Source organism: Taudactylus pleione, unplaced genomic scaffold (genome assembly GCF_031769625.1).
Source record: "Taudactylus pleione unplaced genomic scaffold, aTauple2 ptg000332l, whole genome shotgun sequence".
Classification (NCBI taxonomy): domain Eukaryota; kingdom Metazoa; phylum Chordata; class Amphibia; order Anura; family Myobatrachidae; genus Taudactylus; species Taudactylus pleione.
This window is the reverse complement of record NW_028284733.1, coordinates 5,011,112-5,083,200: the sequence shown is the minus strand read 5'-3', so window position 1 is coordinate 5,083,200 and position 72,089 is coordinate 5,011,112. Positions and strand designations below refer to the sequence as shown.

Genomic DNA, 72,089 nt, shown 5'->3' with positions numbered 1-72,089 from the left:
GTACAAACTGGCTCTATTTTACCTGAGTTGCCCCCCCTCCAGTGTGCACTCCGAAAGAGTGTTTAGTGCAGCCGGGAACCTTGTCAGCGAAAGGCATAGGAGGTTGCTTCCACAAAATGTGGAGAAGATGATGTTCATAAAAATGAATTATCAACTCTTCCAGGGAGACCAGCCTCCAGAACGTACAGAGGGACCTGTGGTGGTGGATTCCAGTGGGGACGAGTTAATACTCTGTGAGGATGAGGATGTACACAACACTGAAGAGGGTGAGGAATCAGTGGATGAGGAGGATGAGGATGACCTCTTGCCTCCGTAGAGCCAGTTTGTGCAGGGACAGATTAATTGCCAGCTTGTTTTGTGGGGGCCCAAATGAAACAATCATGTCAGTCACAGTCGTGTGACAGACCCTGGCGCTGAAATGATTGGTTTGTTAAAGTGTGCATGTCCTGTTTATACAACATAAGGGTGGGTGGGAGGGCCCAAGGACAATTCCATCTTGCACCTCTTTTTTTTCTTTGCATTATGTTCTGTTTGGGGCCTAGTTATTCAAACTGCCATCCTGTCTGCCACTGCAGTGTCACTCCTAGATGGGCCACGTGTTTGTGCCGCCCACTCGTATCTCTTAGCATAGTCATCCAGCTACCTCGGTGCAACCTTTTGGACATAAAAACACTATTGTGAGGTGTGATCTGTTCAGAATAGACTGGAAATGAGTGGAAATTAAGGTTGTTGAGGTTAATAATAGCATAGGAGCAGAAAAACCCACAAATTCTGTGATTTTAGCTGTTTTTATGCTTTTTTAAAAAAAAATACAGATTTAAAACACAAAACCCAGAACCCAAAACACGGATGGGTGGTTTTGGCAAAACCAATCCGGATCCAAAACACGAAGAAAGATCCAGATCCAAAACCAAAACACAAAACACCAAAAGTGGACACCCCTAGACTTACTACTTTACTTTATACACCAATGCATTGCAGATGCAGTGCTCTACCGCAAAATGTGTATATTAATACTGTTTACTATGAACCATGTGCAGTGTGCTTTTACACTGTCCTTTTAAAAATGGTGCAATGGCATGAGGGTTAATCCCTTCAATGCCTTGGCAGCCATTTTAATCACATGTGGTCAGCCTCCGGCCACACTTCTCCCCCCCCCTCAAGCGGGCTACCAGAGGGCCATGTCCCAACGATTTGGCAACTGGTCCCGCAGTTTCTTGGGGGGTCCATGGAAGCTACCTGGGGGCTTCAGCTCCGGCCTCGACAGTTCATACATATTGCAGTGGGCCTTTCCTTGTCGGTGCACAATGTCCAAATAGTCACACTGAAGTCAAAGGCTCCACTACAACAGTCTGTCAGTTTCCCTTTTGGGGGACCAGTCGCACATATAGTGCTGAAGGATGTCCAATGCCCAAACAATTGCCAACCACTGTGTTTCAATTGTGGCATACCCCACCTCCCACCATAGCAGTATACGGCTCAAACAAGCCAAAGGGTGCTCCTGCCCATATGGCTCCTCCTGGCTCCGTACTGCTCCCAGTCCGTGCAATGACGCATTGGTTCGTACCACAATTTCCTGGTCCTGAATTTGCGCCACCTGCACTGGAGCTAGTACCGGAGACTCCTTCAATGACTGGAATGCCAACTCGCAAGCGGGTATCCAGTCCACTGACTTGGGAAGTCCCTCCCTGGTCAACCATGTAAGGGGTGTCACTACAGCACTAAAGTCAGGGACAACTCGTTCGTAGGGCCTTACCGTTTCTAAGGTCAGTACCTGTCTTGGGGTTGTGGGCCGGGGACAGTTTCTGGTTGCCTCTACCTCCACTGGTCTGGGTCTACCCCTGTCTCCCCCCACTCTATACCCTGGGAACTGCACCTCTGTCATCTCCACCTGGCATCGGTCTGCACTACCTGTCAGACCTGCCCTACCATCCTCCTCCAACAACCTATGACTAGGGAAACCTACCCTGTCACCTAGGCCTTTTCTCACCACATCATCCGCTACCTGTTCCATAGTGATGGCGGACCGATCACCAGCCTCTGAGCTCCGTGTGGCATCCACCATGGGTAGGCTGCATGTCTTCCCCGATCTACTTGGCACAAGCAGGGGACCTTGCTCCCTAACTGGCCTATCTCCTTCTACCGTCCTGGCTACCCTGTACCTTAACCCTTCCCGCCAGGTCACACTCACTGCCGCTATCCCTGAAAGGCCGCTGCCAGCTTGGCACGATATGCCTTCCAGATGTGGGTCAGCAAGCTGAGCTTCCCAGAACTCCTGTCTGGGGCCCTCACTTCCTTCTAAGTAGGGTCAGTCTACAGGGGGATATGGGTTGGGATCGCTAGGGTCAGTTTGGTTGAGGTCAGTCAAAGGGAAGTCAGTGTGGTCATTCATACTCACCGCCAGAGTTGGCAAACCACTAGGGACAGGAGCATCACTGGGCACCCTCACAGGATCCAACGAGCCGGAACCAACATCCTCTGCATTGCTAGAGGACGTAGGCATACCAGAGGCAAAAGGCATGCTGGGTAGATGTGCTGATCAAGCCGCTGTAATCTTTTGCTCCTGGCTGGTTGATGCTGTGGTAAGCTGCGCTGGCAGTTGTCTAGCCACTGTGGTCTTTTCCTCTGGGCGGGGCTGTTCTGGTGCAGTTGATGTAGGCTGTGATCCGGAAACTTGACTCCGGGCGATGGCGTCAGCAAATGTGGTAACGATTCCACCACCAAGATCATTGCCCAGGACCACATCGGTTGGAAGGCCATCCATGACAGCAACATCCCTCAACTCTAGGCCAGTCCAGGTAGACTCTCGCCACAGGTACCTCTTGCTACATTACGCCTGCCATGGTCACTTTGGCAGTGCGACCTGGCAGTACTGTAGTTGGAACAGTAAGGTACGGGCTTACAACAGTGATTGAGGCCCCAGTGTCTCTTAATCCTTGTCCCTGCAGGGGCCCCACTTGGACTGTCTGCAGGTGACGCCACATATTTTGGGGTGGCCCCTTGGCCATGCAGGTGACTCTCCGTAGAGTTCACCTGATTCTCCCCACACTCCATTGGACTGCCTGGAGTAGAAACAGTCTCTTTGGACTCACCTACCTGGGTCAGGCAAGCAAGCAGGGCTCCAGCACTCGGATCTGGGGCACGAGTCTGGGGTGCTTGGGGTGTTCATCCTCAGATGTCCGATTTTCCCACAGTCATAACACTTCTTGTCCAGTCGGGGCCCCGGTGGTCTCTGATGATTTGCAGGGACAGGGCGGGGTGATTGCTGGCCAAGAGAACCCTGGTTGGAGGATGCCCGCTTTGGGGGGTGATGAGCAGAAGAGGGGTGTTTTCCTGGTAGTACAGTCCATTGGGGTCTGCTGCTAGTCGGGCGCTTCTGCCCTTGTGACCGAATTGCCACATACTTGTCTGCTAACTGGGCAGCCATCTTCAAGCTGTGTGGCTCCCCGTCTAGCACCCACTCCTTCACCTCTGGTGCGCACCTGTGGTAGAACTGCTCTTGAAACAGCAGATCAATTAGTGCATCCCAGATAGTGGCACCAGATCCCTTCACCCACTTCACCAGGTACTGCCTCAGCTGGGTGGCGAACTGCTCATGGCTGCTGGTAGGGTTCTTGGGCAAGTCCTGGAACTTTTTCCTGTAGAAAGCAGGAGTGACAAAGTATAGCTGTAGGAGGGTCCTTACAACTTCGTCATAGTCACCGCAGTCCTCGGTGGCCACTCCTCGATAGGCCTCCAGGGCCTCTCCGTGCAGTATGGGCACCAGGGGTCTGACCCACTCCTGCTTGGGTAAATCATGTAGTTTACAAGTCCTTTCAAATACTTGCAAATGTCCATCAATGTCCCCATCACTGTCTGCAAACTTGGCAAACTGTATACGATCTGATCTGGGTACAGCAGTCTGCAACGGTGCTTGGGGTACCACAGCCAGTGGTACCCGCTCGTCATGCCACATCCGAATGATTATCAGACGCTCCTGCTCCGTTGCCTTTTCTCCCAATTCTGCTAGCCGCTCCTGGGATGTTGGGATCCCTGCCATGCTTGGGAATGCTGAGAAACATAACTGCTGTAAGAGGGGGAGGGACTTGTTGCTCTCACCACGTTATGAGGGGCGTCCATTGTTACGCCAGGCGCACTTTCCACCTCTGTCTGATGCAACTCCATCTGGTTCGACTCCTCCCAGCGCCTGAGTACCTCCTTCATGTTGCTTATGGTTGCGTTGTAAGGGAGTGGAAGGCTCTTTTCCTGGCACACCATTTCAAGATCATTCTTGGACGTTCCGCTGTAATCAGCCATCCTGCACGTTCTCCTGAACTGCAGTTACTCCTCTGCCAAGTACCTCGGCTTCTCTCATCGGGTGACCGAAAAGCCGCCTGGGATATCCCACCGCTATGCCACCAGATGTGACCGGATGCCTTTCGTCTTGGCTGGCCCTGGTCACGGGTTAGCGCTTTTGGACTCCCACATACTGTCAGTGACCGCCTGTCACTGACTCCGCCCACTGCGCCATGGGCGTGTAACGATGCTGCCACCACCAAACCCTACCATCGGCATTTGGAAACACTTATTAGGTACACTCAGGCTCCTACCTCAGCACCTGGAACCGCTTCTGCTGCGTATGCGTTTGATTAACTGCGGACACACCTCCTGTTTGGTGTCGGCTATTCCCACCTGATCCCTCGCAATGGACCAGGTGTGCACGGTAGCTTGGCAGTGTATGTTACTCTGTTCACAGTTACCTGAGTTCTTGACAAACTACCTAGTTCTACTATTATTGTATCCTGATCCTGTCAGCATTCAGCCCTGCTCTATTATTACCACAGTCCTGGCATGTTTCATTAGTCTTCTTTCAGCTAATGTTACCTGCAGTGTTCTCCACCTCGCTGCCTCCAGTTTGTATTCCTACTGCATCTAAGTTCACCTGTTTTCCAAATTGTTCCAGACGCACCTTGGATTGCTAGCCGGCTTCACAACCTGAACTACTCTCAGCTGTCTCAGCCGCACTGCAACAATTAGGCTGCATACTATCCAAGTCCATACCAGCTATCACAGCCGCACAGCGGCAATTAGGCTGCATCCTTGCCCAGACTATCTCGGCTGTTACAGCCGCACCTCGGCCACCAGGCCATAACCTTGCCAAGTTCATCTCAGCTCTCAAAGTTGCAGCTCGGCCACCAAGATACATCTTTGCCAAGTTCACCCCAGCTTCAGAGCTGTAACTAGGCCATCAGACCGTATCCTTGCCAAATTCACCAAAGCTGCACCTTGGCCACTAGGCTGCATTCCAGCCTATAGCATCCCAGCTCTTACAGCTGCACCTTGGCCCTCTAGGCCACATCCTGTATCCTGTCTTCCTTTGTTGTGTCTGTCTGGTCTATGTTTCTTATCTTATACGTCTAGTCTTTGTCCGTAATCTTGCCAGTCTTGTCCTTGTCTGCTTCTTGCCAGTCCTGTCTTATCTTGTTGTGAAATCCTGCAATACCACAGTCCAGGTAACTCCTTCTCCACACCTTGGGTTCGTTGTCTAGCCATTCCCTACCTGATGACCCAGCTGCATCACAATCCCTAGACATTCTATATCTGAGAACATAACCATCTGTCTCTGCTTGTATATGGTGTCTTGTACATCAGTTCTAGTACCATTTACCTGCAGCACACTCCAGCCAGCACCAGTATTGGAAGGACTGCTACTTCTCTACCTAGTATTGTCCTTGTTCAGCAGTCCTACGATCCCATCATCGTGTCAGAATCATAACAATATGTTTTAAAGTAAAATCACAGAACACTGTGGGCCTCATTCAGAGGCGGTCGTAGGATGTAAGTGGTCGCTCAGAAACAGGGAGGCCGCTTGCATCCTGAATGGCCGCCTCCATGTCGGTCATTAGGCTGTGGGTTAACACCCACAGCTCTAAAGACCGCTAAGGGAGATGGTCGCGATGGTCAAGACCATCGCGACCATCAGGGTTTACGACGAGACCCTAGGGTAGGGTCTCATCAACCTTAAGCCCCAGGGAGCTTCCTGCTATGGTAGGGTCTGGGCACTCATAAGCCCCACGGAGCTTTCTGCTCTGATGGAGCAGAAAGCTCCCCACTGACATCACTGATGATGTCAGTGCGGCCGCCCACAAAACGGCAGGCATTCGTAAAGGAATGCCTTCGTTTTGGAAACCACCCCCCCGGCCCACCTACCAAATGGGGACAGCTCTCTATCAACATCGACAGCCGCCCCTTTGGTAACGAGCTCCGGAGCGACAGAATTTCTCTGTCCTTCCGGGCTTGCGCACGTGCAGTGCGGCCGCTGCGTGTGCCCAGGCCAAACCATCGAGTCGGTTACGAGCGCATCGGCGCTCGTGGCCGACTCTGAATGAGGTCCTGTATACCATGCAGTGAGAAACCCTGATATATCGCAATATTGTGAAATATTGCAGCGTAAATACAGGAAATGAAAAGAATAGTTGCACTTCTCTGCAGAAACAATTACTGAGCCTGTCAAATCCTACGGCAAAGCAAATACCGTTGAAGGCTTATTAATAAACTCCTCTGGAAAATGAATCAGCTATAGCACAAATTTTGTCAGTACAAAGTTATAATGCCAGTCCCAAATGCCTACAACAATGATATGCATAAAACATACAGACAAAAACGTGAGCTAAAATACATGTTCACCACTGACTGCTTAAAGAATCTTTTCTCTGTTCAGTTATTTTTCTCCAGTAGATACAAGAAAATAGTCAGAAACCTTATCTAAATTTAATATATAAACGAGTATAGTTTTTAAGTCCCATTTGACTAGCTTTAAAGCACCCATTTATCAGGCTTCATCTCCTGCTCATCTGATGAGCCCAGTTTTGCAGTGGGCAGGCACTGAATAACCTGTAACCACTCACATGACTGGGATGAGCACAGCTCCATAGAGTTTATCGGTAAATATATATTACCCATGGAAGTTATTTCCTAAAATGTCAGCAGCAACTCTGCAATATGCTTACTGTGCTATCTAGGTTTCGGTTAATTTTAATTACCTCAATGTGGTTTTCTATTTTTTGCAACACCAAATCCTTGTACAATGTACCATGTTTTCTGATGTCTTTAAAGCGACCTTGAATCCTAAGTGAGAAAAGCGCTATATAAATAAAATTATTATTATTATATGCGCCTTCCTCCCCGTCTACCCCATCTGTGTCTCACCAGGTTGTCTGCCCTTCCCCTTTAGAATGTAAGCTCTTAAGAGCAGGGCCCTCTACCCTCTTGTGCTTCTCCTTACTTTACTTTAATCTACTTCTTACTCCCCACTAGGGCACCTAACACTTGGTTGCTTAAGCTCTGTTGCTTATGTGGCTGTTGTGGTCGCTAATGTAGCAATATATATTATCCATGTCCTTGTCCTGCATTCTATTGTATTGTACTGTAAGTCTATGGTCACGTATTTGTTTATATATTTTGTAAGGCGCTACAGAACACTTGTGGGGCCATAAAAATAAATGTCAATAATAATATATGTTCAGACAAAGTTCAGGTATAGTAGTACTTATCAACAGATGTCCTCTGGATTTTCTATGTTCAGTACGCAGCTCCAAACATGTAATAAAACATAAAAACACACAATAGTGTAATACTATAGAGCAGTGGTTCTTAAACTCAGTCCTCAGGACCCCACACTGTGCACGTTTTGCTGGTCACCCAGCAGGTGCACAGGTGTATTCATTACTCACCGACATTTTAAAAGATCCACAGGTGGAGCTAATTATTTCACTTGTGATGCTATGAGGGGACCTGGAAAACATGCACTGTTTGGGGTCCTGAGGACCAAGTTTGAGTTCTCAATAGTAAAGGGTCTCAACGCGTTTCGCTGAGTAATAGCCGCTCAGCTTCATCAGGAGACTCTGCGAAACACATTGAGACCCTTTTCTATTGAGAACTCATTTGCCACTTGGATATTGTATCCTGTTTATCTCAAACGGATTTAAAACTCCCAGTGGATGACAACATTTCATCAATATTCCTGTGCTCCATTTCCTGTATTGCGCTTCAGCCTGGATTTACCCTGCTGGATGCCAGAGGATTGTGTTCAACCAATTCTACCAGGGGCCACTCTGTAGCTGTGTCAATTCCTCACCATTGTGCTTCAGCCTTAATCCATCTTCACTTGTGCTGGATGCCAGAGGATATTCACACGACTCATAACCAAGGACTGGTAATATTTGTCATCTACATTCACCGTGGCGTTACTTGTTACAAATTGTGGCTGACTCTCAACTCATTCACTCATAATCCCTCTGAGTGACATTTGGAGTCCAATAAGTGACTTTTTGCAGGACTTATAAGTGAATTTCACCTGCATTCACTCTTATGTTATCCTCAGGTGGTTAGCATCACTTTTAATATATACCTTGCTTAGTTCATGGTTAATTTTCTTATTTATGTATTGTATCTATGTATGTATGTATGTATTTATGTATGTATGTCTATGTATGTTGGGTGCTATTAGCATAATAAATGACCAAATGGTATTTTTTATAACTCATCCATCCATCTAGTTTTTTATATCTATGGTGTTTGACCTATAGTAGCGCTGGTTTTCTTCTCTTTTTGCTAAACACCATCCAGTGTCTGCAGATGGAATAACGTGTTGCTAAAATAGAGACACCAATCACCAGCCGTGTTCCCCGCTAGATCAATGAAATTGCACTACGTGTAACTGTAGTATCCAAGTCAATGCTTACATGTAAGCCTGCTGTGTAAATGCCCATAAAGGTTTCTTTCTCCCATCACACCTTCTCAATAAGTGTATATATATTGTGTGAAAATGTATGAAAGATCCACACATCGGGTAAAAGGCAATTAATTTATTCATACCTAAGACCAAAGTAAAAAAACAGGGATAATACACTGTTCAGATTGGCACAATCGGTTAGATTGTATATCTTATATTCACCAGTCTTAGGAAATTGAAACCCCAGGTAGTCTCATGCTCCAAGGTGGGGCCAAAAATATGCTAGACGGAACATAACAGATAAAAGTCTATGCCCTGGTCACTTTTTTCCGACACGTTTCAACACTCCTGATGCCTTTATCAAGGATAAGTGACCACTCATCATGAACTATATTTATGCGTTGAAACCAAAAGTTCAGACCCACGCTGCCACCATCTAACTGTATACTTCAGATAAATATAAATCATTAACAATAGACAAGGTATTATCCCCTCTAGTACTCTCCATAAGATTTATTTCCTAACTCATTCCAAAGGCTGCAAAAAGAGCATATTTACCCAAATTGGATATGATGTCATCCCTTATCTTTATTCAATAAATATGAAGTGTATCAGACTTCACGATGTTTCAATTTTCCGACCTTAGGTCAAAACGGACACAACAATGTTGAAAAAGTATTATGTGATGATTCATCTAAAGACCTAAATGATGTCAGGTTAGGATACTCACCTATGGATAATTATGTAAAAGTTGAACGCCTCTGTGTAAGAGAGATGCGAGTATGGTGGGACATGGTATGATTAGAAAATTATTTAACATGATGGACAGTTCCTAGAGGTCTCAGGATTGTAAATAATCCCACATTTGGTCTATTGAATGGTAAATTTGCAAAATAATGGATTTGGATTTTAGATGCCTGCTCCATGGTTTTAATGCGGCAGATTGTGTTTGAAAAGACAAAGATATTAAATTAATTAGAAAAAGAGATTGAGGTTGCTGAAACTCAGCTTAAATCAATAAGTAATGAACAAGAGCAAAATGAGTTTATTAAATCTATTGAAGAGAAAGTTGCTAAAATTGAGGGAGAGATAATAGAAAATAAAAGTAAAAAGTCAAGAGAGATAAGGAGGATTATGAGAGAGGAAATTTTAGAAACTGGCCTAAAATACAGAGAGAAGTACGTACTAATTTTTTAAGTGCTAGAAATATTGAGAGAATTCAGATAACTCCCCATAATAGATCCAAAGTTCCTTATAGGAAAGATCCTCCACAGTATACAAATAGAATGAGGAACGATGAAAATTTGTATGACTGGCAAAAAGTTACACAAAAAAGAGCATGGAAAGGTGAAAATAGATATCAGAATCAAAATCCAGTAAGGCTTTCCAACCGTTTCAAAGGTCTAAAAGGAATAAATAATAAGAACTCTACACCTAATTTTTTTAGCAGAGGGGAAAAGATTTTTCACTTCAAGGACAGATCGAATGATAGGTTTGCCATCCCCTTTAAGGATTAGAAAAAGGTTCAGATACGGAGAAACAAGAGAGGCAGAAAGGGCGCCGTACAGCAAAAAAAGAGCCCTGAATTAGTTACAGAAGCTCCGACTAGTAAGGGGATTTTTAATTTATCAAAAGTTTAAAGCTAATAATAGATCGAAGCCCCTATAAAAAACTGGGAGACTAGTAAGACTATGGACCTCATTCAGAGTCGGTCGAAAGCGCTGAGCGCTTGCAACCGGCTCAATGTTTTGGTCCAGCGGCCGCACTGTGCGTGTGCAAGCCCCGGAGCGAGAGAGAAACTCGCTCCGGAGCTCAATACAAAAGGGGCGGCTGTCGATGTTGATCGACAGCTCGCCCCGTTTTGTAGGCGGGGCGGGGGGGTGGTTACACAAATGGAGGCATTCCTGATGAAACGCTTGCCGTTTTGTGGTTCGGCCGCACTGACATAAGCAGTGATGTCAGTGGGGATCTTCCTGCTCGATCAGAGCAGGAAGCTCCCTTGGGCTTGCGGCTGCTGAGACCCAACCTTAGGGCCTCGTCGCAAGCCCCGATGGTCGCGATGGTCTTGACCATCGCGACCATCACCCTGGTCGGTCACTAAGCTGTGGGTGGTAACCCACAGCTTAGCTAGCGACTAGGAGGCCGCACAGAAAAAAAAGCAGCGCCCGCCCTCATTCAGAGAAAGTGATCGCTTCTTGTGACCGCGTCTGAATGAGGGCCTCTGTCTCCAGTGTTAAAGAACAAATCTACATTTTATCCAGTAGAATCCAGAGTGTTGCAGTTGGATTTATTTAGTCCGCTTGCCAAAAAAGATTTTGATAATTTGTCTAATAATTATAGAATAAGAAAAGAAAATTTAACAGTAGCAGAGAATAGATCTCTCAAGAACCTGATGGATAATAAAGAAAAAGTATTGAAACAGGCAGATAAAAGGGGGGATGGCTAGTTATTCCAGATAGGTCCAGTTATGAAATGGAAATGTATTGATTATTGGCTGATAGTAACTCATACATGAAGTTAAAGGGAGACCCCACTCAGAATTTTTTATCTGATCTACAAGATCTGTTACAAAAAGGGAAAAATGGGACTTTGACACAAGATGAATATGGATATTTGTTAGATGTATACTCTAAAATTGTGTCTATATATTATCCCCCCAAAATACATAAGCACCGGGATATGCCACCGGGGCTCCCTATCGTATTGGGTATTGATTCTATTACTGCCAGAGTGTCCGAATATGTTGACATTCATTTAAAAAAATATGTGCCAAAACTTGTTTCATATATAAAAGATTCAACACAAGTGTTACAAATATTGGAGTCATTTGAATGGAAAGATTCCTATAGTTGGGGGACTATAGATGTACAATCCCTTTATACTTCAATACCCCATGATAAAGGGTCAGAATCTGTACGTGAGAAATGACCTGTTGATGGAATCGAACAAGGTTGATTTTCTAATAGATTGTTGAATTATGTGTTGAAACACAATTTCTTTATTTTTTGGGGGGAGTATTACTTACAGATTCGTTAAAATGGCAATGGGAATGATTTGCGCCCCCCAGTTTCATGAATCTGTATATGAGGGTATGGGAAGACAAGTACATGTACATGAATAACCCATTTGCAACTAACCTTGTTCTATTTAAACGGTATATAGATGATGTGCTGGTAACATGGCTAGGGACTAAAGAGGACTTTTTAAAATTCCTGGAGTTCTTAAATGTGAATGAGTTCAATCTTAGCTTTACGGCAAATTTCAAAGAGGAGGAGATTGAATTCTAGGATCTTGTGATAAATACCAAATTATGTCATGTTGTTAATTCAAGGATAAATACTTCAACTTTTTTTAAGCCGGTGGACAGCAATAGCTATCTAGATTATAGGAGCTGCCACCTTATTAAATGGAAACAATAACTTCCCTTTTCACAGCTGGTTAGGCTGAGATGTAATTGTAATAGGATAGATACAGTTGATGAACAAGCCCTCATATACAAACAGATGTTTAGACAAGGGTTATCCCTTAGCTTTGATTAATGCGGTTATACACAAAGCTAGAAATCTTAATAGGCATGAATTCAGCATAAAACTAAAGATATAAGAAAAGAGGATAAAGATACATTAAAATGTTCATTTTTCACTCAATATAATGATGCAAATGAGGACATTCAAAGGATTTTAACTAAGCATCGGCATATTATTAAAATGGATCCGGTACTTGCCCCACACATACATGATCGGCCAAAATTAGTTTTTAGAAGAGCTAGAACCCTAAAAAAAAAAAAAATTTCCCCCAGCGTGTTACCGACACTAACAGAAAATCAAAAGAAAGGGAATAGTAGTAATAATTTTTTAACCAAAACCCAAGGTTTTTATACCTGTGGTGGGTGCAAGGTCTGCCAATATGGCTTGAAAGGCAAAAAAACTTTTAAATGCGATCAAACACAGGGCAAAGAATATAAAGTAAGGGGAATAATTAACTGCAACACTACATATGTAGTATATATGCTGATCTGTGGCTGTTGCTGTGGTAAAAGGTATTTAAGTCAAATGAAACAAGCACATAAAATTCGGATCTTGGAACACATTCGAAATATTAAAAATGTGGTTGATGACCACAGTGTTCCAAGACATTCTAAATATTGGCAATCCAGTAAACCCGAGACATTAAAATGTATGGGACTAGAACATATAGTATTAGGACAAAAAGGTGGTGACAGACAGAATCTTTTATTGAAAAGGGAAACCTTTTGGATAATTACACTTGATACGTTGCAACCAAAAGGGTTAAATGAAGGATTCGAGATAACTCCCTTCTTATAAAATCTATTTATATGTATCTATAAATTATTTTTTATATCTGTATATCACTCTTTTGGAATGAGCCTAATTTTAATTGTCCTTTATTCTGCCTTGTTTAAAATCATTTTAGTATTACTCTCTCATTGTCTATCTCAGCTGTAGTTTGGAAATCCGTGAACGTGCATATATAAGATATGTTTAACATTTTTAATTTCTTTTGTAGAGTATGTTTTTTATTGGTTTAACTTAAATATATATATGATTATTAGAGATATGAAATTGTTATCTATGTATAATGATGTTGTTCATATGTAAAGATATATTTATTTGTATTATACGATGAATCGTTTTAAATGAATGTGTATTTGAATTGATGCTGTGTTCAAAATAGGTTACTAAGTGACAAAATTGAGATTGACACATTTGTTTCTGATTAAGTTAATCAGCATGGTTGAAGGAGATTTGCTATTTAAAAGGCGTGGCTGTTATGCCACGGGTGTGACTTTGAGGGTAACGTCCAGCAACAGCCTTGAGTGCTGGTATTTTTTGGCTAGATGCGGCCAAGAAGCAGCTTTGAAAGCTGTAATGCCTTGGCTGGGTGGGCCTGTGGGCCGTAAGATGAGAAGCGGTCTTTAGCTGTGCAGTAGCCTTGAGGGCTGGAAAGCCTTTTCTAGCAGAGGCCAGTAGGACGTGAGATGAGATGCAGCCTTTGGGCCGTGTAGCAGCCTTGAGGGCCTGGAAGGCCTTGGCTAGCAGAGGCCAGTAGGACGTGAGATGAGATGCAGCCTTTGGGCCGTGTAGCAGCCTTGAGGGCCTGGAAGGCCTTGGCTAGCTGAGGCCAGTGGGCTGAGAGATGAGATGCGGCCTTTGGGCTGTGTAGCAGCCTTGAGGGCTGGAATAACTTGGCCAGATGTGGCAGACAAGATTAGTACTACTGGGAGGACACTGGCGTTGGTACGCACGTGCATACTATGGATGCAGTAGTGCGGCCTGTGCCGCCGGGTTGACACAAGCAGCTGATGCAGTAGTGCAGCCTGTGCCGCCGGGTTGACACAAGCAGCTGACGCTGCAGAACGGACTGCGCCGCCTAGATGACACAAGCGCCAGGTAGATTATTTGCGGACTATGCTGCCTGGATGGTACAAATAGCAGAATAACAATGTGCAAAAAGACAGGAGAACTGGAGCCTGACTGGATAACAGGAAACAATGCCAGAACCGTAAACACGAAAAATCTATCACAGGCATCGGAGCAGCGTTAGCGACAGCAGGATATAGATGCAGGAGCCACTGCGGACTGATGCCAGAATGATGGACAGGAGGTAGGCGGAGATTCAGAGAACACTTGCCCAGCATTCACCTCGCACAGCATTCGTAGTGCGGCGGCTTGTGACAGTGGCCTGCCGTACAATTGACTGACTGTGGTCGGGTCCAAGTAATCATGAATGCTTGATATGTTTGGCTCTTCTGACTTGCGGTGGTTGTGACCGCCACCATTGGTACGCATATTTTTATGTACTTTTAAACTGTCTATTAAAATTTAATCGTGTAATGCACTATGTGGCGCCCACTATATTTAATTTCATCCTCAGAGTAAAAAAAAATAAAAATAAAAATGTTATCTCCATAGATCTGGGAGCAGGTGCATAGGTGCATATATTGTGAGATTCACCGGAGACTTTGGCATAATTGAGATATATAAAATTTATATATGTGATTGAGTTTTATGAACAAATGATTTTTAGACATTGTATTATACCTCTGTAATATTTTCCTTTATGAGAGTTTTTTTATGCATACTGTGTGTATTAAATATATTTATTGACTATTATACACACCTTGTAATATAGTGTTACCAGTGCTGCAGGAGTTAAGGGTGTATGACTTAGGTGAACACCTTTTGCTTATGAATTTTTGTCTTGATTTTAGTGGGGCTGCAATTTCTCCTAACCTGCGTGCGTCAGGTACACTGGTTCATCTAGTTATTTACAGATACAGCGCAGAACTATATGTTGTTGTTTCTTGTAAATAACTCTTTACCAAATATTTTGAGGTCAAAGCGAACCCACCCCTGCTGGTATCACACACACCTTACAAATTCAACTGAAGAAGAAGTTGCAGCACTATCGGCACTGGAAGAACCAGATCAGGAGAACCTGAACCATAATATAACTACTACTCAGTTGAGACCTAGTTGTAAGTAAAAAAAGAACAGATATGTCCAGAAGTAAAGGTTTTCCAGGAATTGGTCTCACGTGATCTGGATAAAGGGGCCTATCCATTAGCAGATAAATTTGAACGATGAACGATATATATCGTTCAGTCATTCAATTTATCTGCTATGGATAGGCCCTGAACGATGACAGATGCGTACTCCCACGGCCGTCAATTGTGTCTTTCGTCTCTCCAACATGATGGTCAATTATCGCTTATCGCTGACAGATATTTGAAATATCTGTCAGTTTATAAGCGGTAAACGACGAATGACGAACGATATTTTAAATGAAAATTAATAGAAACATTAAAAAAAATCTACTCCCTGAATGATGTCATGTAATATCGTTCGTCGTTTGTCGTTCTTAAAAATCTGTCATGTACATGACAGATATCTGTCACCACAGCCCCAGGAATTTTCAAGGGATAAATCTTTTGTCTTTCATCGTAGAGAAAGATCTGCTAATGGATAGGCCCCTTAAGATCTACAAGAAATACAAAATGAAAAGACCATCCAGTGACAACCTATTCAAACGTGAAAGATCAATCCTAAAGGAATTTAATAGTTAGTCAGACATCATGATGAATCCCTCAGATAAAGGAGGAAACATCCTACTCTGGCCAGTCGAGATGTACACAAGAAAAAAGAGAAGAAAGAATTGTCTCTTTGTTGGCGCACATATAGGGAAAAAACTAAATCAAAATTAAAAAATAACTTTTATTATATATATCAAAAAATCTCACTTTGCCTGTTTAGTGAGATATTTCATAAATATTAAAAAGGGGACATGTATCGTAATATTGTTATTGAAATAAAATTATTAATAATACACTCGTCTCTGTGTCCTTTTGTGGTCGTGACCGTTCAATAGTATTCAAAAATTTGCCTATATTGATAACCCATGGGTGTATAGTATCACCAATATTTATAATACACTCTTGATAATGTGACGCTATTAACTGTACAGTATAAGGAGACTAGCCGTGATTTGATATTACACTTACCTTCCACATATTAGTCTGATTATGTAGTTTCAGACAATATTCAGTTTTTAATAACACACTGCCATCTATTGGATAAATTCTGCAATTGTATTACATAGAGATGCATATTCTAAACGTGACTATGAATAAATGGGATTACATCAATCACAGCACCCTCTATAGAGATGCAGCATCTACAGTTATAGATTTGTGTCACATGGGAACATGTATCCAATTTATTTAGCAAAATGCGCTATGCCCCCTATTGGAATAGATGGTAATCAACCCTAAGCTTGATTACTATATAGATTTGATAATTCACCCAGTACCTCTTATAGGAATGCAAGGGTAATAATATTCAAAATTCCTATGATTGTACTCCCCATATTTCAACCATTGAGTGCAGGCTTAGTATAGGCAATCTAACTATTAGGTCACGACATGGACCAGATAAGTGGATATACTGCACACACCAACGTACGTTTCACTACTAAAATGGTTTTATCAAGGCAACCCGATTATGCTATCCAGCATGGCTTTATTCCGGTCGGGAGCCAATCAGATTGTGGTGACATCATCCCCTGAACTAGTGAGCCAATCGCCAGTCACCTTTCATATCCTCCAATCAGGATGCATCAGCATCATCCTGTGGATCAATGAGCCAATCGTCAGGCAGCTTACATGTCCTCAAGCATCAGCGTTATCCTGTGGATTGGGTCAGTTACTAGAGCAGCCCTGTACTGAGACTTCCATTGCTCCTCCTTCCTGCATCATTGTCAAGATTAACCAATAGTCTACAGTCAATCGGAACACACCCTCTCATGTTTAACATATGTAAACACAGGCTGTGATCTAGATGTTTATGTTCAAGGTAACACCTGTGTTTATATAGCCCCTGTGGGTATGGCATTAATTATACCAATAAATTATAATGAGAAGCGTGGTTTATAAATAAAATAATAGGATCTAATAGTGATGCAAAGTAATGTATAACTACCATGTGTTCCATCGGTATTATACAACCCATATTAATAAGGCACTATTTACAGTACTCAGTGAAAAAAGGATGAGAGAATATTAGGCCTTATTAACAGCACACATTGATATATAGTTAAAAAAATGCACCATTTTAGACTATATATTCCAAAAATGGAGTTAATTAATTCATTTATAGTGTAATCAAAATGTATGCTGATGCACCTGCATCGATTAGAGTCAAAATCTACATTAGTCCATTGATTTACTTAAGTTTATACAAGTGAAGCTCTCAGACAACTTAATTATGGGAAATGTTATCAATTATTTTTAATCCTACAGATATCTATAATATTGCACTCGGACGAATCATTGATCAGTCTTAAACTGCAGAGACTTTTAGAACACATGAATACGAATATCTAATTACTGAAAACCCCCGAACACCAACACTTTATCTCTTACCTAATGCACACACCACTAATTTACCTGGCAGATCTATAGTCTGAGGTCAGGGAGCGCTACTTGAAAAACCAAGAACATTTCTGGTCCTTTATCTTAGCTAACATGTTTTGAGCCTACCATCTTAAAAATAGGATATACTTCAAAAGTCCCTCTACACTCAAGTGACATAAAGTGGGGATCAATGAAGTAAAAAATGTCTTAAAAATGAAAGGACATAATGGCTTACATAGTCTCCTGCTTCATCTCCTGTAATTTATCTGTCAAAGACATATTTCACCTTCAATTACCAATTTTACCTCCAGACCTGTGGCACAGCCATGGGGGCGGCTTGTGCATCTACTGTACGTATGCCAACTTATATCTGGGCTGGTGAGAGCGTGAGATGGTGTTTGACACCAAATATGAGGAATACACATGACATATAACAGCCTGGTGGCAGTGTATAGATGACTCCCTGCTGATCTGGGAGGGTGGCATTGAACTCCTCATGGCCTTTTTTGGAGACTTGAACAACAAATACATCAATTTGTGGTTGACACACCATATCAGCAAGAATAAAATCCCATTTTTGGACCTGACCATCTATAAAAATCCAGAATGCCAAATGCACACAGCCCTATAACGTAAATAGACCACTACTAACAGTCTCTTGCACCAAACGAGTGCCCATTTTCCACCGAGAGTAGAAAATATTCCCATGGGGGAGTTTTGGAGTCTCGGAAGAAACTGTTTAGATGAAAAAAAAATGTTGTGGAAAAAAAGAAAGCTAGATCTGACCACAAGACTGCAGGACAGCGGTTGCTGTAAGCTCTCTGTAAAAAGAGACAAATGTATTTATTTATTACCAGTTACTTTTACAGTGCACACATATTCCGCAGCGCTTTACAGAGAATATTTGGCCATTCACATCAGGCCCTGCTGCAGTGGAGCTTACAATCTATGAGCCTCATTCAGACCCACTCACGAGCGGCAGTCCGCTCGCAAGTGGGTCGATGGTCTGCACTGCGCATGCGCACGACGGAGGGAGCTCCGTCGTGTGCATGCGCGAGACGCGACGAGCGAAGGCTTTCCTTCGCTCATAGTGTCTGATCAACGGGGGCGTGCTGTCGATGTTGATTGACAGCACGCCCCCTTTGGTGGGCGTGCCTGCCAGACGGAGGCGTTCCCAAGGGAACGCCTACCGTCAGAAGCCGGCCCCACTGACATCACTAGTGATGTCAGTGGGAGTGATTTCGGCTCTGATAGAGCCAAAGTCACTCCTGGCCTTGCGGTTGAGAAACTCAACCGTAGGCTTCTGCTCGCTGTGGCGATGGTCACGATGGTCAAGACCATCGCGACCATCATCCTGCACGCTCGTATATGCTGTGGGTGGTGACCCACAGCTATACGAGCGTCCAGGAGGATGCTCCATATTTATGGAGGTGGGCCCTGATTCAGAGCGAGCGCTCTGGTCAGAGCGTCCGGCTCTGAATCAGGGCCTATATTCCTTACCACAAGAACACACACATACACACTTGGGTTAATTTTATGTTCGGAGCAAATTAACCTACCAGTATATTTTTGGAGTGTGGGAGGAAACCGGAGTATCTGGAGGAAACCCACGCAAGCACAGGGAGAATATACAAATTCCACACAGGTAGGACCGTGGTGGGAATCGAACCCACGACCTCAGTGTTGTGAGGCTAACCATTACACCGTCTGTGCATCTCAAGAGAATCTTTGATTTTCCTCAACAATAAAAAACAGAAGAAGAATGAAAACAAATACAGATGTGTAGGAGCTTCTGCAAAGAATGAAGGGAAATAAAAGACTCTGGGCCAGATTCAGCAGCGAATGCAATACCGATATTTACGCAGATGAAGCAATTATTTGCTAATGCGCATGTGTATAATTTGCACTGTGCACGCATCAAGGATCCATTCACAAAGTGAGTGTCGTGGGTCAGCGTTTGGGGGAGGTGACGGGGGTGGTTAGGTGATTGCAGGTGTGTCTGACCATTTAAATGCCTTGACATGAGCATACATAAATTAGCCATTGCGATTTCATACGCAGCATGAGGCCTCTCTGTGTGCAAGGAGAGCTGCGATATTTGAGGCTGGTCAGACTTGCCATACACGCTGCGTGACTGCCAGATCTACTTCGATGTTACTGATGTTTACCCAGGAGTGCGACATTGGACAGATATTAAAAGACAACAGTGGGCGTATTTATGGCAGCCGCGCTTTGGAAGACATTAGCATATTTACACAGCTGTGTTCCATGTCAAATTGCAGCTGCAATTGCAGTAGCCTCCGCTGCTGAATCAGGCCCTCTATACAATGACACTGGCCAGTTCTATTACTAGATGATGACCTTGCTATAAAAATGGATCAATGTGTATCCATGAGCTGGCGGAGATCAGGAGGGGGAAGCCAGATCGGCAAAATTGGGGGGGGGTGTGGCTGTCATTTGTGGGCAGAGCGAGGGGCGTGGTCACACAATCATGTCGTTTTGGCCCCATCCCCGCTAAACAATAGCAAGATTTCCGGCATTGTGAAGCAGGGGGCAGGGCTAAAATGACGCAATTCGGCGTGAATCGCTTTCCCGACCCCACCTGCTGGGGGGGTTCTCATAAAATCGCGGGGGGAGGGCAGGAGGTGTCGGCGGCTGGGTAGGCAAGAATAATCTAAACTTACTGACTCCTTTCCATGTGGCACATGTAAGGCAAGTCCACATATGAGTAAGGGAGGACAGTGTCTGGGCAGGAGATCAAAACCAAACAATTTATTAACTGCAACACGATAGGTGTAATCTACTGCATCACATGCAGCTGTGCCATGAGATATGTGGGCATGACCACTTAGGCCCTTGAATAGCTCAAACTGGAACATGGGGCTTCAGTCAGAAATGCTGCAGCAGATCTTGCTAAAATGAAGAAACTCTTATCAGTCTCCCGACATTTCCATCTTCATCATAGAAACTCCCTGCATGACTGTTGGCTTGGAAAAGGTCAGACTTGACATTCGGGGGGAAACGTGACCAAAAAACTTGTGTAACACAAATTGGAGAGGACTTTGAAACTAAAAACCCTGACTCCAGGGGGAATGAATTAATTCTTCAACTATATTGTATTAATATGAAAACTTTGCTCACTGATTCTAGATATTTGTGTACCTTATTACCCTATCCTAACAAATACCACTTCACTTATTTATTTACCCATACTATTTTATTATTTTAACACAAACAATGGGATCACGTACCCTCTTTCATTGATGATCTTAAATTTCAAACTTGTCACTCTACTCTTATCACATATTGTATATTATATTTAGGGGTGTGCACCGGCCACTTTTCGTGTTTTGGTTTTGGATCTGGATCTTTCTTCGTGTTTTGGATCTGGATTGGTTTTGCCAAAACCACCCTTCCGTGTTTTGGGTTCTGGGTTTTGTGTTTTGGATCTGTATTTTTTTGAAAAAAAGCATAAAAACAGCTAAAATCACAGAATTTGTAGGTTTTTCTGCTCCTATGCTATTATTAACCTCAATAACCTTAATTTCCACTCATTTCCAGTCTATTCTGAATACCTCACACCTCACAATAGTGTTTTTATGTCCAAAAGGTTGCACCGAGGTAGCTGGATGACTATGCTAAGCGACACGAGTGGGCGGCACAAACACGTGACCCATCTAGGCGTGAAACTGCAGTGGCAGACAGGATGGCATTGAAAAACTAGGCCCCAAACTGTACATAATGCAAAGAAAAAAAAGAGGTGCAAGATGGAATTGTCCTTGGGCCCTCCCACCCACCCTTATGTTGTATAAACAGGACATGCACACTTTAACAAACCAATCATTTCAGCGCCAGGGTCTGCAACACAACTGTGGCTGAAATGATTGGTTCGTTTGGGCCCCCACAAAACAAGCTGGCAATTAATCTGTCCCTGCACAAACTGGCTCTACGGAGGCAAGAAGTCGTCCTCATCCTCCTCATCCACAGATTCCTCACCCTCTTCAGTGTTATGTACATCCTCATCCTCACAGAGTATTAATTCGTCCCTGCTGGAACCACAGGTCCCTCTGTACGTTCTGGAGGCTGGTCTCCCTGGAAGAGTTGATCATTCATTTTATGAACATCATCTTCTCCACATTTTGTGGAAGCAACCTCCTACGCCTTTCGCTAACAAGGTTCCCGGCTGCACTAAACACTCTTTCGGAGTACACACTGGAGGGGGGGCAACTCAGGTAAAATAGAGCCAGTTTGTACAGGGACCTCCAAATTGCTTCTTTTTCCTGCCAGTACAGGTACGGACTGTCTGACATGCCTACTTGGATGCTGTCACCGATGTAATCCTTTAACAGACAGACGCACGCTTGTCGCTGCTGCTTTGAGGATTCAAGTGCGGCTACAACCCACACAATTCACAAAGACAGAAAAAAAAAAAGAATATTTTTATTGTTTGTGGAGCACACTTTGAGGGTTACACCACCCTCTAACAGACAGACGCACGCTTGTCGCTGCTGCTTTGAGGATGCAAGTGCGGCTACAGCCCACACAATTCACAAAGACAGAAAAAAGAAGAATATTTTTATTGTTTGTGTAGCACACTTTGAGGGTGTCACCACCCTTTAACAGACAGACGCACGCTTGTCGCTGCTGCTTTGAGGATGCAAGTGCGGCTACATCGCACACAAGTCACAAACACAAAAAAAATAGTTTTTTATTTTTTGGAGCACTTTGAGAGTTACACCACCCTTTAACAGACAGACGCACGCTTGTCGCTGCTGCTTTAAGGATGCAGGTGCGGCTACAGCCCACACATTTCACAAAGACCGAAAAAAAAGAACAATATTTTAATTGTTTGTGTAGAACACTTTGAGGGTGTCACCACCCTTTAACAGACAGACGCACGCTTGTCGCTGCTGCTTTAAGGATGCAGGTGCGGCTACAGCCCACACAATTCACAAAGACAGAAAAAAGAAGAATATTTTTATTGTTTGTGTAGCACACTTTGAGGGTGTCACCACCCTTTAACAGACAGACGCACGCTTGTCGCTGCTGCTTTGAGGATGCAAGTGCGGCTACATCGCACACAAGTCACAAACACATTAAAAAAATAGTTTTTTATTTTTTGGAGCACTTCGTGAGTTACACCACCCTTTAACAGACAGACGCACGCTTGTCGCTGCTGCTTTGAGGATGCAAGTGCGGCTACAGCCCACACAATTCACAAAGACAGAAAAAAAAGAACAATATTTTAATTGTTTGTGTAGCACACTTTGAGGGTGTCACCACCCTTTAACAGACAGACGCACGCTTGTCGCTGCTGCTTTAAGGATGCAGGTGCGGCTACATCCCACACATTTCACAAAGACAGAAAAAAAAAGAACAATATTTTAAATGTTTGTGTAGCACACTTTGAGGGTGTCACCACCCTTTAACAGACAGACGCACGCTTGTCGCTGCTGCTTTGAGGATGCAGGTGGAATCTAGACGGGATTTGGAACCGAGGACACACTACCTCCATCAATTGTCTAAATCCCACTGCACTAATGTCGGATACCGGACGCACGTCTAACACCAACATAGCAGTCAAGGCCTCAGTTATACGTTTTGCTTCAGGATGACTGCTGTCGTACTTCATCCTCATCGCTAGGGACTGTTGGAGGGTCAATTGTTTAGTAAAAGTAGTGATGTTCCTACTTCCTCTCTGGGATGATGAACAACTCCCAGCAGCAGCAACAGCACTAGTAGGAAGTGGTTCTTGATCTTTCCCTATTTTATTTTTATCAGAGAAAGTTTGGTCCTCCATTTATGTTATATTGATATATATACGTGCGGCTAAAGCGCACACAAACACAGAAAATATTTTTTTATTTTTGCTGGAGAGTAGTGCACTTTGTGGGTTACACCACCCTTTAAGAAATGAGCCTGCCGGCTCTTTACTTATGGGACACAGGCGCACGCTTGGCGCTGCTCCTTTGTTGATGCACGTGCAGCCACAGTGCACACAAGTCACAAACACAGAAAATATATATTTTTTTGGTTTGGACTGGAGTGTACTTTCTGGGGTTACAGCACCCTTTAACGGTCAAGCCAGCCGGCCCTTTACTTATGACACAGGCGCACGCTTGGCACTACTTTGTTGATGCACGTGCGGCTACTGCGCACACAATTCACAAACACAGAAAATAAATTTTTTTTTGGTTTGGACTGGAGTGTACTTTGGGGGTTACAGCACCCTTTAACGGTCAAGCCAGCTGGCCCTTTACTTATGACACAGGCGCACGCTTGGCACTACTTTGTTGATGCACATGCGGCTACTGCGCACACAATTCACAAACACAGAAAATAATTTTTTTTTTGGTTTGGACTGGAGTGTACTTTGGGGGTTACAGCACCCTTTAACGGTCAAGCCAGCCGGCCCTTTACTTATGACACAGGCGCACGCTTGGCACTACTTTGTTGATGCACGTGCGGCTACTGCGCACACAATTCACAAACACAGAAAATAATTTTTTTTTTGGTTTGGACTGGAGTGTACTTTCGGGGGTTACAGCACCCTTAACGGTCAAGCCAGCCGGCCCTTTACTTATGACACAGGCGCACGCTTGGCACTACTTTGTTGATGCACGTGCGGCTACTGCGCACACAATTCACAAACACAGAAAATAATTTTTTTTTTGGTTTGGACTGGAGTGTACTTTGGGGGTTACAGCACCCTTTAACGGTCAAGCCAGCCGGCCCTTTACTTATGACACAGGCGCACGCTTGGCACTACTTTGTTGATGCACGTGCGGCTACTGCGCACACAATTCACAAACACAGAAAATAATTTTTTTTTTGGTTTGGACTGGAGTGTACTTTCGGGGGTTACAGCACCCTTAACGGTCAAGCCAGCCGGCCCTTTACTTATGACACAGGCGCACGCTTGGCACTACTTTGTTGATGCACGTGCGGCTACTGCGCACACAATTCACAAACACAGAAAATAATTTTTTTTTTGGTTTGGACTGGAGTGTACTTTCGGGGGTTACAGCACCCTTAACGGTCAAGCCAGCCGGCCCTTTACTTATGACACAGGCGCACGCTTGGCACTACTTTGTTGATGCACGTGCGGCTACTGCGCACACAATTCACAAACACAGAAAATAATTTTTTTTTTGGTTTGGACTGGAGTGTACTTTCGGGGGTTACAGCACCCTTAACGGTCAAGCCAGCCGGCCCTTTACTTATGACACAGGCGCACGCTTGGCACTACTTTGTTGATGCACGTGCGGCTACTGCGCACACAATTCACAAACACAGAAAATAATTTTTTTTTTGGTTTGGACTGGAGTGTACTTTCGGGGGTTACAGCACCCTTAACGGTCAAGCCAGCCGGCCCTTTACTTATGACACAGGTGCACGCTTGGCACTACTTTGTTGATGCACGTGCGGCTACTGCGCACACAATTCACAAACACAGAAAATAATTTTTTTTTGGTTTGGACTGGAGTGTACTTTCGGGGGTTACAGCACCCTTAACGGTCAAGCCAGCCGGCCCTTTACTTATGACACAGGCGCACGCTTGGCACTACTTTGTTGATGCACGTGCGGCTACTGCGCACACAATTCACAAACACAGAAAATATATTATTTTTTTAGCACTTGGGGGGAGCACCCCTGATGGACAGAGCACCCCCTGGACAACACTACAGCACCTCTTTAGGACTGGGCCACTGCACAGGACTTTGGAGTGGACACAGCCCCTATGGAGAACTGACTGCACAACACAGTCCAGCCAGCCCCTATGGACTTTGAAGTAGTGGACACAGCCCCTATTAACAACAGCAGCACAGGCCAACACAGCCAGCCCCTATGGACTTTGAAGTAGTGGACAACAGCAGCACTACACTACACTACACTACACAGCCCTAACTCCCACCCTCCCTCTTCACTGTCCACAGCCGAGTGAGAAAATGGCGCCAACGTGGGTACCTTATATAGGATCCAAAACCCGCGAGACTCGGAAGGCGGGAAGATGACGTTTTGCCTCGATTTCAGAATCCGAGTCAGGCGGGAAAAGTCGAGCCTGACTCGGATCGGACTCGGATCGGGGGGGCTCGGGGGGGTTCGGATTTCAGAAATCCGAACCCGCTCACCCCTAATTATATTGTGCACCTACCATATCAGCCATAATGTGACACACTAATAAGGCATCTACTTCCTATGTAAAATAATTTTCTTCCCTTTAGAGTGGCAGATGATGGGGCTGACATAATAATGATATTTAATATTGCAAAATAGATATGGTTCTGGGGCTGCCCCTACCACCTGCTTACAATATACCAGATCAGGAGCACTGTTGATAGACTTCACCTTTCTAGATCTCATTTACATAGCATTCCATGCCTGTTCAATATCCACATATTTATATAGTACATACTGTAGGACCATACACGCTCCTTTGTTGATACACGTGCAGCCACAGTGCACACATCTCGATTTCTAATCCGAGTCAGGCAGGAAAAGTCGAGTCTCACTCGGATCGGCCTCTGATCTTGGGGGTTCGGATTTCAGAAATCCGAACCCGCTCACCCCTAATTTTAACACAAACAATGGGATCACATACCCTCTTTCATTGATGAACTTAAATTTCAAACATGTCACTCTACTCTTATCACATATATTATATTGTGCACCTTCCATATAACCATAATGTGACACACTAATAAGGCATCTACTTCATATGTAAAATTATTTTCTTCCCTTTAGTGTGGCAGATGACGGGGCTGACGTAATAATAATTTTTAATATTGCATAATAGACATGGTTATGGGGCTACCCCTAACACCTGCTTACAATATACCAGATCAGGAGCACTGTCCATAGACTTCACCTTTCTAGATCTCATTTACATAGCATTCCATGCCTGTTCAATATCCACATATTTATACATAGGACCATACACGATGATCCATTATGCTATACCTGTACTTTCATAGAAACTACCCCATCTTTATTGCAGTGATTATATACTGTATGATGGTCAGTGGACTACGGGCCTAATTCAGACCCGCTCGCGAGCGCTGAGCGCTCGCAAGCTGGTCGATGTTAGCCCAGTGCGCATGTGCACGATGGAGGCGACTCCATCGTGCGCATGCGCGAGACCCGGATAGCGACGGCCAAGCTAAGTGTCAGCACGCTCCCTTTGGTGGCCTTGCCGGGGGCGTTGCTGCCCAGACGGAGGCGTTCCCATGGGAATGCCTACCGTCTGGGGCCGGCCCCACTGACATCACAAGTGATGTCAGTGGGAGTGTCTCGGCTCTGATAGAGCCAAAAGCACTCCAGGGATTGCGGCAACGAGACCCTACCACAAGGGTCTCGTCGCAAGCCCAATGGTCACGATGGTCTTGACCATCGCGACCATCTTTTTGGCCGCTCGCTATAGCTGTGGGTGGTCACCCACAGCTATGCGAGCGGCCAGGAGGCCGCTCTAAAATTAGGAAGGACGGCCCTGATTCAGAGCGAGCACTCTGTCAGAGCATACGGCTCTGAATCAGGGCCAATGTTCTGTCTCAATGCTCCCTGGGAATTTACATACACTCCGTTAATATGCGGGTAATGCACAATACCTCCATTAGGAATGAATTTGGGAAATCAAGATTGGCTTCCCTGTCTATCAACCACATAAATAATAACAGAGTTTGATGCTTCCAGTAGAACAGTCTGCTACCATTAATGAGATAGTGTTGGACTCATACAGTATTGGTGAAAGACGACTACCTAGCACCCTAAAGATGATTGCATCTGATGAGCGCCATATATGGAATGTAGACTTTCCTTTGACAAACCTTCAGTCTCGACGGCCATGTCAGTTTATGAATGTAGGGTCCTAGCGCTAATATAAAATATATACAGTACATCTATGTACTATATATTGGGCCATTTTTACCAGGACCAGTGACTGTATTAAGGTAGGTATACCACTCTCTGTTTCAGACAGGGAGAAATAGCCATGACAATGATGATCCTTCTGCCAATCAACAAATATGAGTCCAGCCACACGTTACTTAATTCATGCGATAGCCTCTTATTAATTAGTTAGGGAGGACGCATCTGTGATTGACGATCATGTGTAGGAACATAGTGGCAACAGCATCTAAGGGGCGATATGAATGGGCATAGTATACAATTAAAAAAATCCCTGGCAACAGCATCTAATGGGTGATATGAATGGGCATATTATACAATTTAAAAAATCCCCCCGCTCTTTGTTAATTAATGGTATTTAATGTACAGCCGAACTCATAGGTGAAATAGTATTCATATGCAGCCCATATACAGCACCAATGGGAATGTACTGCTAGACAGGCACTTTGCCGGGACTAGACTTCACATGATTAAAATACAGACCACTCTGATCAACAAATGTGACAAGCTGGGGAAAACCATGGATTGGTGCTTATGTCCATCGATCACTATTAATTTATGCACATTGACACACATAGATAGATTGTAAGCTCCAAGGAGCCGGGTCCATCTCCCTCCTGTTTTCACAGTCCTCTTCTCTAGCACTTCTATGACAGCCTTCACTTTCCCAACTGTATCGTGTACTGAGAATTGTGCTGCTAATTGTTACTTTTGCTCTGTATGTTTCATTTACTGTATTGTAATGTAATTTACCCTGTTCTGTCCTACTATTGTATGTACGGTGCTGCAGACCACTTGTGATGACTTACGGTATAAATAAAATGTAATAATAATAATAATAATAATAATAACACATTAGCCTCCTAACAGTGAAAAGGTGCAGGCTCACACTGGATTGGTGAGCATGGGCGGCTACATTGCAACCCAGGGAAGACGCCATCCTCCCAAGACTCTCCTTTTGGCACAACCCTTCTGCTGCCATTGAAGGGAACATTACCCAATGAGTGATAGGAACGGGAGTTTGACTGGGGTGGTACATCTGTCAAACTAAGGCGAGATCAGGGAGAACAGAAACCTATACTGGTATACCTATCCATGGAGTAGAAGGGCAAAAGTGCTACCCCCCGGCAGGGTAGCATTATAAATCTCTGTTGCCCTCACTGTTAGTGCCCTTCTGTTATTTATTGCCTTCTTCTATATACCCCCACCATATGTACTGAACTAGCAACAGTAGTACTCTACTATCCCTAATGTACTAAACGGAAGTTGTAAATTTGTTGCTGCAGGCTAACATTCAAATTAATCAGTAATCTTTATCCTGGGGAACCTATTCCTATAAATCACAACATTTTGCTTAACAATTTTGACATGAATAACACCATATAAATAATCACCATCATGGGTATGGTGATAAAGATCTGATGACATGGTGATCACTTAATCATTCTGAGACCTTATCACTGCGGTAGTTTCTATATCACTTTTATGTTTGCCAATTTGTTACATAGTGCACTTATGACATTGTGTTTGGATACAGGCTATATAAGCTGCCTAGGTGCAGGGCTGTACATTAGAGCCACACAATTATTTGTTATACATATGAGTCTGTACATCTATATGCTTAGTAGTATTCTCATTGGGATCTGAGGATAATTTAGCCCTGCACTAGAGATTCTATCAGTGGGAATTTCTACGGCTCTCCCAACAGCAGATTTCATCTCTTATCTTTCTTCCATCACATCTTGGATACTCAGTACGCTCTCTCACTCACTGTTCACTACATTTGCAGACACAGGAGCAGTAGAAGCAGAACTGTACCTTAACAGCCGTGAGTTGCTTCTACTTCGTCCACAGCAGACGTATCTGGCTCCATTTAAATTGCATTAAAGTATGACCTATGACGGGTATAGGATTATTTTGGTGTGCTAACATAGAACCTTTTAATTCAAGATACGTTGTTGCCTTCAACAAACACATTGGTTCACATGGGCTGCACCAACCTGTGAGATATATGTATATGATGGTTATATGACTATTGCAGCGGAATGTGGTAAAAACAAAAACTCCTGATCAAATACTCTCAGTTGCCATTGACAACTGCATTGTTTGACTGACCTGCATTAAATATATGCTTATGACGAACAAATGATTATTTCAGATTAATACAAGCTGTTGTTATAGACAACCGCACCGTCATTATATTGACATTCTAATTTTGCCTCTATGCCACATGACTGCTAGATGATTATTTCAGCGTAACCTATGCTGTTGCTATTGCCAACCGCATGAAAGTTGAATTTTAAATAAACACAACACCAGAGGTCAACTAAAAATCTTTATTATAAACATATCAGTATAATTTAATAGATTGCAGAACTTTTAAATATTTCACCAATAATAGTATACAACGGTATACCTAAATCTCAACACAAGAAAGTAACAAATAAATCCCACCTACAGTATACAGGGCCTGATTCAGAGACGGATGCTCTGACCAGAGCGCTCGCTCTGAATCAGGGCCCTTCTACCTATTCTTGGAGCGGCCTCTTGGACGCTCGCACAGCTGTGGGTTACCACCCCCAGCTTATGCGTGCGTCCATGATGATGGTCGGGCTTGCGACGAGACCCTGCGGTAGGGTCTCGTGGCCGCAAGCCCTGGAGTGATTTTGGCTCTATCAGAGCCAAAATCACTCCCACTGATATCACTAGTGATGTCAGTGGGGCCGGCCCCAGACGGTAGGCGTACCCATGGGAATGGCTTCCTCGTCGCTCGCCGGGTCTCGCGCATGCGCGCGACGGAGCTCCCTCCATCGTGCGCATGCGCATTTGGGTACCATCGACCCGCTTGCGAGCGTCCTGCGCTCGCGAGCGGGTCTGAATGAGACCCACAGTTTGTAAAAACCTTAGACAGGATCAGTGTCCCTTTTGGGATAGAACAGTGCCCTGTGTACGGGTATAGAGGAATATTACAATCAGTATATGTCTATACTTTATTTCTTCTCTTTATTGGATACTACTGTATATACTTTTTTGATCAAATTATTAAAAGTTATATCTTATCTGTACCAACACTTATGGTGCATACACACGATCAGAATTTTCTGGTCGATTTGTACGACAACGATTTTATCATTATCGTTCAAATCGTCCAGGTTTTGGCCCCTTCAAACGACCAAACGATGGTCAATGCACGGGCACAGATGGTCGATATTGATATCGACCATCGCCCATGCATGCAGGCCAACCTAGTCGATATCGACCAGGTAAGTCTGGTTACTATAGGTTATATCTAGAATGGGGGGGAAAAAGGATTCTGCACAAGAGAAAAAGTAGAATAGAAATATAGATAACCAACTATAGATACAAATTACTGGAGAAAAACCTCCTGTTGAATTGAGATTGTTGGTGGTGCTCCCAAAAGTCAATTATTATAAACAGAAAAAATGTCCCTACACAGGCAGGTTAAGTGGACTCTTTTACTGGGGCACTCTTGAATAGTAGTTTGAAATGATATGATGAATAATTGATAAAATATCAATTTTAATTCACTCGTTAAAATATTGGTGCTAACAGCACTGGAAATACTGAATACCAAGACAAGACAAAAAGACGAACATAAACATATAACATATAATATAATAAATCCTGCCTGAAGTATCCAATCAATATTCTTATCGCAGGGAAAAAAGATTAGGGCGAAAATATAGCCTATCTCTCTGAAGAGATGGTGAAGGCTGGCAGCCGCAGACAAGGTAAGTGTGGAAAAACAATAAACACAAAGCAGGTATCCCTTACCAATGGTGACCACACATATCCCTGTTGTTTAACAATAAGCTTAGGTAGAAATGTAATCACATAATAAATCCACTTATTTCTAAATGATGGATAATAGTGCCTCTGTGTCTAAATATCATAAACCACAGTCAGATATTTATCAAGCTACTAATTGAGGCCTAGCATGCAGTCTGCAATCAGTGTAAAATGATTCTAGGCTTGGCACAAATGGATAACAGCTTTAAAGATCATCATTTGCTAGGTTTGTAAAGTACACATATTATACAAGTCTCAACCATTAACATTGAGATCACATTTATGCATATCATCAGTGTAAATAATAAACACAAAGCAGGTATCTCTTACCCCTCTGTGTCTAATTGTCACAAAACACAGTTTAGGTGTTAGACAGGCTCCCTGTTAAAGCCTAGCATGCAATCTACAGTCAGTGTAAGAATGGTGCAGGGCTTGACACAAATAGACAACAGTGTTGAAAATCATCAATTGCTTGTTGTGTGAGACACATATAATACATAAGTCTCAACCTTTTATCAACCTTTTATATTGAAATCACATTTGTGTATAACATAAAAAAAAAAAAATATATATATATATATATATATATATATGTAGCTGAAAGAAGGAAAGTAGGCACATAGAATAACTTCCCACTTCTGCTTTCACTCAGAATAAGTGCAGGCCGAGTGATGAGAGAGTGGAGAGTTTAGTGTCCATGGAAACAACAGGGTAGTGGTGTGTGTTAAGGACCTGTAGGGTGTTAGGTGGGCTCTGTTACATAAGCATTGCAGAACCTCAAATGCGCCCCAGATCAGTCACACTGCCACCAGAGGGGATAGAAAGGTACCTGTACAGTATAATGTAGTCTGCATCAGCAAAAATAGTGAGCGCTGCGCCGCCTTCAGCCGTCTGATCAACTGCCTTGTTCCAGGCTGCAACAAGCTAGTGTATACTGTGCAGCGTCTGAGGCATGTTGCACAGTGGCAGTCACGTGACTCCGGTCAGCTGATCAGGCCTGTGCTGACACGCGTTTCGCCCACAGGCTTGTTCACAAACAGGATACCCAGCTAGACACAGAGGCACTATTATCCATCATTTAGAAATAAGTGGATTTATTATGTGATTACATTTCTACCTAAGCTTATTGTTAAACAACAGGGATATGTGTGGTCACCATTGGTAAGGGATACCTGCTTTGTGTTTATTGTTTTTCCACACTTACCTTGTCTGCGGCTGCCAGCCTTCACCATCTCTTCAGAGAGATAGGCTATATTTTCGCCCTAATCTTTTTTCCCTGCGATAAGAATATTGATTGGATACTTCAGGCAGGATTTATTATATTATATGTTATATGTTTATGTTCGTCTTTTTGTCTTGTCTTGGTATTCAGTATTTCCAGTGCTGTTAGCACCAATATTTTAACGAGTGTATTAAAATTGTTATTTTATCAATTATTCATCATATCATTTCAAACTACTATTCAAGAGTGCCCCAGTAAAAGAGTCCACTTAACCTGCCTGTGTAGGGACATTTTTTCTACTATAGGTTATAGTCGTTTGAGGGTTGCTGCATGTGCTGGGTGTTCGATAACGATCATCCAACAGATGCAGGATGACCAGACAACGATCTTTATCATTATCTAATCATCCACCTGTCTGACCGTGTGTATGCACCATAACACAGAGCCGTAACTAGACTTTTTGGTGCCCTGTGCCAGAGAGAGGTGCCCCCCCCCCATTTTTTAAATAGGGACATAAGATAGTGCACCTGAAAAGGGCCATGGCCTCATGGGGAAGGGCCAGGGAAGAGATAGGGGAGGCCAGGAGATGCTGGGGATAAAGGAAGAGGAAGCTACAAGTGAGAATGATTGTAAACAGGAAAATTGACATGTCCAAACAGCGCCCCCTGGCCTGCGGTGCCCTGTGCCATGGCACTGGTCACACCACCCTAGTTACGGCCCTGACATAACATATACAAGAGTTCCCTCAACAATGAGTCTCTATTTGTTCTGTAGTCTTTGCATAAACAAATTTTCTTTGGTTCAGGCACGTAAGTTATTTGTTTTATGATATGTTTTTCATGTTAGTCCTACATTGATGTCAGTTCCAATATCAATAATGAGGTCTGGATAATTAGAATATAACTATAATTCAATCATAATTTTATTTGACTAAACACTTTTTAATTCAAAATTATTAATTCCATTTACATTAAAAAAATTACAAAAATTATGAAATATTTTGAAACTATTTTTCATACTCTCTCACACTTTTAGAGGCAGAACATGAACCTGGTTGGGAAATGACTGCACTCATTTATTTCAAATATACAGCTACTGCTACTGCAACAATAAAGGAAACAATTGGACTACTGTACTGCGCAGACCAAAACCTCAGCTGCTGCACGAGAACGTCGATTTCATGTCCAGGTTGTCAGAATTTGCGGTCTGGGTGCCGAGTGAACAGATACTTTTAGTGGCACATCCACGGAAAGTCACAAATCTTTTTACAGGACCTGTGAAGAACAAACAACATAAGTATCAGCGAATACATTTTTTATGTTATTTAATGTAAAAAAAACAGTAGTATAGAGTAATAGCTGATATAAAGTGATGTTTCCTAAGGGGTGACCTTCTCCTTTCAGCTAAGCGAGGTGACGTTTCCAGTCAGCCTGAGACACCAAATAGTCCTCTCTCTGGTCAAAACAGTAATAGTGTACTTGCATGAGGGGTGATGTACATAGGATGCTGTCACAATGTAGACAACACAAAGTTGACAGTTATGATGTCGACATCTGCAGAATATCGACATTTTTAACATGTTGACATATGAAAAGTTCTGCAGAATGCCGACTACAGAGTTAGTCTACTAGAGCGGAGGGTTAGCATTAGGCAGTGGGAGCAGAGGGTTAGGGTTAGTCTATAAGAGCGAAGGGTTAGCGGTAGCCTGTGGTAGTGGAGGGTTAGCGTTAGTCACTGGGAGCAGAGGGTTAGGGTTAGTCTATAAGAGCGGAGGGTTATCGTTAGCCTCTGAGAACAGAGAGTTAGGGTTATTCTATAAGAGAGGAGGGTTAGAGTTAGTCTCTGGGAGTGGAGGGTTAGGGTTATTCTATAAGAACAGAGGGTTATCATTAGTCTGTGGAAATAGAGGGTTAGGGTTATTCTATAAGAGAGGAGGGTTAGCGTTAGCCTGAGGGAGCGGAGGGTATGGTTAGTCTATAAGAGTGAAGGGTTAGTGTTAGCCTGTGGGAACAGAGGGTTAGGGTTATTCTATAAGAGCGGAGGGTTAGCGTTAGGCTGTGGGATCAGAGGGTTAGGGTTAGTCTATAAGAGTGGAGGGTTATTGTTAATTTATAAGAGCGAAGGGTTATCATTAGCCTGTGGGAGCGGAGGGTTAGGGTTAGTCTATAAGAGCAAAGGGTTAGCGTTAGCCTGTGGGTGCAGAGGGTAAAGGTCGGTCTACAAGAGTGAAGGGTAATCGTTAGCCTGTGGGAGCGGAGGGCTAGGGTTAGTCTATAAGAGCGAAGGGTTAGCATTAGCCTGTGGGAACAGAGGTTTAGGGTTATTCTATAAGAGCGAAGGGCTAGCGTTAGCCTATGGGAGCGGAGAGTTAGGTTTAGTCTATAAGAGCGAAGGGTTAGCGTTAGCCAGTGGGAACAGAGGGTTAGGGTTATTCTATAAGAGCGAAGGGCTAGCGTTAGCCTGTGGTAGCGGAGAGTTAGGGTTAGCCTATAAGAGAGGAGGGTTAGCGTTACTCACTGGGAGCAGAGGGTTAGGTTTAGTCTATAAGAGCGAAGGGTTAGCGTTAGCCTGTGGTAGCGGACAGTTAGGGTTAGCCTATAAGAGAGGAGGGTTAGCGTTAGCCTGTGGTAGCAGAGGGTTAGCGTTAGTCACTGGGAGTGGAGGGTTAGGGTGAGTCTATAAGAGCGGAGGGTTAGCGTTAGCCTCTGAGAACAGAGGGTTAGGGTTATTCTATAAGAGAGGAGGGTTAGTGTTAGTCTCTGGGAGTGGAGGGTTATGGTTAGTCTATAAGAATGGAGGGTTAGCATTAGCCTGTGGAAATAGAGGGTTAGGGTTATTCTATAAGAGATTAGGGTTAGCGTTAGTCTGTGGGAGCGGAGGGTTATGGTTAGTCTATAAGAGTGAAGGGTTAGTGTTAGCCTGTGGGAACAGAGGGTTAGGGTTATTCTATAAGAGCGGAGGGTTAGCGTTAGGCTGTGGGAGAAGAGGGTTAGGGTTAGTCTATAAGAGTGGAGGGTTAGAGTTAATCTATAATAGCGAAGGGTTAGCATTAGCCTGTGGGAGCGGAGGGTTAGGGTTAGTCTATAAGAGCAAAGGGTTAGCGTTAGCCTGTGGGTGCAGAGGGTTAAGGTTGGTCTACAAGAGTGAAGGGTAAGCGTTAGCCTGTTGGAGCAGAGGGTTAGGGTTAGTCTATAAGAGCGAAGGGTTAGGGTTTGCCTGTGGGAGCCGAGGGTTATGGATAGTCAATAAGAGTGAAGGGTTAGCGTTAGCCTGTGGGAGCAGAGGGCTAGGGTTATTCTATAAGAGCAAAGGGATAGCGTTATCCTGTGAGAACAGAGAGTTAGGGTTATTCTATAAGAGCGAAGGGCTAGCGTTAGCCTGTGGTAGTGGAGAGATAAGGTTAGCCTATAAGAGAGGAGGGTTAGCGTTAGCCTGTGGTAGCGGAGGGTTAGCATTAGTCACTGGGAATGGAGGGTTAGGGTTAGTCTATAAGAACGGAGGGTTAGCGTTAGCCTCTGAGAACAGAGAGTTAGGGTTATTCTATTAGAGAGGAGGGTTAGTGTTAGTCTCTGTGAGTGGAGGGTTAGGGTTAGTCTAAAAGAGCGGAGTGTTAGCATCAGCCTGTGGAAACAGAGTTTTAGGGTTATTCTATAAGAGAGGAGGGTTAGCCTTAGCCTGTGGGAGCTGAGGGTTATGGTTAGTCAATAAGAGTGAAGGGTTAGCGTTAGCCTGTGGGAACAGAGGGTTAGGGTTATTCTATAAGAGCGAAGGTTTAGCGTTAGCCTGTGGGAGCGGAGAGTTAGGGTTAGTCTATAAGAGCGAAGGGTTAGCCTTAGCTTGTGGGAGCGGAGAGTTAAGGTTAGTCTATAAGAGCAAAGGGTTAGCGTTAGCATGTGGGAACAGAGGGTTAGGGTTATTATATAAGAGTGGAGGGTTAGCGTTAGGCTGTGGGAGCAGAGGGTTATGGTTAGTCTATAAGAGCAGAGGTTTAGCATTAGGCTGTGGGTGCATAGGGTTAAGGTTAGTCTAAGAGCAGAGGGTTAGCTTTAGCTTGTGAGTGCAAAGGGTTAGGGATAGTCACTAGGGGGAGGTTTGGTAATGGTTAGGGTTAGGGGCATTATTCGACACTGGATGACAACCAGAAATCATAACCACCTGACTGCCAGATCCAGTAGACACCACCGAGTCCGCCGGAGACCTGCTAGCAGGTAATTGATCGCTGTTTTGTTAACATTCTAATAATGTCGACATTTCATCAGTGTCGGAATGATTACAAAGTCGACATTATGAATGTCAATAAAATATACCGAACTCGATATACACAAGTTAGGCACCGGACCCAGGCCCCCGCTGGGTCCCTTTACCAAGCCCGGGCCTGGGTAAATAGTACCTGCCTCCCCCTCTTGGCGCCCTGCCCAAAGCCTAACTCTAACCTGCCCCACAGCTTAACCCTGTGCTTCCTACCTGCATCCTAACATTCCCACCCACAGCCTAACCCTAACATACCCCGTAACCTAACCCAATACTTCCCACATGAAACCTAAACCAAACTTACCCCACAGCTTAGCCCTATCCTTCCCATCTGCAACCTAAGCCTAACCTTCCTACCTGCAGCCTAACCCTATCCTTCCCACCTGCAACCTAACACTAACCTCCACCACAGCCTAACCTCCCCCCACAGCCTAACCTTAACTTTTCCCACCCACAGTCTAACCCTAACCTACCTTGAAGCCTAACCGTAACCTTCCTATTCGCAGCCTAACCTTAACCTTTCCACCTGCAGCCTAACCCTAACTTTCACACTTGAACTCTTACACCAACCTCCCCCACAGCCTAACCCTAACCTCCCCCCACAGCCTATCCCAAACCTTCCCACCTTTGCAATGGAGATTGTAAACACTACAACATTGATGTAACATCGTCGCACCATGGACTTTGTGGTAGCCAAGAGTCTACTCTAGCTACTCTCCTCTAAGCCAACTAAACAAGGCCACTAAGACAGTGTATTTGTGATTTGGATCCCAGCATTCCCAGAAACTCCCAGAACACGCCCATGAGACTGCCCCTATTTTGACACTTTAGGTCACCACCCAGTCTCCACCCTGAAACGTCCAGGGATCCAGGGCCATCTTTACATATAGGCACACTGGGAAGCTGCCCGGGGCCACACGATTCTAGTGGCCTTTGAGCAGGGGCAGGCTGGGCCAGGGGGCATCTGTATGGAGTGTGCGCTCGCTCTGAATCAGGGCCGGCCTACCAAAAATTGGAGCGGCCTCTTGGATGCTCGCATAGCTGTGGGTTGCCACCCACAGCTTATGCGAGCGTCCAATGATGATGGTCGTGATGATCAAGACCATCGCGACCATCGGTCTTGCGACGAGATCCCTGCGGTAGGGTCTCGTTGTCGCAAGCCCTGGAGTGATTTTGGCTCTATCAGAGCCAAAATCACTCCCACTGACATCACTAGTGATGTCAGTGGGGCCGGACCCAGACGGAAGGCATTCCCATGGGAACGCCTCCGTCTGGGCAGCCACGCTACCGGCACGCCCACCAAAGGGGGCGTGCTGTCAATCACCATCGACAGCACGCCCCCTTTGGTGCGAGACCCTGAGCGACGGCTTCCCCGTCGCTCGCTGGGTCTCGCGCATGCGCACGACGGAGCTCCCTCCTTCGTGCGCATGCGCACTTGGGCACCATCGACCCGCTTGCGAGCGTACAGCGCTCGCGAGCGGGTCTGGATGAGACCCAGAGTCTCTCAGGCTAATATTATTTTTGTGGCTACTCATAAGTCCACTTCAGATATGGTAACTGACCACATAATGGCTGTTTTATTCCTTCCATGAAGCTGGACTATAAGTAGCCTTAGATGTATTTCATCAGCCTCTACAATGGGTGATTCATCATTTATATCTTGCTGTGGTTGTCAGAGTACAGAAATAAATGTTTAAATAATTACCATTAATATTGATACGTTGTAGAGCACACATATCTTCACTGCCTGTACATTGCATGGTGTCCTCAGTGTAGCACCAGTCAGATGTAGCCGAAACACAATACCGGCAGGTCAGTCCATTTGGCTGGTAGTTATCCCTGGGTACTATAAAACATGGAGATAAAACATGCAATATGTATGTCGTACTCCTATGTCTATATCATTTAATATACTGATAAAGTATACTTTATAAAGTAATCTGACTTCTTGGCATCTAACATAACCTACATTGATAATTTAGTCCACACTCCTTATGTATCTCATTGGAATAATTGCTGTAAGTAATAATATATGCATATTCAGCGCCGTAACAAGGGGTCCCATTGCCAGTGCAGGCCACGCCTCCTCAATGTGACATCATATGGAGGGGCAGGGGCCACAACCGCCAGGAATTACAGCAATGCCAGGAGAATCCTCAGGATGGGCCGGGGGGCAGTAAGGGGAGAAGTTTGCATGTCTGATGCATCAAAAGGACACTCCAGGCAGCACTGCTGCAGAGAGTCTGGGTGCAAGTGCTTCCCAGGTGCAGGGTGAGCGTTGGTGCCACCCACAGGGCTCTGTGCTCTGAGCAGTGGCACATCTCGCACACCCCGAGTTATGGCCCTGTGCATTTTAGAAACCACAGTAGAGATACACAACATTTGATTGCAAAGGGCAATAGGTCAAGAGACCTCCTTAGTGACATGTTATCTCTTTTGTTTTACAGTAGAGGGCACAGTACTCTTTATATTACGCACATTACTCTTTATATTACGCACATTACTCATTATATTACTTTACGCACATTACTCTTTATATTACTTTGCACATTACTCTATATTACTTTACGCACATTACTGTTTATATTACTCACATTACTCTTTATATTACTTTATGCACATTACTCTTTATATTACGCACATTACTCTTTATATTACTTTATGCACTTTACTCTTTATATTACTCACATTACTCTTTATATCACTTTATGCACATTACTCTTTATATTACTTTGAACATTACTCTTTATATTACGTACAGTACTCTTTATATTACGCACAGTACTCTTTATATGACTCATATTACTCTTTATATTACTTTACGCATATTAATCTTTATATTACGCACATTACTCTTTATATTACTTTAAGCACATGACTCTTTATATAACGCACATTACTCTTGATATTACTCACATTACTCTTTATATTACTTTACGCACATTACTCTTTATATTATTTTGCACACATTACTATTTATATTACTCACATTAATCTTTATATTACGCACATTACTATTTGTTACGCACATAACTCTTTATATTACTTTGCACATTACTCTTTATATTACTTTATGCACATTACTCTTTATATTACTTTATGCACATTACTATTTATATTACTCACATTACTCTTTATATTACTTTACGCACATTACTCTTTATATTATTTTGCACACATTACTATTTATATTAATCACATTACTCTTTATATTACGCACAGTACTCTTTATATTTATCACATTAATCTTTATATTACTTTATGCACATTACTCTTTATATTACGCACATTACTCTTTATATTATGCACAGTACTCTTTATATTACTCATATTACTCTTTATATTACTTTACGAACATTACTCTTTATATAACGCACATTACTCTTGATATTACTCACAATACTCTTTATATTACTTTACGCACATTACTCTTTATAATATTTTGCACACATTACTATTTATATTACTCACATTACTCTTTATATTATGCACAGTACTCTTTATATTTATCACATTAATCTGTATATTACTTTATGCACATTACTCTTTATATTACGCACATTACTCTTTATATTACGCACAGTACTCTTTATATTACTCATATTACAATTTATATTACTTTACGCATATTAATAATTTATATTATGCACATTACTATTTGTTACGCACATAACTCTTTATATTACTTTGCACATTACTCTTTATATTACTTTATGCACATTACTCTTTATATTACTTTATGCACATTACTATTTATATTACTCACATTACTCTTTATATTACTTTACGCACATTACTCTTTATATTATTTTGCACACATTACTATTTATATTACTCACATTACTCTTTATATTACGCACAGTACTCTTTATATTTATCACATTAATCTTTATATTACTTTATGCACATTACTCTTTATATTACGCACATTACTCTTTATATTACGCACAGTACTCTTTATATTACTCATATTACAATTTATATTACTTTACGCATATTAATCTTTATATTACGCACATTACTATTTGTTACGCACATTACTCTTTATATTATGCACAGTACTCTTTATATTTATCACATTAATCTTTATATTACTTTACGCACATTACTCTTTATATTATTTTGCACACATTACTATTTATATTACTCACATTACTCTTTATATTATGCACAGTACTCTATATATTTATCACATTACTCTTTATATTACTTTATGCACATTACTCTTTATATTACGCACATTACTCTTTATATTACGCACAGTACTCTTTATATTACTCATATTACTCTTTATATTACTTTACGCATATTAATCTTTATATTACGCACATTACTATTTGTTACGCACATAACTCTTTATATTACTTTGCACATTACTCTTTATATTACTTTATGCACATTACTCTTTATATTACTTTATGCACATTACTATTTATATTACTCACATTACTCTTTATATTACTTTACGCACATTACTCTTTATATTATTTTGCACACATTACTATTTATATTACTCACATTACTCTTTATATTACGCACAGTACTCTTTATATTTATCACATTAATCTTTATATTACTTTATGCACATTACTCTTTATATTACGCACATTACTCTTTATATTATGCACAGTACTCTTTATATTACTCATATTACTCTTTATATTACTTTACGCACATTACTCTTTATATAACGCACATTACTCTTGATATTACTCACATTACTCTTTATATTACTTTACGCACATTACTCTTTATATTATTTTGCACACATTACTATTTATATTACTCACATTACTCTTTATATTATGAACAGTACTCTTTATATTTATCACATTAATCTTTATATTACTTTATGCACATTACTCTTTATATTACGCACATTACTCTTTATATTACGCACAGTACTCTTTATATTACTCATATTACAATTTATATTACTTTACGCATATTAATCTTTATATTACGCACATTACTATTTGTTACGCACATAACTCTTTATATTACTTTGCACATTACTCTTTATATTACTTTATGCACATTACTATTTCTATTACTCACATTACTCTTTATATTACTTTACGCACATTACTCTTTATATTATTTTGCACACATTACTATTTATATTACTCACATTACTCTTTATATTACGCACAGTACTCTTTATATTTATCACAATAATCTTTATATTACTTTATGCACATTACTCTTTATATTACGCACATTACTCTTTATATTATGCACAGTACTCTTTATATTACTCATATTACTCTTTATATTACTTTACGCACATTACTCTTTATATAACGCACATTACTCTTGATATTACTCACATTACTCTTTATATTACTTTACGCACATTACTCTTTATATTATTTTGCACACATTACTATTTATATTTCTCACATTACTCTTTATATTATGCACAGTACTCTTTATATTTATCACATTAATCTTTATATTACTTTATGCACATTACTCTTTATATTACGCACATTACTCTTTATATTACGCACAGTACTCTTTATATTACTCATATTACTCTTTATATTACTTTACGCATATTAATCTTTATATTACGCACATTACTATTTGTTACGCACATAACTCTTTATATTACTTTATGCACATTACTCTTTATATTACTTTATGCACATTACTATTTATATTACTCACATTACTCTTTATATTACTTTACGCACATTACTCTTTATATTATTTTGCACACATTACTATTTATATTACTCACATTACTCTTTATATTACGCACGGTACTCTTTATATTTATCACATTAATCTTTATATTACTTTATGCACATTACTCTTTATATTACGCACATTACTCTTTATATTATGCACAGTACTCTTTATATTACTCATATTACTCTTTATATTACTTTACGCATATTAATCTTTATATTACGTACATTACTCTTTATATTACGCACATTGCTCTTTATATTACTCACATTACTCTTTATATTACGCACAGTACTCTTTATATTTATCACATTAATCTTTATATTACTTTATGCACATTACTCTTTATATTACGCACATTACTCTTTATATTACGCACAGTACTCTTTATATTTATCACATTAATCTTTATATTACTTTATGCACATTACTCTTTATATTACGCACATTACTCTTTATATTATGCACAGTACTCTTTATATTACTCATATTACTCTTTATATTACTTTACGCATATTAATCTTTATATTACGTACATTACTCTTTATATTACTCACATTACTCTTTATATTACTCACATTACTCTTTATATTACACCCATTTTCAACATGAAATAGATCTGGTTGGGCTGATTCTGTGTTAGATGCTCCAGCGTCTGTGTGTGCATCATTTACTACTGTAATATGCGTTACTTTGCGCACAAGTCCTTCCATGGTGTACATCTGTGCGTCTGCATGTACAAAGACTACGAGACCTACTTTGAGCGTCTTTAGATGCTGAATAACATTTGGTGGGTTTTTTTGTGCGTATACTGTGGGACACATGTGTTGCGCGGTATTCAAGAGACTAATGGTGCGTACACATGGTACAATTAAAATGCACACTATAAACAATAAAGATATCGATCATATCGTTATCGTTCATATCGTGTATTTTTCGGTGCCTCCAACCCACCAACGACCTGCGATGCGTGGGCACGTATGGACAATAAAGATATCGTCCATCTACCGTTCATGCAGGCCAACCGGGTCTATATCGACCAGGTTACTATAGGGACCTGCGATCGTTGATTGCGAGTCACTAGTTGTCATTGGTGGATTGGTGGAGTGCTGGATGGTCGATATCGATCATCCAGCACACACGGGAGATCGGTCAACGATATCGTTATCGTTAACGATCGCCCCGTGTATATGCACCATAAGGGGTAAATTTACTAAAGGTCGAATTTAAATCAATCTAAATCGATCTGACTTGATATCACGCTTCAGGGGCTAAATCGCACATTTACTAATACAATTTTTTGCATTGATTTTGAAATGTTCATAAATGTGCTATTTAGCCCTTGAAACGCAACATCGATTTAGATCGATATAGACTGTTTTATAATAGATTAAAATCAACCTTTAGTAAATTTTCCCCTTAGACACATGCGCAGTTGAAAAACATGAGCGCAATGCAGGAATATCAGAAGATACGTACTGTAATTCTGGGCTATACCAAAGGAATGTAATATAAGACTTACATGTAGGTACTGGAGGAGTACAGTCATCAGTGTAACAGCAGGTAGTGCCCATCTTCATGTTGATATTGGGGGTGCTGAGGCTTCCAGGTGTATTACACCGATCATTAGGTACACAAGACATTGCATATATGTCAGAGATTATCTTCCCATCTGTACAAAGAAAATGATAAAAATATGTTTTTTCACCAGTACTAAAGGGAAGACGTCCCTGCTTTATGGTCAATAAATGTTCTAAATGGGGGTTCCCACCTTCAACTTAAAAATGACCAACCTCCTGCCTTCCCAATAATTGCCCTTTGGTGGGGTTCAACCACTAGGACCTATATTACTGTCTTTTTTTAGCAGTGCCCCATCACTTACATATAGCTGGGACATCTACAAACCACTTACGTTTCTGTTCATCTCTCTCTGTAGCGGTCTAATCAAACTTACCATGAAACTAACATCTTCTATTTACCTCTTTCCATTACCTATGATCAGTTATTCTGCAATATAATTTTGTATTCATATAATGAACACTAACCCATAGCCAAGTCTCACATACATTCACCTTCCTTGTTTTGGAAATTATTTTGCTACTTTTTTTTATTTGCTCTCCAAATGTCCCATCACTGAGTCCCAGAAGGATAATCCTTCCGTTTTTAATTCTCTCCCATATGGTAAAGACTATCCATCTTTTTCTTTCTATCTTTCATCCAGGATGAAGGGTACATTTAATTAAGGTCGATTTTGTGTTTTGGACGATTTCCCATTGATTTTGCAAACCGACCAAAAGTTGAATATTTACTAAGGGCAAAACTGACATAAAACCGACCAAAAACCTGACTTTAGAATATGTTGGACTAACAATTGATACTTTTATTTAGAGAAGAAGAGGATCTGCAGATTTACTAAAGGTCAATTTTTAAAGCCAACTGAAAACCAATATCAAAATGACGGCCAAACCAGCCTGTTGCAGGCGAAATTGGGAGAAGCACTGCACAGAGCACTATGATCTGCGCAGTCTTCCTAGGTGCAAAAATGTGTAAATAGTTTAAAAAATATATAAAAAAATAAATGTGTGGGTTCCACCCTACATCCATAACCATCACTTTACCTCTCAGCCTTGTCTGGTACTGGAAAATTGGGAGGAAAACTGGTGTGAAGTTCCCCAGATTATCCAATAACCAGCACAAGCTAAACCAGCTGGGGGGGCTTGTGCTATAGCAGGGAGACAAGATGATGTCCCCCTGCCATACCATAACTGGTGAACCCAAGCCTGGAATTCCTTGGGAGGTCAAGACCCCATAAATAAAATAGATTCATTTCCTCCTGAGAAACCTGTAGTCCATCTGTAAAGAACAATATTATTGACTATTTTTACCCCACACCCACCACCACCAGGGGTGCGGAGAATAGCAGTGACAGATTTACCTAGAGTCTGCAAGGCTGCAGCCCGCCAGTAAAATCTGCCATCCCCGTTGTAGTCAGTGCCATCCGTGATAGGGCAGGCAACCCCAGTCGAGGTGTTTTCTGCCATTCTGTGCTATGATTAGCAGAGACTGGCTTCCAGTGGAAGCTGCTGTTCTGCCTTTTGGAGAGTCCTACACAGTTTCTAGGGGCTGAAGCCATTGCAGTCCCTACAAATAGGCTGTGTTAAGCACATGTGCTGCGCAGGTACCTGCCAGATTCATTGCACAGGTGCCAGGTCAGCAGCAGCGACAGCAGAAGCTGCTGCTGGCTCCAGACATTTAGCCCAGGGCTGGTTGTCCCTCTGGAGATGGGGACCCCATTTTATTTATTAGGTCCCACCTTCTAGAGGAATTCTAGGTCTAGACTGATCAGATTGGGGTTGTTTTACGGTATGGCAGAGGGACCCGACGCTGTGTGTCTCCTTGCTATAGCGTAAGCCTACAGCTGGTACTGCTGATCATTCGAATATTGTATACACAGCCCTCTGTGTATACAAGCACTGTGACTCCTTGGGCCTTAGCCCTCTGTGTATACAATCAATGTGACTCATTGGGCCTTATCCCTCTGTGTATACAAGCATTGAGTCCATGGCCAGTAGCCCTCTGTGTATACAAGCACTGTGAGTCCATGACCAGTAGCCCTCTGTGTATACAAGCACTGTGAGTCCATGGCGAGAAACCCCCTGTGTAAACAAGCACTGTGACTTCTTGGGCAGTGCAGTAGCCCTCTGTCTATACAAGCACTGTGACTCCTTGAGCCGTAGCCATCTGTGTATACAGCACTGTGCATCATTGGGGAATAGCCCTCTGTGTGGGCCTTAGCCCACTGTGTAAACAAGCACTGTGAGTCCATGGCCAGTAGCCCTCTGTGTATACAAGCACTGTGACTCCTTGAGCCGTAGCCATCTGTGTATACAGCACTGTGCATCCTTGGGCAACAGCCCTCTGTGTGGGCCTTAGCCCACTGTGTATACAAGCACTGTGAGTCCATGGCCAGTAGCCCTCTGTGTATACAAGCACTGTGACTCCTTGGGCAGTAGCCCTTTGTGTATAAAAGCACTGTGACTCCTTGGGCCAAAGCCCTCTGTGTATAAATGAAAAACACTAGCCCTCTGTGTATAAATTAAAAGCACTGTGACTCCTTGGGCAGTAACTCTCTGCGTATAACTTAAAAGCACTGTGACTCCTTGGGCCAAAGCCCTCTGTGTATAAATGAAAAACACTAGCCCTCTGTGTATAAAAGTACTGTGACTCCTTGTGCTGTAGCCCTCTGTGTATAAAAGCACTGTGGCTCCTTGGGCAGTAGCCCTTTGTGTATAAAAGCACTATGACTCCTTGGGCCAAAGCCCTCTGTGTATAAATGAAAAACACTAGCCCTCTGTGTATAAATTTAAAGCACCGTGACTCCTTGGGAAGTAACCCTCTGCGTATAACTTAAAAGCACTGTGACTCCTTGGGCCAAAGCCCTCTGTGTATAAATGAAAAACACTAGCCCTCTGTGTATAAAAGTACTGTGACTCCTTGTGCCATAGCCCTCTGTGTATAAAAGCACTGTGGCTCCTTGGGCCATAGCCCTCTGTCTATTAATTAAAAGCAACGTGACTCCTTGTGCTGTAGCCCTCTGTATAAAAGCACTGTGACTCCTTGGGCCATAGCCCTCTTTGTATACAAGCACTGTGACTCCTTGGGTCATAGCCCTCTGTCTATTAATTAAAAGCAATGTGAAAATGAGAAACTCTCTCGCTCTGGAGCTCGCTACCAAAGGGGCGGCTGTCGATGTTGATCAACAGCTCGCCCCGTTTGGTAGGCGGGCTGGGGTGGGAGGCTGAACAGACGGAGGCATTCCTTTCGGAACGCAAGCCATTTGTGGGCGGCCGCTTGATCAGAGCAGGAAGCTCCCTGGGGCTTACGGTTGACGAGACCCAACCTTAGGGTCTCGTCGCAAGCCCTGATGGTCGCAATGGTCTTGACCATCACCCTGGTCACTAGCTAAGCTGTGGGTGGTAACCCACAGCTTAGCTTGCGACCAGGAAGCCACACTGAAAAAAAAGAAGCGCCCGCCCTCATTCAGAGAGAGCGATAGCTGAATGCGGCCGCCTCTGTATGAGGGCCTGTGACTCCTTGGTCCTTAGCTATCTGTGTATACAAGTACTGTGACTCCTTGGGCAGTAGCCCTTTGTGTATAAAGGCACTGTGACTCCTTGGGCCATAGCCCTCTGTGTATAAATGAAAAGCACTGTGACTCCTTGGGCAGTAGCCCTCTGTGTATAAAAGCACTGTGACTCCTTGTGCCGTACCCCTGTCTGTGCCGCTGCTCTGTTGCTTAGTAACCAGGCAGCTCACTGCAGCCTATTGCCAATAGTGGTGAAAACAGTACTGTGAGCGGTTAGGTGGTCTAATGACTGTAAATTAATGTTATTGAGGTTAATAATACTGTAGGAACAAATAAGCGCAAATTATGTGATTTTTTTTTGGCAATTTTTGTAAAAAATCCAAATCCAAACCCGGACGTAAAATCAGAGCCAAATCCAAATCCAGCAAAAATGCCCTGGCGCACATCCCTAATGGCGAAATGAAATTATTTTTAAATCACAGACTCTGCTTAACATACTTATTGTTGATGTTGCACGGGTACTTCCGCAAGCATTATCCACGGGGCACGTCATGGATGTTCCGGAACAGGAGAGAGAATTAGTGCTCGTACACTTTTTGCACGTGAGAGAAAAACCTGCAATTGGAAAATAACAACGTAACAGACAGAAGAGCGGAACCAGGTAACAGAATGACAAGAATTATTGGCCCTCATTCAGAGCCGTTCGCTATTTGCGTTCGTTCGTTCAAAAACAAGGGGTGGCTATGCAAATGATCCGTCCGCACATTGCAGTATGTTCACACCTCTAAGTCTGAACGAGCGAGCAAAACATACGCTCGTTTATTTAATAAAAACACCCCCTGGCCGCTCGCACCATACGTCATGTCCGCTATTTATTAGATTAATCGAGTACATCGAACAGGATATGAACTGCTCGCTATTCTTGTGGTTGGTTTTTTCAACCGCTATTTTGCGAGCAGTTCTGAGTTAAAAAAAACCAAGTGACGTGGTCATTGACGCTGCTGTATTAATTATGCACACCCTTAAAACGCCCGTTTTGACCTTTAAGCACACCTGCGATCGGATCTCCACTCCCCGTTTTCAAGCACCTTCCCCTGTTACGCCTCATTCTGTCACTCAAAATAGCAGGCACTCGCTATATTGCGTACAAATGATTTTCGGCCGCACTGACTGGTTCGCGCATGTGTACTAAAAACCGTACGCATGCGCAGATGTGCGAACATCGCTCGGAACGAGCGTACTGCCGCTAGCGAGTGGCTCTGAATGAGGGCCATTATCTTCTAACAGATCATGTGATAACAGTGTCTATGTGATAATTCTATACACTGTGTATATTTGTGAGGGGGACATTCCAATAAGAGCAACACAGTCTGGGCAACAAAGGTAGAATTATTTAGAGGAAATATAAAGGATAGATAAAGATGAAATACCCAAGTGTTTATGACAGAAACATTGCTGACTGCTGAAATAAATACCTGATTTTTCGATATTTTTTGGAGTGCTGTTTACTTATTTAAGGGTCTATGGGCCTGATTCAGAGCCGCTCGCAAAAAGCGAGCACTCACACTGAATCAGGGCGGCCGCTTTTTTTTTAAAGCCTGCCTCCTGGCCGCTTACTAAGCTGTGGGTTTTTATTTTGCTGACTACATTCCGCACAGACAGTACACATTTATGTTACAGAGTACATGCTGTAAATGTCAGAATAAATAGAGACAGCATGTCTATAAAGTGTCAGAGAATGGATGTATCACGCCCCTGGGACAGCTCTGACAGTCTCTCACTAGAAAACTACTCCAGGACATTTGTTAAATACAGATCTAATATCTACCAAAAACCATGATTGTAACACAGGTAATGGAATTTGTAACATGTACTTACCAGTAGCTGTCAGAGCTGAGAGGACGCACAGTAATCTGAGGAATGATCCCATCATGAACTCAATGCATCAGCCTACTGCACAATACCCAGCAAGCATCCTGTTATTATATAGAGCTGGGGGGAGGTGGAGCTGGGAATAATTACAGTGGTCCTGAAGTGATTCTGTAGAAACGAAACAGAAACTACAGTAAAAGTTGTTAGTTCATTCTAAAAAAAGACAAATATGAGTGTGTTGCAACAACAAGAAGCAGGAGAACAATTTAAAAAATAACAGAGATCTAACATGGAGAAAATGCAAACAAAAGAGTAAAAAAGCTCCATTTGATCGGCAACTTTACCATTAGTTTTAAAGCTTGATTTAATATTGACTCATGTTGTCATTATCAGTCCAAGCCACCAATAATCAGCAGCTTAGATAAAATGAAGTTTAATGAATCTAGCCCTAACTATTCAATAATAATCCTGCATGATCTCTAGGGGTGGACGAGTGCCAGTTGGCTCCTAATAAAAGAAACTTTCTTATCATAGGGTGAAGACTGTATCTGGGCCAACTAACTGGACTTAAGCTACTGAGAGTTTTAGAATTCTGTTGATGTGCGGGATCTTCGAGTTGTCCATTATTGGTGCTTGACACGTAAACATTAGCTATCGGCCATGATCAAATCTTCATTCTTTTTTCTGGGGAACATAACAAAAAATAAAGAATTAATTTTCTTGTCTACACTCTCACATGCATTTGTATCGTCATTGCTGTTAGAAAGCTGCACCGTGTTCTCTTGGTAGATGCTAGCAGCCGCTGTTCTTTGTGTGTGTCCCCAGGCTCGTACTGGTTCAGTGAGGGGGTGGATAAATCAGCGGTGGGCTACACTACTTCAAGGCTCTGCCCCTTTTTTGAGTGGGCGGAGCTTAGTGGGCAATGAGGAGGGCAGGGGCTGTCCAGCATGTTCTTCTGGCTGTGTCAGACTCACTGGCTGGGAGGGACAGGACAGGCAGACGCTTGACCAAGTCAAGAATGCACTGAATAGGCAGGAGCCAATCAGCAGTGCTGTGGCTGTCCTTCAGGGCTTCAATACTGAAAGAATAGGAGTAAGCCTGAGGAGTGTGCTCTCCCACCTGCATCCTTCCCTCTGCTTCATGGGGATCCCTCCAGCTGGCAGCACTGCAGTAATCAGTACAGCAAATGTAAGTGCTAAGTAGTCAGATGTTTGATGCCTGTCCTGTCTGTGTCCCGTATCCTAAGTATCTGCCTGTCCTGTCTGTGTTCCACATCCTAACTGTCTGCCTGTCCTGTCTGTGTTCAGCTTCCACATCCTAAGTGTCTTCCTGCCCAGTCTTCCATAACCTCTGTCTGCCTGTCTTGTCTATGTTATATTGTCTATTTCTGCCTGTCTTGTCTGTGTTCCATAACCTGTTTCTGCCTGTCCTGTCTGTGTTCCATAACCCGTGTCTGCCTGTCCAGTCTGTGGGCCTGATTAATTATGGATCGCAAATGCGATTATGCTCACGAGCAGAACATTGTTGCGTACTGCGCATGTGTATGCATCGTAGTGTGCGAAGGCATCACCACGCAGACCCATCGCAGAGTGATTGACAGGAAATGAGCATTTGGGGGTTTTGACGGGGGTGGTTGTCAAAACGCAGGCATGTCAGTGCATTTGAACGCAATTAAAGGGGCGTGCATAAATTAGTCACTGTGATACCCCCATATGTGTGCCCAAATATGGGTACCAAACTTTATTTTATTATTTTATAAATATACCCCCGGCAAAGAAGAAGCCTGTCTGCCGCCGGAGAGCTGGACCCCTGGGAGTGATTACCGCTGCTGGGAATGAGGATCTCATTCAGAGGTGGTCGTTAGATGCAAGCAGTCGCACAGAATCAGGGAGGCCGCTTGCATCCTGAACGGCCGCCTCTTTGTCGATCGTTAAGCTGTGGGTTACCACCCACAGCTTAACGACCGACCAGGTTGATGGTCACGATGGTGATCACCATCGCGGCCATCGGGGCTTACGATCAGACCCTAAGGATGGGTCTGGGCACTCGTAAGCCCTAGGGAGCTTCCTGCTCTGATGGATCAGGAAGCTCCCCACTGACATCACTGAAACCACCCCCCCGGCTCGCCTACCAAATGGGGCGAGCTGTCGATCAACATCGACAGCCGCCCCTTTGGTAGCGAGCTCCGGAGCAACAGAGTCGCATGCGCATGCCTTACCATCGAGTCGGTTACGAGCGCATTGGCGCTCGCAACCGACTGAATAAGGTCCAGAGTATCGCTGGCGGAGGAGTAGAGGCCAGCGCCCTAGGACCTCTGAAGAAGACCCCTGACAAGGACCCTGTGAATGGAAGAAGAGAACAGAGGCTGAAGTGAAGAGGACCACGGAGAAGATGCCACTGAAGGAGGGAGCAGTGTCACAGGAAACAGGAGTGGAGTTCCCTGAGCGAAGAGTGGCGTCCGGTTTTTCGGTGGAGTAATACCGTTACCACTGCCTGGAAGGGAGCACCGAACACTATCTGTAGATTGCCCTCATTTCCTTATCTGTGCATTCAGAAGCCACTGCTGCTGTGGATTATTACCTCAGGACCTGGGGAGCTACTCGGCCAGAGGACGAAGGAGGAGCTCCAGTACTTACAGCGCAACCCGGTGCAGTGCACTGTAGGAGATTGCAGGCAACAGAAGAGCCACAGCTGGTGGTGATAACCGATGTGGGTGCCTTACCTCCGAATTTCCCTGAATTATTTAGCCGGGCTCCCATACTAGAGACCTAGAGCTGCCTCCAAGCAGCTGTGGGAAGGGGCTCCTTGTTAGTCAGGGGTCCAATCCTTTTATTAGTGAAGTGGAAGGTGTGGAAACATGGGGGAAATAACGTATAGGCCGCCCCCTCTCCTTTTGCCCGAGGTTAGCTTACAAGTCTTACGTAATTAGTTTCACTCTGTGACCCGCCAGCTCATAGTAATGTGTGATATTGTATTGCAACAGCTCATGTCTGTTGCAACTGGATTGTGTGGTAACCCTTCAAGTGCTGGTGTTTTATTTAAATTCTCACTTCACTAAAGATTTTGGCCCTCATTCAGAGCCATACGCTCTGAGCAGAGCGCACGCTCTGAATGAGGGCCGGCCTCCATGAAAATGGAGCGTCCTCCTGGACGCTCGTATAGCTGTGGGTGATGGCCGCGATGGTCTTGACCATCGCGACCATCGAAACTGCGAGCCGGAGCCTGCGGTTGAGGGTTCAACCGCAAGCTCCGGAGTGATTTTGGCTCTATCAGAGCCAAAATCACTCCCACTGACATCACTAGTGATGTCAGTGGGCCGGCTTCTGACGGGAGGCGTTCCCGTGGGAACGCCCCCGTCAGGGAGGCACGCCCCCGGCACGCCCACCAAAGGGGGCGTGCTGTCAATCAACATCGACAGCACGCCCCCTTTGATCAGACACAACGAGCAAAGGACTTTCCTACGCTCGTCGCGTCTGGCGCATGCGCACGACGGAGCTCCCTCCGTCGTGCGCATGCTCAGTCCAGAACATCAACCCACTTGCGAGCGGACAGCCGCTCGCGAGTGGGTCTGAATCAGGGCCTTTATACGGTATGTACCTTTGTTGAGTAACATTTAAATTGCTGGTTTGTTTTAATGTAATGTAAATTCATCTACTGGTGTTTTATTTATACACTCACAACGCTAAAGGCTTCATATGAACCTTTAAGTAGCAGTAATACTGCTGGTTTTATCTAATGCTATACCTGTTCACCTGTGATATTATTCTAAAAGGAAGTGTATTTCTTGCTAATGTGCTGTTGATGTTTCATTAAGAAGACAGATTTATTTCATTGCTCAAAGAGTTCCCCACCCCTGCGTGACCTTAGCTGGCAAAAACTCCTTTGTTAGTGAATTGTGCATATTATTTTTGCAAATGAATTTGCATAGTTAATTGTGGGCCTGATTCAGCAAGGAAAGCGCAGGAGAGAACGCACGCACTTGGGCGATATTTTTACTCTGCGTATGCATCGGAGTGCGCGTGCGTGAACTTGCCAGTGCGATCAAATTATGGTACGCAGACTACACGCAGTGTGTGTGCAGACCCTTTCGAAAATGATTGACAGGAAGTGGCATTTGTGAGTGGTGACGGGGGGTAGTCAGGCGAACGCAGGAGTTATAACGCCGTTGTAGGAATGTGCGGCCGGTCAGGTCACCCACTATTATGCTAATGGGTCCGATGGTTCTCGATGTTACCGATGTTTATGCTATCTTGTACGCTGATCAGGCTGTGAGTAAAGGGAGATGAGCGGCTTAGTATGGGGCTGGGCGTCTGCATCTTGTTCTGAGGTCTCCGTGCGTGTGCATTGATTAGCATATTCTCGCAGCGGACGGGTGCGTGCATCTGCATCCATTCATTCCTTGCTGAATCAGGCCCTGTGTCTTGCTTTGCTATTGCTTCAAGCCACATAGACTTTCTCATGCTATTGTATGCAAAAGATCTATGGGCCTGATTCAGAGCCGCTCGTAAGCGGCCGCCCGTTCGCTCCGAGCGATGTTCGCACATCTGCGCATTGCGGTCGGAAATCATGCGCTAGCAAAACAGCGAGGGCCTGCTAATTTGAGTGACAGAATGAGGCGTTTGTGGGTGGTAACAGGGGAAGGTGCTTGAAAACGGGGAGTGGAGATCTGAACGCAGGCGTGCCAAACGGTCAAAACGGGTGTTTAATGGGAGTGCATAATTAACAAAGCAGCGTCATCGGCCACGTCACTTGGTTATCTTTTAGCCTGAACTGCTCGCAGTGATTGCAGGAAGTAATACCTACCACAAGCACTGCGAGCAGTTCAGATGCCTTTCGATGTACTCGATTAATCTAATAAATAGCAGAGATGACGTATGATGCGAACGGCCAGGGGGCGTCTTTACAAAATAGCGAGCGCATGTTTCGTTTGCTCACTCAGACATAGAGGCGTCAACAGACCGCAAAGAGCGAGCGATCAATTTAAATAGCCGGCCCCTTTTTCTGAACGACTGTTCGCAAATAGCGTCCGGCTCTGAATCAGGCCCTCTGTTCTGCAGCTTCACCTGTGTAAAAAAGTGCATGTTTACCTGTAACAAAGCAAGGTAATATATACTTATAACTTTTTTTCCATTTTCACATACCTAAGACTGTTGTTTTGTGGCTATGCCTGTGTAAGAGTGCATGTCTACCTGAATTTGGGATGCATCGCTGTGTTTTACTTTTGATTCTTGGATCTGCAGTTCCTATCATCACCTGCAACTGCTTGTAAAATTTTCTGTTTTTTATATACTTTTTTTGTTGCCAGCTGGGGTCACAGGAAATGAGGCAGGAGGTTGGTACTGCCCAGGGATTGTTTTACTCTTTCAGTGGTATGCTAAGTATTGTCATTTGCTACGCTGTAATTTTATATTTCTAAGATTTTGAAATTGTTTATGTTGTGCAAGTACAGATGGAAAACCCTAGGCCCGGGGGAAGTATAAGGCCAGCAGAATCATTTGGTCTAACCCACAGAGCTTTTTTCTGCTAGCCTCATCTGCCTAGCTGTTTTCCTAGAATGGTAACCTGCCACCAGAATCTATGCAGCAGTACTGCCTGGAGCATCCTTAGGACGTTTCAGACAGTCACACCCAGTGCCATATTAAGGTCCACATGGGCCTGGAGCTGAAATTTATGAAGTGTCTATTGTGTCCTGCTGCCGGGGTGTGACTAATGATATGTGACCAGTACTGTGGAGAGGGTATATGGCTAGCACCATGATGGGTATAGCTAGAGCCTACCTTCAACCACTTCAATGACCATCCCCTGCTCGCATATATATTTGCTCCCACATACACATATTGGTAGTAGTCACCTATGGTGATAACAGTGGTGTAAGTTCACCCCAGATGCCCGGAGGCAAGTTATAATTTGTTGCCCCCCCCCCATCACAGCTGCTGACACTGTAATGCAGCAATTCGCATGCAGACAGGCTATAGATAGACGAAGGCAGCAGCAGATGGTCTGACATGGAGCTCTCCACTAGTGTTTGGTGGCTTCTCAGGTGCCGGGAAGGGGTGCCATGCATTGGGAGGCCATGATGGTACACTCCGGGTACATAGTTACAGCCCTAAGTGGGGTGAATATGTTGTGGACAATGGAGGAGGTGCCCCTTCAGTGCTGGAGCCCGGCTGCAGGTTCCTCCATTATCTCATATAGTTCTGCCCCTGGGTGATAAAGCACATACCTCACCACCTTTGTTCAGGCACAGGTATAAGTATTGCTGCCTGTACTACACTACCTTGCCCACCACCCACTAAAATATCTGTCGACCATCAGTCAATGCTGTATACAGAACCTCTTACACACTACTACTCATAGACCATCCCTCAAACACTGAAATACCCATCATTCTGTAACTTCCGTGTCCGATCGTCTTCTGTAGGTGTAATGAGGTCCCATTAGTGGAAGTGACAACCAACCTGCCCAAAAAGACTATGGACATTAGGATTCACCGCGGACACAAAGTACTGGCGGAAGTGATGTCACTTCCACGACACGAGTTTTAGCTCCCGTTTATACTTATTCAAGCCCTGATTATACATATAGTATTATCTTTGCCTGGCAGCGCCCTTATATATTTGGTATTACAAATTTAGAGTCCTGTTATATAGCTCATTTCGTGCTTCATGTGCACGCTTAGGAAACTGGCTACCCGGAAGTGATGTCACAACTAAACCCCGCCCAGTTCTCTGAGGAGATGCAGCAAAGCAGTATAAATACAAGTACAGTGCACTTAAACAGACATCCCCTTGAAGAAGTCTAGATAACAGTAAAAAACGTATTGGGTCTATATCACTTTGCCTTCCTGGAACTTCCAAAACCAAAACTGAGAAGCTTGTTTTTTTGCTGCTTAAATTTAACTTGTCTGTCTGTCCATTTGTTTTTATATATACAGTATGTTTTATATTTACATTTATGTATTGTACTGTATATATGCATTTTACTGTGCAAAACATTATTGCACAATCGCTTTCTGACTTACTAAAACTGTTTTTTTATATATATATACAGTCAGGTGCACATAAATATTGGGACATTGACAGAATTTTCATATTTTGGCCTCTATTCACCACCACAATGGCTTTGAAATGAAATAAACAAGATGTGCTTTACCTGCAGACTTTCAGATTTAAGTTGAGGGTAATTACATCCAAATCAGGTGAACGGTGAAGGAATTACAACGGTTTCTATATGTGCCTCCCACTTTTTAAGGGGCCAAAAGTAATGGGACTATCAACTCAAAAGCTATTTCATGGACAGGTGTGGGCTATTCCCTCGTTATTTCATTATCAATTAAGCAGGTAAAAGGTCTGGAGTTGATTCTAGGTGTGACATTTGCATTTGGAATCAGTTGCTGTCGACTCTCAATATGAGATCCAAAGAGCTGTCACTATCAGTGAAGCCATCATTAGGCTGAAAAATAAAAAAAAAAAACATCAGAGAGATAGCAAAAGCATTAGGTGTGGCCAAATCAACTGTTTGGAACATTCTTAAAAAGAAAAAATGCACCGGAGAGCTCAGCAACACCAAAAGACCCGGAAGACCACGGAAAACAACTGTGGTGGATGACAGAAGAATTATTTCCCTGGTGAAGAAAAACCCCTTCACAACAGATGGCCAAATCAAGAACACTCTCCAGGAGGTAGGTGTATATGTGTCAAAGTGAACAATCAAGTGAAGACTTCACAACAGTGAATATAGAGGGTTCACCACAAGATGTAAACCATTGTGAGCCATAAAAACAGGAAGACCAGATTAGAGTTTGCCAAACAACATCTAAAAAAGTCATTACAGTTCTGGAACAACATCCTATGGACAGATGAGACAAAGATCAACTTGTACCAGAGTGATGGGAAGAGAAGAGTATGGAGAAGGAAAGGAACTACTCATGATCCAAAACATACCACCTCATCAGTGAAGCATGGTGGTGGTAGTGTCATGGTGTGGGCATGTATGCCTGCCAATGGAACTGGTTCCCTTGTATTTATTGATGATGTGACTGCTGACAAAAGCAGCAGAATTAATTCTGAAGTGTTTCGGGCAATATTATATGCTCATATTCAGTCAAATGCTTCAGAACTCATTGGACGGCGCTTCACAGTGCAGATGGACAATGACCCGAAGCATACTGCAAAAGCAACCAAAGAGTTTTTTTAGGGCTAAAAAGTGGAATGTTATGCAATGGCCAAGTCAATCCCCTGACCTGAATCCGATTGAGCATGCATTTCACTTGATGTAGACAAAACTGAAGGTAAAATGCCCCAAGAACAAGCAGGAACTGAAGACATTTGCAGTAGAGGCCTGGCAGAGCATCACCAGGGATGAAACCCAGCATCTGGTGATGTCTATGCATTCCAGACTTCAGGCTATAATTGCCTGCAAAGGATTTGCAACAAAGTATTAAAAAGTGAAAGTTAGATTTAAGATTGTTTAGTTTGTCCCATTACTTTTGGCCCCTTAAAAAGTGGGAGGCACATATAGAAACCGTTGTAATTCCTACACCATTCACCTGATTTGGATGTAATTACCCTCAAATTAAATCTGAAAGTCTGCAGTTAAAGCACATCTCGTTTGTTTCATTTCAAAGCCATTGTGGTGGTGAATAGAGGCCAAAATATGAAAATTCTGTCAATGTCCCAATATTTATGCACCTGACTGTATGTATATATATTTATAGTGAATTTTTTTAGTTTTTATATATTGTCATGTATTTTGCATATTTGCACGGAAAACACCCTACTTGTACTAGAAACGCTGTATATATAAATTATTGGCACATTGAATTATATTTTTTCTTATAGAAATTTGTACTTTTTTCTGCATAGCTGCACCTTGTTTTTTATCTAAAGAGAGATTTTTTTTTATATATTGATACTATATATTTGTGTATTTATTCAATATCACATGGCACTTAGCACTTCTAGGCACTCTATCAATTCAATTTACTGAAAATATAATATATATAAATATAATATGAGATATGGTAAGAACTTACCCTTGTTATCTCTATTTCTACGAAGTCCATAGGGTTCCACAGGATACCTTGGGGGTATAGGTGTGACGTCAGTCGCAGGGCACCAAAGAGTTAAGCTTTCAGCCTCCCAGGATGCACTAGGTCCCCCTCCTATACCCCGCCCCCAGGTCAAGGCACCTCAGTTAGTTACCAAGCCATAGGCCGGAGGAGGAGAAGGAAGAGAGAGAACAAAGATCTGGACACATACAAGAATCACATTCTCACCAGAGGGAGACGGAAAACCGGTGACCAGAGCAAAGCCCATCTGCAGCACAGGTGCGACAGGGCGGGAGTCCTGTGGAACCCTATGGACTTCGTAGAAATAGAGATAACAAGGGTAAGTTCTTACCATATCTCATATTTTCTACTTCAGGGTCCATAGGGTATCCACAGGATACCTTGGGGATGTCCCAAAGCAGTATCCTTTAAGGGTGGGGACGCTCCTGTGCAGAAAGGAGAATCCGCCGCCCGAAGGAAGCATCCTGAGAGGCGAAGGTGTCAAACCTGTAATACCTCACGAAGGTATGGACAGAAGACCACGTAGCAGCCTTGCAGATCTGAACTGCCGAGGCACCACGTCAAGCTGCCCACGAAGGACCCACAGACCTAGTGGAATGAGCCTTCAGAGAAGGAGGGACCGGTAGGCCTTCATGAAGATAAGCTTCAGAAATAGCCATACGGATCCAGGCTGCCAAAGTTTGCTTTGAAGCAGGCCAACCCTTTTTACAGAAGCCATAGAGGACAACAAAGCGTCCGACTTCCTAAACAAAGAAGTGCGGTCCACATAAGTCCTTAAGGCCCGCACAACATCCAAAGAGGCCTCACCCACGGAAAGACCCGGTGAGTTAAAGGCCGGAACAACTATTTCCTCGTTAACCTGAAACTGGGAAACAACTTTGGGGAGAAACTCGGGCCGAGTGCGGAGCACTGCCCTGTTCCCATGAAAAAAACCAAGAAAGGGGGTCTACAAGAAAGAGCCCCTAACTCAGAAACACGTCTGGCTGAAGCAACGGCCAGAAGGAAAACAGTCTTAGCTGTTAGCCATTTAATATCCACTGAGCCCAGTGGTTCAAACGGCGGTCCTTGGAGAGTCCTCAGGACCACAGCCAAATCCCAAGGCGCCACAGGTGGAACAAAGGGCGGCTGAATACGGAGAACACCTTGCATAAAGGTGCGCACATCCGGGATTGTAGCAATCCTACGGTGAAACCAGACAGATAGGGCCGAAACCTGTACCTTCAAAGAAGCAAGGCGAAGCCCATGATCTAGTCCCGCTTGCAGGAAGGCGAGAATCCGAGACAGACGAAACTCCCGCGGTGCATAACCTCTCGGTCGACACCACTGGAAGAACGTATGCCACACGCGATGGTATATCCTCGCGGAAGACGGTTTCCGAGCTCGTAACATGGTACACAGCATAGAGCTGGCAAACCCCCAGGACCTCAGCATGGCCGTCTCAACAGCCACGCCGCCAAAGACAGCCGAGTCAGGTCCGGGTGAAGACAAGGACCCTGAGACAGAAGGTCCGGTCGTAGCGGCAACCGCAGAGGACTGTCCACGGACAGACCCTGAAGGTCTGAGAACCAGTGCCGTCTGGGCCACGCGGGAGCTATCAACAGGAGCGTCCCTCCTTCCTGTTTGAATTTCCGGATTACCCGTGGAAGAAGGGAGACCGGAGGGAACAGGTATGCGAACCTGAACGTCCACCGGACGGACAGAGCATCCACCAGAGACGCCCCTTCGTCTCTTGTGCGAGACCCGTACACCGGCAACTTGTTGTTGTGCCGGGACGCCATGAGGTCGATTTCTGGAAGACCCCACCTGTCCACCAGTAGTTGAAAAACGTCCGGGTGCAGGGACCATTCCCCTGGATGAACGTCCTGGCGACTTAGAAAGTCCGCCTCCCAATTTAGCACTCCCGGGATGAAGACCGCTGATATGGCCGGAAGATTGCGCTCCGCCCAAACCAGGATCCGAGAGACCTCTACGAGAGCCGCCCGACTGCGAGTTCCTCCTTGCCTGTTTATGTAGGCCACGGTGGTAGCATTGTCCGACTGGACCTGCACCGGGTGACCCTGGAGAAACCGCTGTGCCTGCAGGAGAGCATTGAAGACCGCACGGAGTTCCAAGATATTTATTGGAAGCTCCGCTTCTGTCGGTGTCCACCTGCCCTGGAACAAGTGTGGACCCGAAACTGCTCCCCAGCCCCGAAGACTGGCGTCCGTTGTCAACAGGACCCAATTTGGAACCCAGAACGGACGTCCCTTGTTGAGGTGGGTCATCTTTAACCACCACGCAAGGGACAGGCGAACCTCCGGGGTGAGCACAATCGTCTGGAACTTCAGAGACTGAGGCAGCCCGTTCCACTTGGACAGGATCAGGTGCTGCAGAGGTCTAGAGTGAAACTGGGCGTATTCCACCATGTCGAACACCGACACCATGGAGCCCAGTAACCTCATCGCCGAGTGTAAGGACACCCGGCGGCTGTGCAGACAACTGCGCACCCTTGACTGTAAAGCAGAGATCTTGTCCTCCGTCACGAAGATCCTTTGCTGTCCCGAGTCCAATAAGGCTCCAAGATGCAGAATCCTCCGAGACGGGATTAGAGTGGACTTCTGCCAGTTAATTAGCCAGCCGTGCCGTTGCAGCAGTGCAATGGTCAGGTCCAAGTGGTGTAACAGGAGCTCTGGAGATCGTGCCACCAATAACAGGTCGTCCAAGTACGGCAACATGCGGACTCCTTGCAGCCGCAGAGAAGCCGCCATGACCGCCATAGCGTCCTGTATGTCCAATGACACCATGTAGTCCCCAGGTTCCAGCGCCAGAATGATGGACCGTAGGGTCTCCATCCGAAACTTCGGGACCCGCAAAGACTTGTTGAGTGCTTTGAGGTTGAGAATCGGACGATATGACCCATTGGGTTTCTGTACCAAAAATAGATTTGAATAGAAACCCTGGCCCCTCTGGGAGAATGGAACAGGCACTATAACTCCAGCCTGGAGCATAGTGTGCAATACCTTCCGCAGCTCCGTAGCCTTGTTCCGGTCTGATGGTAGACCCGTGGTGAAGAATCGAGCCGGGGGTCTGTGCCGGAAGGAGAGGGCGTACCCGTGAGAGACCACCTCCAGAACCCAAGTGTCTGTCGTAGTGAACGACCAACACCGGGAGAACTGCAGCAGGCGGCCTCCCACCCTGGGATCCCCCAAGGGGAGACCCGGACCGTCAGGCCGCAGGCTTGTCATCTGGCTTGGGGGCCGGACGTCTGGTACTCCATGCCTGTTTCCGGGGCTTGCCCGATTTCTTAGGGCCAGCCTGTCGAGGAAACGACTGTGGTTTGGGCCTGCCCTGGGCCCTAGATGACCGAAAGGACGATGGTCCAGAACCAGAAGGAGCAGCGGCCGACGGGAGACAAGCAGATTTGGCTGCCGCCAGCGTGGCCACAATCTTATCCAGATCCGGACCGAAGAGAACTTCTCCGGTAAACGGCAACGCTTCCAGACCTTTCTTGGATCTGCGTCCGCCTTCCAGGATCGCAGCCACAAGGTGCGACGAGCAGCTACCGCTGCTGAAGAAATTCTAGACACCAGAGTACTAATGTCTAGAGCCGCCTCGTTGATGTAGGTGGCCGAATCACGGAGATTGCCAATCAACTCCGCTTGTTCGGCCAGACAGTCGGATTCAAAAGAAGCCTCTAATGAATCCGCCCAGCGCTCCATCGCTCTGGCAACCCAGCAAATGGCCATAGCCGGCCGTGCTGCCCCCCCTGCAAGGGAATAAGCGGACTTCAGGCAGATTTCTACCTTGCGGTCCGTAGCATCCTTAAGGGAGGACATGGATGGCATCGGCAATGTGGCACTACGGACAAGACGGGTCACGTGAGAATCCACCTGTGGAGGGGATTCACACTTAGCAAAATAATTATCCGCGAACGGATAAGCCACCGCCAGGCGTCTCTGCGGCTGGTATCTTTTGCCAGGTTGTTTCCACGCCTCCTCTAAATGGTCCACCAACTGACCCGAAAGAGGAAAGACTGTGGCATCGCCCTTCACATCTTTGAAAAAGGCATACTTAGATTTAGCCGCTGGGGGAACTTCGTCCTCAATCACCAAGGCTGTGCGGACCGCCCGAATAAGTCCAGGAATATATACTTTGGACTTAGCATCAGCGTCCTTAGTATGGAAAGGTTCCTGATCGTAAGGATCCAGAATCTCCCCATCATCAGACGTCCCTTCGTCATCCTCATAAGGAGCGGACAGAGACGCCACCGGCCTTTTATGAGGCCGCATCACAGACTCCCCTTGCAATACATCCGACAAGTGCTGTAAAGAACTCGTCAGGGAGTTAACCCACGCTGGCTCCTGAGAACCCGGGAGCGGGGAAATAGGGAGACTGTGGGGTACCACCAATTGTCGTGGGAACCCCTGCATGGGTGACGACACCACAGACTGCTGGGACAAACCCATCGGAGTAAACGCGGGCTGCGGAGCTAACTGGCCCACTAAAGCTGTTAACGCCTGAGCGAAACAAGCCCAGGGCGGCTCCTGTACCGGTGCTGTAACCGTAATAGGCCGCGCCATGGACAACACTGCCGGCAAAGGCCCTCCGCGCTACCCTCCCCCTCCGCTAACGGTACTTTGCACGTGGTACACTGTAGCCGGAGGGGAAAATCACTTTCAGACATGATGGCACCACGTATGTGACCTCTCTCACCAATTAAGTATTAAATAGGCGAGAGACCACCCTGCAGCACCGCACCGCAAGGGCTTTAGCAGAAAGAACAGGGACAGTAATAAAGCTGACAGTTTAGTGAAGAATAGTTACAGGCAGCGCTAGCACAGTCACATACAATGCAGAGAAATAACAATTCCTGCACTAACAGCGCTGATCACTCAACTACACAGACACAGGGCCTGGTAGGACACAGCGCTGCATACACAGACCTGAGCCACAGCGGAGGAGAGGTATGCGGGGGGACCCAGACCACGATGCTTCCTTCCAGACTTCCAGCAGCGTTCACCGTGCGTTGCAGAGAAGATGGCCGCCGAGGAGCAGAGAGAAGCTGGCCTGGGGGAGGAGCGCTGACACAGGACCAGTCAGCACAGTGCAGAGAGGGCTGTGTGCAGCGGGGGAGGCGCCGGCTGTGAGACAGGGAAGGCGCGCTCCCCTGGCATGCATTTAACCCCTGGGACGCCGCAGCGATACCGCTCTGCTGCGGTCCGCTGTCCCAGGGGGTAGTGGAAGCGCAGGTTGGTCGCCTGGCTCCACGCTGCAGCCAGTCCCCAGGGAGCCCCCTGCCTGGGGACTTAGGACCATGTGATCAGCGGGGACCCACCGCGGGACCCCGCTGCTTACCTCTGTCCCCCTTGAATCCGGCCATGGTCCGGAGCATCTGGGGTCACCGCTAGCTGTGACCCCAGACGCCCACCAGCATCCCCGGATCAGTACCGGTGTTCTGGTACCGGCGGGGTGTAGGGAAGACAGCATGGACGTCAGGACTGACTGTCCATGCTGTTCATCCAGTTGTGCAGCCACAGCTGCATGAAGAATAAGCTTCAGGGGCTCTTCTAGCCCCCACTCCAACAGGTGCACCCGACTCCGGCCGGGCACCAAACTAAACTGAGGTGCCTTGGCCTGGGGGCGGGGTATAGGAGGGGGACCTAGTGCATCCTGGGAGGCTGAAAGCTTAACTCTTTGGTGCCCTGCGACTGACGTCACACCTATACCCCCAAGGTATCCTGTGGATACCCTATGGACCCTGAAGTAGAAATATATATATATATATTATAAACATCAGATGCAGTAGAACTTAACGCAGCAGGACTAGGCAAGACACACTCTTGCCTACATGAGATACAAAATAAGTGACCATATACCTCTCTTAACAAGAGGTGATGATAGAGGCAAGCTCTTGCTCCAAAGGGAAACCAAATGGATCCATCTTATGGATTTGTTGGCCCCTAAAGGCCTTACTGAGTCTATCGGGTTACAGTGTTTCCTGTAGCTCTCAATATTATCTTTCAAATAATATTATTTATTTTCTTCCTTAAGACAGGTTACAGTATGTATTTTTTTTATCAGCAGAGAAATGGTTAATATGTGATTTATTGTGTTGGCCACACGATGGCGATCTATGCTATTTGATATACTTTATACAGTGGCATTTGACCACTAGATGGCGCTTTTATAAAAGTTTAGATTATAGTATTTTCCAGAGAAGACAATAATGTCCAATATGCACTTTTTGCCAGGTTTTTTTACTTTTTGATATTTGATAATGTCTATTTGATATTTTTATTGCAATGTAAATTCCAGAACTGTAACCTGGGACAGTGGTGATGGGCACACTTGGGTGTGACGTCATCGCCAACGCGCCTGTCGACAGGACCCTCGGGAGGACGCGATCAGCATGGTGAGAGGAAGCACATTTAAATAGTGAGTTAAGCTTAAAACATTGTCCTGATGAAAATGTTGCATAAACATTGAAACATTCACACTAAGGGGTAAATTTCTAAAGTGAGAGTTTATAGAAATGAGTTTTAAAAGTGATGTTGCCCATAGCAACCAATCAGATTCTAGCTATTATCTTCTAGAAGGTGCTAGTTAAATGTTAAGTAGAATCTGATTGTTTGCTATGGGCAACATCACTTACCCCTAAGGCTGCTGTCTGTCATGTCTCTTAAACCCCTGGGTGCTGCTTACTGGGCGTATATATAAATATATATATATATATACACACACACACACATATATACATATGTATCCAGATGCTCAGCACTAGTCCAAACAAAGCAGTGAAATATGGTCGGTGCCATCTTCAAACAAATAATAGAACAATCCGGGGGTTAGTGGCACTCAAACAAACAGCAGAAAAAATGAGACAAATACTCGGCAGTCTAGACCACCGGGTCTTTGTCTCATTTTTTCTGCTGTTTGTTTGAGTGCCACTAACCCCGGATTGAGAGAGATATAGATATATACAGGGCCGCCATCAGGGGGGGACTGCCGGGACTGGAGTCCCGGGCCCGGACACTTGGGGGGCCCGCTCCTACCGCCCTGCTACCACACTGTAAAAGTGAGTGCCGGCCGCCCTCCTGCTCTGCCTACCTACACTGCGGCCGGCCCACACATGCCTTAGGAAAAAAGTTACAGGCCCTGCCGGGACCCGCTCCTTCCACCATGCTGCGGCCACCCACCACTACCCCAAGAGGATGCCTGGCTGCTGGGCCGTACACACGTGCAGGCCCTGCCTTGAGCCAGCATTAGCATCTGCCGGGAGATCAGTCAGAGAGGAGAATGATCACTGAGACTGAGAGCCGATGAGTCATTAGGGTGCTCCGCCCCCTCCCCAGTCATTGCAGTGTGTTCAGGGACCCCGAGCAGCGTCAGGCATGAATCATGATGATAGCAGCACAGCAGAGGAGCAAACTGCCAGGGAGCAGGACTGGCCAGCGTTGTTAAAGGTAAGTGTTGGAGGTGGGGCACAGTGTGGGTGAGAGGAGGGGGCACAGTGTGGGTGACATGAGGGACAGGGGAGCACTGTGTGGGTGACATGAGGGACAGGAGAGCACTGTGTGGGTGACATGAGGGACAGGGGAGCACTGTGTGGGTGACATGAGGGACAGGGGAGCACAGTGTGGGTGACATGAGGGACAGGGGAGCACAGTGTGGGTGACATGAGGGACAGGGGAGCACAGTGTGGGTGACATGAGGGACAGGGGAGCACAGTGTGGGTGACATGAGGGACAGGGGAGCACTGTGTGGGTGACATGAGGGACGAGTGAGCACAGTGTGGGTGACATGAGGGACAGGAGAGCACAGTGTGGGTGACATGAGGGACAGGAGAGCACAGTGTGGGTGACATGAGGGACAGGGGAGCACAGTGTGGGTGACATGAGGGACAGGAGAGCACAGTGTGGGTGACATGAGGGACAGGGGAGCACTGTGTGGGTGACATGAGGGACAGGGGAGCACTGTGTGGGTGACATGAGGGACAGGGGAGCACAGTGTGGGTGACATGAGGGACAGGGGAGCACTGTGTGGGTGACATGAGGGACAGGGGAGCACAGTGTGGGTGACATGAGGGACAGGGGAGCACAGTGTGGGTGACATGAGGGACAGGGGAGCACTGTGTGGGTGACATGAGGGACAGGGGAGCACTGTGTGGGTGACATGAGGGACAGGGGAGCACAGTGTGGGTGACATGAGGGACAGGAGAGCACTGTGTGGGTGACATGAGGGACAGGGGAGCACAGTGTGGGTGACATGAGGGACAGGGGAGCACTGTGTGGGTGACATGAGGGACAGGGGAGCACTGTGTGGGTGACATGAGGGACAGGGGAGCACTGTTTGGGTGACATGAGGGACAGGGGAGCACTGTTTGGGTGACATGAGGGACGAGTGAGCACAGTGTGGGTGACATGAGGGAGCACAGTGTGGGTGACATGAGGGACAGGGGAGCACTGTGGGTGACATGAGGGACAGGGGAGCACTGTGTGGGTGACATGAGGGACAGGGGAGCACTGTGTGGGTGACATGAGGGACAGGGGAGCACTGTGTGGGTGACATGAGGGACAGGAGAGCACAGTGTGGGTGACATGAGGGACAGGGGAGCACAGTGTGGGTGACATGAGGGACAGGAGAGCACAGTGTGGGTGACATGAGGGACAGGGGAGCACAGTGTGGGTGACATGAGGGACAGGGGAGCACAGTGTGGGTGACATGAGGGACAGGGGAGCACTGTGTGGGTGACATGAGGGACAGGGGAGCACTGTGTGGGTGACATGAGGGACAGGGGAGCACTGTGTGGGTGACATGAGGGACAGGGGAGCACTGTGTGGGTGACATGAGGGACAGGGGAGCACTGTTTGGGTGACATGAGGGACGAGTGAGCACAGTGTGGGTGACATGAGGGAGCACAGTGTGGGTGACATGAGGGACAGGGGAGCACTGTGGGTGACATGAGGGACAGGGGAGCACTGTGTGGGTGACATGAGGGACAGGGGAGCACTGTGTGGGTGACATGAGGGACAGGGGAGCACTGTGTGGGTGACATGAGGGACAGGAGAGCACAGTGTGGGTGACATGAGGGACAGGGGAGCACAGTGTGGGTGACATGAGGGACAGGGGAGCACAGTGTGGGTGACATGAGGGACAGGGGAGCACAGTGTGGGTGACATGAGGGACAGGGGAGCACTGTGTGGGTGACATGAGGGACAGGAGAGCACAGTGTGGGTGACATGAGGGACAGGGGAGCACTGTGTGGGTGACATGAGGGACAGGGGAGCACTGTGTGGGTGACATGAGGGACAGGGGAGCACAGTGTGGGTGACATGAGGGACAGGGGAGCACTGTGTGGGTGACATGAGGGACAGGGGAGCACAGTGTGGGTGACATGAGGGACAGGGGAGCACAGTGTGGGTGACATGAGGGACAGGGGAGCACTGTGTGGGTGACATGAGGGACAGGGGAGCACTGTGTGGGTGACATGAGGGACAGGAGAGCACAGTGTGGGTGACATGAGGGACAGGGGAGCACAGTGTGGGTGACATGAGGGACAGGGGAGCACAGTGTGGGTGACATGAGGGACAGGGGAGCACAGTGTGGGTGACATGAGGGACAGGGGAGCACAGTGTGGGTGACATGAGGGACAGGGGAGCACTGTGTGGGTGACATGAGGGACAGGGGAGCACTGTGTGGGTGACATGAGGGACAGGAGAGCACAGTGTGGGTGACATGAGGGACAGGGGAGCACTGTGTGGGTGACATGAGGGACAGGGGAGCACTGTGTGGGTGACATGAGGGACAGGGGAGCACTGTGTGGGTGACATGAGGGACAGGGGAGCACTGTTTGGGTGACATGAGGGACGAGTGAGCACAGTGTGGGTGACATGAGGGAGCACAGTGTGGGTGACATGAGGGACAGGGGAGCACTGTGTGGGTGACATGAGGGACAGGGGAGCACTGTGTGGGTGACATGAGGGACAGGGGAGCACTGTGTGGGTGACATGAGGGACAGGAGAGCACAGTGTGGGTGACATGAGGGACAGGGGAGCACTGTTTGGGTGACATGAGGGACGAGTGAGCACAGTGTGGGTGACATGAGGGAGCACAGTGTGGGTGACATGAGGGACAGGGGAGCACTGTGGGTGACATGAGGGACAGGGGAGCACAGTGTGGGTGACATGAGGGACAGGAGAGCACTGTGTGGGTGACATGAGGGACATGGGAGCACTGTGTGGGTGACATGAGGGACAGGAGAGCACAGTGTGGGTGACATGAGGGACAGGGGAGCACTGTGTGGGTGACATGAGGGACAGGGGAGCACTGTGTGGGTGACATGAGGGACAGGGGAGCACAGTGTGGGTGACATGAGGGACAGGGGAGCACAGTGTGGGATGTGGAGCACAGTGGGATGTAGAGAAGGGAAGGCAGAACATATAGGGGGAGGCATATACATACAGATATAGGAAGGGACAAGACAATATATTTTTATGATGGCATATATTTTATAACGGCTTCTTTGCTGTTCAAGCTAAGTCTGCCGGGAGTCAAGTAGACGGTGAAGTCAAGCTACTGCCCAGAGGCAAGTGAGGATCCAGCGCTTGGCAAGCTGAGGAACGGCGCTGACCCTTGCGGGGAAGGGCTGGCACAGAGGGTACTCTGCTGTGCCCGCCAAGGTCGGCAGAGCAGGTAAGGTCCCAGTGGGACAACCCTTCCTTATTACCACCCTAGACCACCAGGGTGTCGGGCTTTATTCCCTGGGCACACAAGGACACATAGCAAAGCCAGGGCCAGTTGCTTGTGTTCGCTTCCAGTTACCAGCTAGTCCCTCACTATCCCCCCACCCCCTTCTGCAGCACAATATGGTGAGTCAAGTCACTTCCCATTCAGCTGCCCAGGGCCTTCCTCCCACTCCACCTCCTACATATATACGCCGCAATAAAGTTTTTCTTATGAGCCGGCACGGCGTGACGTCAAGGGGAGGGGGGGTTTGAGGCAGGGCTAGGGGGGCCCTGCCTATTTTGTCAGTCCCGGGCCCCACAGTTTTTGATGGCAGCCCTGGATATATATACACACTTATATGAAGTCCAGCACTCTCACCTCTTCTAAACGGATATATATATATATTTATATATATAATATTTTCAGTAAATTGAATTGATAGAGTGCCTAGAAGTGCTAAGTGCCATGTGATATTGAATAAATACACAAATATATAGTATCAATATATAAAAAAAAAATCTCTCTTTAGATAAAAAACAAGGTGCAGCTATGCAGAAAAAAGTACAAATTTCTATAAGAAAAAATATAATTCAATGTGCCAATAATTTATATATACAGCGTTTCTAGTACAAGTAGGGTGTTTTCCGTGCAAATATGCAAAATACATGACTATATATAAAAACTACAAAAATTCACTATATATATATATATATATATATATATATATATATTATATATACATCCAAACTCCGGCACTCATGAGATCAAAATGCATAATACAGTCCGGGTGCCATCCACAGTGTGTATCTACATACAGACCGATAATATATCCCATCTGGCGACACTCCGTAGTAGAAGAAAAAATCACATCAGCCGTGCTTCATAGGTATAAGCAACTCAGCGCTTTATTGCCCTTTTATCAAGCTTAATATACATACATCAGGTACAACACTTACCAACATTAAATAGCACATGGACATAGAAAACGCTCCCCCCACGTGGGATGCCAGCAACCTCCTCCCCGACCGGAAGTCACAGGGACCGGAAGTGACGTCTCCCCCTTCACATAGCGGTAACCATAGCAACCGCAATATACAAAACACACAACATAACGAACTTACAAACATTACATGCAAAAAATCTACAATAAATAGAACACCGTATATATCCCCACTAATACTATGTGGTAATCAATTTACTATTTATACACAGTGTGTGGCAACAATTATAATCAAATATATAATACGCAACATTTATAATGGCATAATTATTTAAGTAAACACAGCAACTACATGTGTTTTACCCTATCGATACCCATATTGAACATTCCTATAAAGTACAGTTCTCAGTCACATATGCATATCTAAAACTACATTGCCACATCTATAAACTAAACACTAGCACATTACACCCCTCACTGGAGATAAATACAACTCCTAGTGTAAAGTTATATACAATCTAGAGCCCTAATGATCCATATCCTTTCATCAAAAATTAAACAAACCTCACAGCGATTACGTGAAACACTGTAACCCCAGTGATTCGTTCAATCCTCTAGGGGCTAATGAATCAAGCCTAATGATCCACTGAGATTCGCACTGTAATAATTTACGTTGGCGATCTCCTCCCCTAACCAATGGTGGTACATGGTCAATAATTCTATAGCACAAAGACGCTAAATTATGTTTATGGGTCGCAAAGTGTCTAGCCACCGGCTGTTCGCTGGAACCTGAAATTAGGGCAGCCCTAATGGCAGACCGATGCTGAGCCATCCGCTCCCTCAATGTACATTCAGTCTTGCCTATATAGATTTTCGAACACGGGCAAGTAATAGCATATACAATAAATTTTGTGGTACAGGTCACAAAGTGGTTGATATTATATTTAATTCCAGAATACGGATGAAAAAACACCGATCCAGTTTGTAAGGAGCGACATGTTGTACAATTAGAACAACGAAAACAACCTACTTTAGGATTCCCTAAAAATGTCTCTTTACGAGCTTTACCCATTAATGATATATCGTTATGGACTAAGTAATCTTTCAAATTTTTCCCTCTCTTATAGCAAGACATCAACTTAGAATTCTGCAAAGGTTTTAGACCTTTGTCGGTGGTTATAATCGGCCACAACATTTTTGCCTGTTGGTTGATATAACTACTCAACTGGTTATGCTTATTAACCCAAATATGTTTATCCTTGGCCTTATCATTTATTTTCTTATTTTTAAAGGTCAAAAGTTTCTCAACACGTAAGGCTTTTAATTGGGCTTTATCAAGATCTTTTTTATTGTAACCTCTAGCAGTGAATTTATAAAACATCCTATTCAGTTGTTCAATACCCTCATCTCTATTTCTAGAGATTCTGAGAGCCCGCAAGAATTGAGAGAATGGTAGAGCATTTTTTAATGGGGCAGGATGATCACTGCTTGCCAGCAGAATATTATTCCTATCCGTTGATTTGGAGAATAATGATGGAACTAATCTGCCATTGACGTTAGAAATTGATACCTCCAAGAAATTAACACAGGTAGTGTCAATAGTATAAGTGAACTTAACGGGATTTATACGCTGATTATATCCCTCAATCACATCAATAAACTCTTGTGCTGAACCTCCCCATACGATGAATAAATCATCAATGTACCGATGGAATGCTAGAATTTTACTCGCTATGTTGGAATCAGAAAAAAAGACATCTTGTTCCACTCTGAACATGAATGCATTGGCGTATGATGGGGCCACATTGGACCCCATCGCACACCCAGATAGCTGTAGAAAAAATGACCCATCAAATGCAAAATAATTTCTGGTCAAAATTAATTCCAAT

At 44.8% G+C, this 72,089-nt stretch overlaps 1 protein-coding gene across 1 annotated transcript; it reads right to left on the bottom strand.

Annotated features, from left to right (window-relative positions):
- Positions 1-32,994: 32,994 nt before the first annotated feature.
- Positions 32,995-49,568, bottom strand: LOC148509113 (phospholipase A2 inhibitor NAI-like). Its single transcript, XM_088443660.1, has 5 exons — positions 49,493-49,568; positions 48,113-48,229; positions 44,051-44,200; positions 38,537-38,677; positions 32,995-33,854 (listed from the first exon to the last, which is right to left on the bottom strand). The coding sequence occupies exons 1-5, from the start codon at positions 49,545-49,547 to the stop codon at positions 33,733-33,735; spliced, it is 585 nt and encodes a 194-aa protein (XP_088299786.1). The 5' UTR covers positions 49,548-49,568; the 3' UTR covers positions 32,995-33,732.
- Positions 49,569-72,089: the final 22,521 nt, after the last annotated feature.

Excerpts from the sequence above, each read along its gene's own strand:
- LOC148509113 (XM_088443660.1), bottom strand. The coding sequence starts at position 49,547 with ATGATGGGATCATTCCTCAGATTACTGTGCGTCCTCTCAGCTCTGACA. Across the intron at positions 48,230-49,492 it reads CTCAGCTCTGACAGCTACTG|GTTTTTCTCTCACGTGCAAA; the intron begins GTAAGTACATGT and ends TTCCAATTGCAG. Across the intron at positions 38,678-44,050 it reads TACTCCTCCAGTACCTACAT|TACCCAGGGATAACTACCAG; the intron begins GTAAGTCTTATA and ends CATGTTTTATAG.